The 72,089-nt window shown below is 35.3% G+C and overlaps 1 pseudogene; it reads left to right on the top strand.

Annotated features, from left to right (window-relative positions):
- Positions 1-52,278: 52,278 nt before the first annotated feature.
- On the top strand, positions 52,279-52,842 carry LOC149237451 (receptor-like kinase TMK4 pseudogene; annotated as a pseudogene).
- The last annotated feature ends 19,247 nt before the right edge of the window (positions 52,843-72,089 follow it).

Here is a 72,089-nt window from a genome sequence, read left to right as displayed (position 1 = left end):
GCTCTTCCTCTTTGTTTCCGTGAACACTTGATCCTCTTGTGTGGGCGGGTCACTTGCTCATCTCGGATGACTGGCGGGCGGGCGAAACAATATGATTAAAAGTAATTTATTTTTATCTGAAATTTTTAAATACAAAAATAAAAAGAAATAACTTCATATATTTTTAAAATTTACAGTTATTAATCATCATCACATACACAAAACAATTAATTTATTATTTCCTTGAAATGCTCAAAATTTCATATTTAAAAAATTATAAACTCAACAAAATACATTTAATCTTCGTAAAATGTTTTAAAATATATTTAATATTGGAAAATGATTCTAAAATTATATATATACTTTTTAGATATAAGTTTTTTTTAAATTATAAATATAAAATAATTAATTGTAAATTTTATTTTTTATTTTTAAAATTTTATAATGATGATGATTAATGTTTATTGAGACCAAACAATGGTCTTTGAACCTAAAAACGAATTATTTAGTTTGATTTAGGATTTTATTTCTATGCTCAAAAAGCTTGGAGAAAAGCCTTCCGAGCTCATTATAATTTTGATATCGTAAAATGATAGGAAGGTCAGTATTGCAACAAAGATTATGAAACTAAGATCTAACGTGGTTGTACGCGGTGCACTCTAAGAGGAAGTGATTTTCATCCTCGATGTTCATATTCTCACAGAGATGGCAGATCCTTTCCATCCATGGTGTTTTAGGAATTGCCCAATGACCCATTTCACTATGGAGCTCATGAGAGTTCGTTCTAATCTTGGTTATATTAATTTTCTTTTTTGAGCTAGTTAAAACAAAGAAATACTTTTGATCTTCTAGGGTGGGATTGATGACTTCCTTATAATATCTTAATTTTCTTTTAGCTCCTAAATCTTTCTCACACCACATTTTTTCATTGAACTTAGGAGTAACAGTATTTTTAATGTTATTAATGTTTTGCAATGCAACATTCTCATCGATCTCCCAATGGTTTAGCCAGGTCATGGTATCTTTATACCAACCTCGTTTGAGCCTTAGGTGGTTTTGGCTGGAATTTAAAGCTAACTTAGGAAGTCTATGGTCTCCTATGTTATTGAGTTTGTGCTTGTACAATAGAAGCCTAGTCATAGCTAGGCTCTCAATAGGGGAAAGACCCACTTCTATAAGGAGAATAAGATAGGGTGTTTTGCTTTTAATTTTGAGGTTATACGTTACAAAACACTTCTGGATTTGCTCAATCTTTCTCCAGGATTCTCTAGAGATGCTGCAACACCAAACCTCACATCCATATAAGATAACATGAGTGACTAAAGTTTCAAAGAGGAACTTCTTTCTATCCCACATTACGAGATTTGTCGTTTTACAATTATTTTCAAGACCAAAATAGGCTTTCCACCCCTCGTTAATCCTTTTCTCAATGCTATAGTTCCATTTGAGCTTGTGATGAATATCAATTCCTAGGTACTTGTAAGAAGACACTTCCTCCAAGTTACTATTGTCATACATAAAATTAGCGTAAGTGTCCTTCTTGGATTTGATAATCATAACTTTTGTTTTGTTAGTGTTAACAGTCATACCCGTGGTAGATCAGAAATCCTTAAGAAGTCTAAGTTGCTTATCAAGATCAAATGGGCACCTTGTGATAAGAACAATATCGTCATCATAGAGAAGAAGGATGATGATTATTCCAGCTAAAATCGTTCCAGCACAGCCTGCTTCCTCTAAACAGCTTTCTTTCTTGTCGATGTAAATGCCAAATAGGGTAGGGGAGAGGGGGCAACCTTGTTTAACTCCGATATTACACTTAATATCTTTCGACCACCTCTCATTTCTCTTTAACTTGGAAATTTCATTCTCGTGTAGCCTTATAGTAGCAACTCTCAACTCGAAAGGAACCTTTAGTTCTTCTAATCTATTCCATAGGTTGTTTCTAGGAACCGTATCGAAAGCCTTTCTAAAGTCCACAAAGCAACAAAAGAGATTGGATTTATCATTGCAGCATTCATCCACAATGATCCTAAGCATAATGAGGAGGTCCATTGTTCAGTGCTATCTTCTAAAACCTGCTTCGCATTTAGCCCACTTACCTTCACTTTCAAGCCATATGGTCAACTTCTTTTCCAAAATAATACCATATAACTTGGCTAAGAGAGGGTTGATCATAATTGTCCAATAATTAGAGGGGTTATTTGTATCCCCACTTTTAAAAATAGGGATAATGAAGCTCTAAGTACATGGTTTAGGGAACCCTTACTTGATCGCTTGATTGAAAAGCTTGTGGATGTGGGAGATGAAGACATGACCTCCAATTTTTAAGATTTCCACCTAGTAACCTTGAATGCCCTTAGCTTTCCCATTTGCCAGGCGTTTAAGCCCAAAATCAATGTCTTCTAATGAGAAAACTTATTTCGTTGTGAGTAGGGTTTCAAAGTTATCCATGACATTTGGAGATTCATAAAGTTTTTTAAGATAGGAATTCCAGTTGTGTAAAGCAATTTTATTATTATCTTTAGTTTTCCTAGTTAGAATCTGCCTCCAGAATTTCTTAGGAGCTACTTTAGAGAGGTGTAAGAGATTCTCATCTTTCACGAATATACTGCCTTTTTTCCTTTTAGTTAGGGCTTTGTATATTTTTATTTTGTCTATTTTAAGAGATTCATCAAAAACTTCCTTAATTGCTCTCCTCGCACTTTTATAATATTTATCATACCATGGGTTGGTTTTGCTATTTCTTTTATTGCTTGAAAATTTAATTGAGAACTTGTTAATAGAATATGAAAGGGTTGTAGTAAAATTATGATAGAGGTCTTCTATCTTGTCTATACTAGAGAAAGGAAGCAAATTAGTTTTTAATTCATTTAGAAAGAGATCATTTTTATTTCTATCAGAGATTAAGTTCTTTTGTATATAAGGATTATCTTCTAAGGGATCTCTATGCATGAAAATTTGAGTAATAAGTAAAGGCCTATGATCAGAGTTAGGCTCATGGTCATTTAAGATGTCAAAATTTATTATTTCGTTGTATAAAGGGTGATCGGAAATAACAGAGTCTACCACGCTACTACCAAGCCCATGGATGCAGGTCATCTGGCTAAAGTCGGGCCACTTCTTTAGACTGTTACAAATTATGAGATCCTGAGCACTACAGAGCTTGACTAGCTTCGACCCAAACAAGTTCTCCCGAGGTCTTCAGAGCTCCTTTTGTACCAGCTAGCCAGAGTAATGTCTTTGTCTAACCAAAGAGGATTATGGTTGGAATGATTGCTTAGAAGAATAAATTGGTTGTTTGAAGTTCGAGCATTAAAGTCACCCATTAAAAGGATATTACCTTCATTCCTTAGCTAGAAATATCATTCTCTAAACCATTGTAAGGATTATTTTTATCTATATTCTTTTTCTTATAGAAGTTAGAATTGATGGGGGGGGGATATCAGATTGCTATGTAAGTCTTTTTATCATTAATGCCAGTGATCTCTATCCAACTATATTGGTTTTAAGGGTCGTTTTTATAAATAATAGCATGGGGGGAGATGTTCTTCTTAATGTAACAAGCTATACCCCCAATGCCTCTACGGGAGGATCACTTGTTCCAGGTATACCATAGTGCAAAGCCATCTATGTTAGGGACCTTAGATTCTTCGTGCTCCCAAGTTTCAACAAGCAATATAATAACATAATCATTTGAGATCCAACTTAGTTTGGGAGCTTTGTTCCATGGAAAGCCTCGAAAATTCCAAGAAAGAATTTGGAGCATGTTGAATTGTTATTTATTACTATCTTTTTTGTTTTTATATCATATTTCTAATTATTGGCCATTTTCCTTCCTTCCTAGCTTTTTTTACTTTTTGAACCTCCTTTCTTAATTCTGCTTGATCTTCTAGAATGAGATCTTCATTTATAAATATTCTTGTTCCTTTTAGACTTGAGGTTTTACTAAGTATGTCATACTTATGGTTAGTAGAGCTCACCTTTATTTGGATCAACCTTCATTTATTCTAAGTTAATTTCTCCAACCTTGTTGCTTTTGTGAGGCACGTTGTTTCATCCTCGTCTACCTCCTCTTTAAAACCTAAAATTATAAGGTTCAAGGCCCTTTTGTTACGCTCATGGTTTAATTCTATCAATTTTTTCATTTCATATTTAATTGGTTTGATATCTAATTTTTCTGCCACACTGTTTAGGGTGAGGTGGCTATTAAATTTTTCTTCTAGTTCTTTAATCATGTCCTTCATTTTAAGACTCTAATGTATCAACATCTCCTTCCTAGTATGTTTGGTTCGTATCTTTGTTTTGTTTTTCTATAAGATGCAGCCTACTCTCCATTGCCTCCATTTTATTCTCTAATAGTTCTATTTTATTTTCTATTTGTTTTTTAATCTTGTCTTCAACAGAAGTGAATTTATTTTTCAGCATGGCTTCTAACTCTGTTTGTAGCTAGACTTCCCTTTCTTCTCTACATTTCTCTAAAGACTCTATATACTCATAAAGACTCTGTAGAGTAACTATGTTAGATCTACCTTTGGTAATCTTTGGTAGCTGTGATGAATTATTCATACTTGAAAATATATGAGCAAATGTGTATTAGAAAAAGACAAAGAACGTGTGCACCTGATATTAGCAGACTGGACCACAAACCACACATGCCCCACCTTAGCCCACAAAGCGGGGACTTCATTTTAATATTTAAGAAAATTCTAATTGTTCAATTCATTTAATATTTTTTTTGTATGTTTGGTGGGACTCTCAGATTTTCTAGTTTACATATCCATTATTCACCCCGGTATGAGGAGAGTAACACAAGATTCAAACCCAAAATCTCTTCCACCACTTGAGCTTCCCAGACCAACCAACTCATTTTAATTTTAATATTTAAAAAAAAATATTAAATAAAAATATTATTTTAATTTTTTTTTCTTCAATAACATTTTATGTTCATATATTGTTTTTAACTATATTTTTCCTTGATTAAAAAGTTTAAAAATATTAAAATTCCATTACCTCTTTAAATAATTATAATATTAAAATGCCATTACCTCTTTAAATAAATATTAAATTTAAATATATCAAAATTAAATTTCTGTTTGGCCGAAAATATAATTTGATTGGTGTAATTAAGAGGAAGGAGAAGAGCTCTTTGATATAGTTTGATTGGGGCATCTTCCCATCTTGCAACCAAAACATTACAGACTGGGACGAACTCTTTGATTTGGACGAAGTGGGACAAGCAGAAAACATAATTTGATTGCGGTACTTGTTTCGAGCTCTTTGATTAGGTTTGATATGAGATGTATGGTCTCACGATTCGAACCCGCCCCAGTAACAGATCCGCACATCTTGCACGTTATTAGATCCTGGCGCCCATTAAAATCTGCGGTATGTTTTATATATATAATTTTTTGTTTCCCCATTTGAGCCAAAGAAGGATATAACCAAGTCCATAAATTGTATGGGGATGTTTTATATTTTTGGTTCATCTCGGTTTCTCATTTTGAAATAGCTCTGTGTCCTCAGGGTTTGAACAAAGTAGGAAGCACCGTTAAGACATCTATGTGAGGCTTGTCAGCAATTAGTATGGGAAATGCCCATCAAAATATGTTGTATGTATGTTTTTCTTTTATACTTTTCCTTTTCTCCATGGATTTGTTAGATTTTTTTAATTGGGTTTGATGTAATAGTTATGATTAGATTTTTAATGTTGCTTAATTTTTATAAGAGAAATTGGAGTGGTTAATGATGTGTATCAAAATATGTGGTAGGTATATTTTACTTTTATATTTTTCTTTTTTTCCATGGATTTGTTGGATTTTTTTAATTAGGTTTGATGCGATAGTTATGATTGGATTTTTGATGTTGATTAATTTTCACAAGACAAATTGGAGTGATTAATGATATGTATCAAATATGGCTAAAAAACTAAATTCAATTTTTCGCCTTTTAAATGAACACGTCTTTTTCTTGTTTCCAAAATAATTGGATTGCGTAGAACAAGTATGTCTTTTTCTTTTTCTAAAATAATTGGATAGATTATAAATGTAAACCTTTTTTTTTCATTTTTAAAATAATTAACTTTGGATAGACTAGTAATGAAAAATGGATCTTGAATTGATAAATTATATTGTATTTATCATTTTTTTATAATAGTTTTAATACTTTTCTTCAGCCAATAATTTTAATAGTTTTCCTTAGTTTAGATAGAAATTATGAGTCACATAAAGCATACTAAGAAATTACAGAAACCAAACTTGAATTGGTAAATTAAATTACATTTGTTGGTACCTTAATAGTTTTGGAGAGCTAATATAGAAATTGCAAATGACAACTATTTTAAGGCACAAACAAAACATACTTGTTAGTTGTTCCACACAATATGATGAGATTGCTAATTTATTTTCAAACTGCCCACTAGAACCTATTAGCTAATGTACTTACATCCTTATATCATCAAGAGAGAATAGATCTAGTATAAATTTCATTGTAGCTCTAAATTCAACTTTCATTTCCATAATTAGGTAGTGTGGGGTCCAAATGAGTCTAATAACACCTTAACATTGTTGTTATTAAAATGACTCCCTTACATCAACACTTCGTCACAATATCAACACTTTGTCACAATATTAATAAGTAGTACTATACACAATGAAGAAAAAATAAAATAAAAATCAATTACGCCCTAGAACCATGTGATATTATGTAATCTTGACTACCACCGATAGGTTGTAAATCCTTCATCAAATTCTACATAGGTTGTAGATGTAACCAAGATAACTGAGATGTAGACTCCTAATGATCTCCATGGCATTTCAGGATTCCAATTAAAAAGTCGACAAAATAAAGACTTCTCCACATCATCATATTAGTGTATAGGCATAGACTCTAAAAGTACACAGGAGAGTGAAAGATTATAAGATTATAATGATTATGTTATTAAGTTTTTATTTTTTACTTTTAAAAATATTATTTTAATTATTTTTAATCCTTTTTCTTGGGTTTTTTTCTTTCTTTTTGAATTATTTTTATAGATTTTATCATTGAATTTTTTTTTTTTTCCCTAATTTTCTTTATTAAAATTTTTCCAATACATTTATATAATTAATGAACATAAATTATCTCAACTTATAAAATTTTCAAAATTCAAAAAATAAATATAATAAGTAAATAAACTAAACAACCACTAAATTTATTATATTGATTAACTTTGCAATTTTGAATCATTGAGATTATTTTCATTTTTACAAAATTTTATTTAAAATTTCAAAATATACTAAATCTTAATTTAAATTTACATAATTGAATTAAATAATTTAACATGATCTTAATATAATTTTTATTTATATATTTTATTATAAAGTATATATTTCAATTGCTCATAGAATTTAAATTCAAATTAGAAACTAAGTAAAATCCCTTTATCATTTATATATTAAATGCCATCATTATAAAATTTACGTTATCAAACCTGAAAAGGCGGTATATACTATTTATGTGATCTTGTTAAGTTTGGGGTTGTTTGAATATGATGATAAACGTCAGTGTCGTAGATAGGTAGGGGAGGCTGGTACGTCAGTGTCGTAGACAGGTAGGGGAGGATGGTACGTAAAGACAGTGAGTGTATGGCCATCTAGTAAGAATTTCAAATCTGAAATATTTGTCACATTATAGGCTTCTATGCAATTTTAGTGCTTATTAAATTTTAATGTATTTTATAGAGAAGTAAATTAATCAATTACAATAATTTATCTTTCAAATTGTATGCCAGCTATTGATTGGAAAAGAAAGAAAGAAATTATTTTAACGTCCACAAGGCTAAAGATAGCCTATAAGACAGATTACTTCTTCATCTGCTTGATGTATTCGACCTTTTTTCTGTGAAGCTTCACAATAAATGCTCCTAGCTTCTCGACAAACCCCTCGCTAAATAGATTATCCCAAGAGCTAGCTGCCAGCATATCTGCATAACTTTCTCTATTGTCTTTGAAAGCCTCACATTCTAAAATGTAATGTTTTTATGTTTCCATTTTTTCGGAAAAACAAAAAATGCATACCCTTTCCTCCCACACTTCCTTTGGCCTTTTGCAGTGCCATGTTTCACAACGGAGTTGATGAGAATTAGAGATTATCCCAAGAGCTAGCTACCAGCATATCTGCATAACTTTCTCTATTGTCTTTGAAGGCCTCACATTCTAAAATGAAATGTTTTTATGTTTCCATTTACCGGAAAAACAAAAAATGCATACCCTTTCCTCCCACACTTCCTTTAGCCTTTTGCACTGCCCTGTTTCACAACAGAGTTGATGAGAATTAGTTCCTAACTGAGCAATAAGAATTTTGGCTCTTCAAGAGATATTGGCCTCTATGTATGCTTTTGGTTGATGATTATGAGTGAGATTAAACAATTCAATATAGTAATTCTTTTTCGTCCTAGCTCCTTATCCCAAGTATGTTTGTGGAACTTTTCCATAACAAAAGCTTTTATCTCTTTGTTGTTTTACTAAACCATTTGTTATTTTGCTTCATCCAAGTTTTTTTTCTCTTGCACAATCTATCATTAAAGACAACCTTAGGCCATTTACCCTCTTCCATTTGCTCAATTTTTAAAATACCTTATGACTCGCACCATAGCAATTTCTTCAATAGGAGCAGTCCTTGTTTCACTTAACATGATATCATAAGGAACTGCACTTTTAATCTCAAATTTGTTTTTAATCAAACGCTTTTGAATTTTCTCAATTTTTTTCCACTGCATGCCAGAAGTACTGATAGCCCACGGTTCACAACCATAGGGAATCACCAGAATCACTAGAAGCCAAAAAAGAGTTTGAGTGGTCTTCCAGTCCTAGAACTCTGCCTCTCTACACCTATTTTGAAAAGCATAAAATGCTTTCCAACCCCCCAAATTTCTTTCCTTTCTACAACCATTCCAACTTAGATTTTTGTTGAAGTCAATCCTAAGGTATTTGTAATCCATAGCTTCTTCCAGAATGTTGCCTTCAAAGTAGAAATTATGCTGGTTATGTTTTCTTTTCTTAGAGAAGACCACTACTTTTGTTTTGCTGATATTGACTTGCATCCCCACACTTCTACAAAAATGCTCAAGGAATAGTAAGTGCTCTTGCAAATCAAGAGTCGATTTAGCGATCAAAATAAGGTCATCTACATACAAAAGAAGCCTTATAACAAACTTGCACAAATAAATACCATCACCCCCTTGTGAATTTAACCACTCCTCAAGCTTGATAAACCAATAAGGGTAGGAGACAGTGGGCAACCTTGCTTGACCCCGATATCGCTTCTAAAAATTTCAGAAATGCACGCTGAAGTTCTAATTTTTACTTTCACATCTTCATAAAGGCTATGCATATCTGCTTTCAAATGTTTAGGAACCCCAAGCTCCTCCATTCTCTGCCAAAGTTTATCCCTAGGAACCGAGTAAAACGCTTTTCTGAAATCAACAAAGCAACAAAAGACTTCTTCCTTTTTCTCCCAAACTTTTTCAATGATGTGTTTTAAAGTTATGAAATGATCAACTGTGGAATGTTTAGGTCTAAAACTTTCTTGCCCTTTAGCACGCTTATCTCCTTCTTCTACCCACTTGCTAATTTTGTTTTCTAGCATGCTCCAAATAGCTTTGCAAACAAAGGGTTTATCATGATGGTCCTATAATTGGAAGGATTATTGACGTCACCGCTCTTGAAAAGAGGTATTATCAGACTAGTTGAAGATTTTTGTAATGTGAGGTGCAAGAATCTTTGAGCCCCACTATAAATATTTTGCTTGGAGTTCAGCTAAGTCTTTTTCTTTTCCAACACCTAACTTCTTGATACCCATCTCTACCTCTTGTACCATGAAAATTTCAGTATCAGTGTTGACCAAGGGGGGAGGCTCAACCCTGGGAACATGCTCATAGAGTTGTCTTGCATAGTCAAACCATTTAGAAGCTGTAATATTATTTCCAATTTTTATCTTTCTTGGTTGGAGCTCCTTCCAAAATAGTTGGGATTATTTTCCCAAGGAAGATTATTTCTTCCCTCCTTGAAACCATGAAATCAACCTTTTTCTTGCTTAATAACTACTTGTACGATTTGAGCTTTACGTCATCTTTGATTGACTCTTTCCACATTCTCCTTGCCTTTTTGCATTCCTCGTCAAACCAAGCATTAATCGGAAAACAATTTGTTTCAGACTTCTTAATTTTTGTTCTTTTGCACTTTGCAATTGCACATTGAATTAAATGTGTTAATTCATGACTATGAAGGTTGTGAACTATAATTTTTTCCTTCTCAAAGAGCCTCTCTAGCGTCATTTTGAAGGTATTACAATTTTCTAGCGTCAAAAGAATTCTACCCTATGGGATATTTTGTTGGACACGCTAAATTTTTTACTCTAACTATTTTTTTCCAATCCAAGAGAAACATAAATAAATTGGCTTGTGATCTAATTTCAAATCCCACAGCTAATCTCCAACCAAAACTTCTTCCATTTTCTCACACAAACCATGCGAGCAAATTACATAATCTACCACACTTCCTCCATTGTAAGTATTGCAAGTGAAATTACTGGAATTTTCCCATCTAGTCAAGCCATTAAAAATGACTAAATCGAAGGCCCCACATAGAGTAAGCAATTGTTCACCAAAGATATTGCAGCCCTTGTCCTCTAAAATTTTTTCCCATTGATGATTACTTTCTTCTGTAAGCCAAATGGGGTCACAATCATCTTTACAACAAAGAATGCTAGCTTGCTCATTTGCATTCCTAGAATTGAAATCACCCACTATAAGGACTTCACCTAGTTGCAAATATGTTGCAATATCTGTTTTTAAAGATGCAAATGGATCTTTGTGGTCAAGCCCTCTACCTTTGTAGATTTTTGAAACCTGTGGCATAAAATAGCATGTTCCAATTCTGATGTGATTTCCATTTTCTGATATTTTACTCCAAATGAATTGCTTATTTGAGTCTTCTTTTTCTAATTGAATAAGACGAACTTCTTTCTCCCTTACTAAAACCATGATACTCCCATGCCCTTTGCCATTCCCTGTTGCTTTGTTTCACACTACAATCTTCTAGTATCCTTCAAACAAAGGTGTCTTGCACCCTTCATGCTCATGTGTTTCTATGAGGAAAATTATGTGTTTATTTTCCGCAATAGGCCATAACCCAGGTCCTCATCTCCATGGGTAACCTCTACAATTCCAACAAACTAATCTTAAAGAAACCTGGGTATGAGTTGATTGTTATTTATTTTGATATGCAAGACTCACATTGGAGCCTTTGTCCCTATTTTCCCATACCGACTTTGCTTTCTGATTTCCTATTGAAGAGTTTGTTGCCTCTTCTTTATTACCATCTTGATACTATGTTATGGAAGGAGGTCCAAATTGTGCTATCACGGCTTTGCCTTTATAAATCCATGATCTCTTTCCTTCATCTCTTGTTGCCCTAACCTTTAAAATTTCCTCCCTTCTTTCCTCCTATTGTTTTATAGTTAAATCTTCTTCTAGGAAAAAAGGAGAACCCCTCAAGAGATGTTTCTTGCTTAGAATAATATATTTATCTCGCAAGCTAGGCATAATCACTTTTGTGAGCCTGGTTCTCCCTTCTTTAAACTTACCCACCCTCCATGTTATGAAACCAACTCACAAAAAGATAGAAAAGATATATCAACGCCTTAGAATTCAGCCTCTTCGAAGGGGCAACCTCCTTTACATTACATAAATGAACAATTCTTGGATGATACAAATGAAAAGACCTCCTTTCTATATATAAGAGTCTAAGGGGTCATAAAATAATCAGAGTCGACATAACAATAATAATGTAAGGGCACAATAATAACAATAGTGGGTTTCTATGGGGCACAATAGTAAGAATATGGGCATTACATGGGTACATCAATATAATAAGGGGGTTGTACTAATAACAATAAGGGGTTACACTAGTAGTATAAGGGCCTAACATGCCCCTCTCCTTCAAAAAGTGTTGTCCTCGATAGTTGAGTAGTTCTTGATGCTTCTGTATAAAATTCTTGTCTTCCCATGTGAAATCTTTAGCGAGTAAGTTCTTCCACTTGATGAGATACTCTAAAATTGATCAATTTCGTAGCTTTCGGGTTCTTGTTTCTGTCACTGCTCCAGGTTCCAATATGATTTTTCCTTCCTCTTCAATTTCTGGCAATATTGTTTGAATTGGGATCTTTTGCAACTTTTGCATAAGTGGCCATACTTCTTCATCCTTCTTCCATTCATCCTTTGCTTTGTTTATCCAATCTGGTTGGATAATAAAAATAGCACAAAACAATGCTTCCACATCCTCATCCTTTCTTGAGAGTGCATCTGCAACAAAATTTTGCTTCCAATTTCTATAGATGATGTCAAAGTCATAACCCAACATATTTGTGACACATTTTTTCTGTTCTTCTAAAGATAATAGTTGTTCTAAAAAGTATTTAAGACTATCATGATCCATTTTTACCTTGAAGTGTCTTCCCATTCGTTAAGGTCGCCATTTCTTAAGTGCATGTAGTATTGCCAACATTTCCTTCTCATAAATAGCTTGCTTGAGATGTAACAATAAAAATTAACCAATCACCTACATCAAAACATTTTTCACTATGATGTTGATCTACCTGTTGTTTCATTCGATTTTGCACCAAAGTGGCGTTATCCTTTAAAAGTTGGAGAACTTGTTGTTGATGCTCGATGTGATATTTCACTGCTTGAACCTTTTTCTTCTTGATATGTCCTTCTATCTTTAGAGTTTGAAGAGTGGTAATTTCTTCCAATCCTTTACAAGATATGGTCAGATTCATTTCTTGATGCTCGGTGTGATATTTCACTTCTTGAACATTTTCCTTCTTGATATGCCCTTCTATCTTGATAGTTTGAGGAGTGGTAATTCCGACCAATGAATTACAAGATATGGTTGGATTCATTTCTTCTTTCTCGATATGATCTTTCACTTCTTGCACATTTTTCTTCTTGATATGTCCTTCTATCTTGAGAGTTTGAGGAGTGGTAATTCTTGCCAATGCTTTACAAGATATGGTTTGATTCATTTCTTCTTTTTTCGGGGTTGAGTACTGGCGTATATCATCTTCTTTTGATGTTTCTTGATCATTTTCTTCCTCCTCTTCATAGTCTATGTAAAATAATTTCTTCTCAGCACACTTATGACCTTTAGTGCATTTGCTATCACAATTGTAACAAAGCCCTTTTCTCTTCTTCCAATTGTTGTGGTGTAACCCTTGTAGGTTGTGGAAGGCTAGAAGAAACAATACTTCCATCTTTATAGTTGTGAGGGGTAGACTTCCTTGTTACATAATTTTACTTTACACTATGTAACAAAGCCCTTTTACTCTTTCCAATTATTGGTGTTGCTCTAAAGAAGGTGTTGTTCTTTGTATCCTCATAATGTGATATCATTTCCTCTGTGAAAATTGACCACGTAACAAGTTGTTTACGCGAACAAAGCCCTTCATACCATAAAAATTGATTCGGTTCTAAATATGAAGATGCAATACATACCTTTTGTAACAGTGGTACACCATTTAGATCAAAATATTGCTCCATCTGAAGTATCCAATTTACCAGATCCTTGCCATCAAACTCCCTCATCTTGCTTTTTCTTGATTTTTCGAGCTCGATATTGAAACAACTATAACTCTGTACTTTTGAATCTTTAAGTTCTAAAATTGCGACCTGTAGTAGCCCTCTACGTCCTATTTCCAAAGCCGCAAGTCTGATCCAAATTGGCTTTTCCAAGGAAGAGTTATGCCAAATCTCCCACAGTGACCTGATTATAGACTAGTTAATAGAGCGAACTTGTATGATGTGCCACGTGTCACTGTTTCGACCTTTGGGTTTGAAAAATATATACAAGAAACTACAGTCCGTCCTCTTTCTGTACCTTGTTACGAAATTTCAATATGATTCTCAAATAAAAAGTTATGACAATTTCCCCCAGGTCACATGTTTCGAATGTAATTCAGAAGTCTACATAAAGACCAACTTTCTCATATCATATCTCCGCAAATATAGCGCGAAAAGATCTGAAATTCGGATCCCAGATTCAACGCGATGTCTTCTCAAATGGGGTTTTTTTAGCTTCTGAAATGTCGCATAAAAAGGTTATAGCGAAATGCCACGATGACCTATTTCTAGCAACGAAACTCTAGAATCCAAAGCTTTGATACCAAATGTTATGAAACCAACTCACAAAAAGATAGAAAAGATAGATCAATGCCTTTGAATTCAGCCTCTTCGAGGGGGAAACCTCCTTTACATTACATAAATGAACAATTCTTGGATGATACAAATGAAAAGACCTCCTTTCTATATATGGGAGTCTAAGGGGTCATAATATAATCAGAGCCAACATAACAATAATAATGTAAGGACACAATAGTAACAATAAAAGGCTTCTGTGGGGCACAATAGTAACAATATGGGCACTACAAGGGTACATCAATATAATAAGGGGGTTGTACTAATAACAATAAGGGGTTACACTAATAGTATAAGGGCCTAACACTCCATGCTTGACATATTTGTCCTTGCCATAGCAACTTGTCTTTCAAGAAGTCTCTTGTAAGGTCAAGAGTACATTCATTTTTCCAATAGCCTTTCACCCCTTTAATAATTATGTTTGCTGTCCTATTTTGTCTTTCCTTGCCTTCACTATCTTGCATATTTTCAACCTGAATATTTGTTTCTCCTTCTTTATTAGTAGAATTGCTAATAACTTAAGCCCAAGTTTTGGAAACTTTGGTGGAATCTCCTTTCGTTTCTTCTCTTGCATTCTCTTCATGGTTGTTTATTTGGGCAATCATTTTCTCTTTATCCTGGGATGATTTCACATTCACCACCTCTGTACTTTCCACTACAGATTACTTTATGTTTTGCACATCCGCCTTCATGCACTGCCATTCTGTCTTCCCTGTTAGGAGGGCTTCCTATAGAAATGCCACTTGCTTTTTTCAAATTTTATTGCTTTTTGCTAATGCCTTGTTCTGAGCCATTATTATATGAATTTTATGATTTCTTTCCTACCCTTTAGCTCTTAAAACCTCCAACATTTGTTTTGCATTTAACAATTCTTCCATATAAAGATCAAATAACCAGGTGAGAGGTGTGGATGTGGGACTATATAAGGCAGAATCATCAATGACTTTTCCTTTGGACTTCTTGTTGCCACGTACTTGTGGAGGAGACTTGTTTGAGTGTTTTTTGCGAAGGGCTCGATTACTTTTCTTTTGTAACCGTTTCTTCCTTGTTTTCTACCATTTTAGACAGGCTATTCTTCGTTTTAAAATGCCCCGATATTGTTTGGCATTGACCCAAACTCTAGCTTTGGCGAATGAGGAAATTTTCACTTGTCCTAAATCATTTGTCTCCATGTGTTTTAAAATTTCTAGTTCCTTTGTCATGTTTGAATTCATTTGTTGTTCCTTGCTCGCTGCTCGATACTTTTGCTGCATAAAAACTCCCTACTCTCACACTGCTCACTATTCATTGTTCACTGCTTGATGCTCTCACTGCTGCCCACACTGCTCACATCGCTCTGCTCTACTCATACTGCTCACCACGCTGCTCAATGGTTGGACAAAAACCTCCAGCCAATTCAAACCCAACTGCTCCTCCAAATTCAGTCATGTGCTAAATCGACTGCCAAATCCTCCATAAATTATTCCTCTAATTATAATGCGAAAGTTGCGGCCTGCATTCTGCGAGAAGTTTCCAGAGGAGTCCAACATTTTTGTTAATGGAGTCATGGTGAATGCAAATCCCCATAGGAAGACCACACTCGTACTCTGAAGTCACTTTCGTATTATGATTTTTAAAAGAATCTATATTTAAAAAATTTTAATATAAGCCTGGTTTATTGAGAGCGAATTTTATTTCGACGAAAAATTTATAATGGAAATGGAAAAATTCTTTAAAGGAATTTGGTGGTGGGAGTGCGCAAATAGTTTTTGTGGTAGCAAAAATAGATTCAACACCAATGCACGATCAACCACTTTTAAAACACTCAAATTTTAAAAAATAGTTATTATATTGTTAATAATAAATAATAAGATATTTATTTAAATAGAAAAATAAATTTAATAATAATATTTGAAATTAAATAGTGTGTTTTTGGAAACATGTTTATGTGATGAGAAATAATATATCATAAAAATTAAGATTGAAAATTCGAAAGGATTTTTAAAGAATGATTCATAATTTTTGTTAGTGTATTACTATAAATTGAATAATCTTTTGAAATAATTTGGTTTATATTTATATTCACATTGATGTTTAGTTGTGTGGTGTCTTTTATAATGTGTTATAAAGAAATTGTGTAATTTTTTTAGTATTTAATTTGGATAGTTACAAGGGGAAAAGGTGAAAGTCTTCCCGCATAGTTGAGTGATGCTGAGATGAATATTAGCATAAGTACTGCGATAACGGGAAAGTGTTCAGGCATGTGTTGCAAAGAGTGTGGTCATAATTTCTTCTTTAGTGTCAAAGATTCCAAGTTGCTGGTATATTTTTGATAATGGGGTTGTTTAGTTTTGTTCTGCCCCATATTTGCGTCACACACTAGTTGGGTGTTTGACTTCTGCGACAACGAGAAAGTGTTTGCATGTGTTGCAAGAGTGTGGTCGTCTAGAGATTCCAAGCTACTGGTATATTTTTTGATAATGCGGGTGGTTTAGTTTTGGTTTGCCCCATATTTGCACCACGGACTGTTGGTTGGGTGTTTGATTTGGTGTTTTTGGGTTGTTTCTCACTCGATTCTGTGTGGTTGTTGGGAGGTGTCGAGGGTGGCTTGTGGTTTCGTTGGGCCTGAAACTATTAGGAATGCTTCATTTCTTATTCTGGAAGTGATACACATCATATTGTTGTTTCTTTGTGCAATATATATCTTGATTCTCATTTGGGTGGAATATTCGCATTCTCCTCACTGGAAGACCAATGCACGTCTGGAGAAATATTCTTAACAATGATTTGGTGGGGAATGATATTGAGGCTGGGGTGCAGTAAGAGCAGAAGAGTTTTCAGAATCTGTGGAAGAAGAGGATAAATTCTTTTATCATCTTGGGTTGTTGGTGTTGTTGCTACTGTTAGTAACATTTGCATTTGTTACATCATCGAGGGTTTTATGTGACTCGTTTGTGGTTTTAGTTCTTTTGGTCATTCTGGTGGGACGTCATTGAGCTATGGCTCTGGGGCAGTGGTGCGGGGGTGTCAGATTTTCGCCGTCACCTTTTTCTACGGGTAAGTAATCAAAATGTTTGGGGGTTAAGGGGGTCGGTGCTAGATATCTCCGGGTGTGCCATTTGGAGGTGGTACTATTCTGGTGTATTAAATTACTGCAGTGCACAAATTTGGTATATCGACTGGATTGTTCCACATTAATGGTCGATGTTACGAGTGTGAGCGTTGGATGAAGCCACTTGGGAAGAAGAGGAGTTTATGTGGGAGACTTATCCAGCCTTGTTTTCAGAAAACAACGAGAACACATGTTCCTCATGTGGGGGTGGAGATGTAACATCCCCAAGTCACATAAAAGGACTAAAGTTACTAAGTTAATTTTGTTAAATGTTAAATTAGACTTTATTACATGTTAATGATTTAATATTAACTGACTAAGGCTAGAGTGCCATATATGTTGTGTTTACCAAAACTTTTGGTAATGATGTTTTAATAAATAGCAACTGTTTAATGTAGTTAAAAGAAACGGTTGCCAAGAAAAGATAGTTACTCTCTACCTAAAAAAGGGAAGAGAGGGAAAAATAATCCTAGAGCTGGGAGGGAGAAGGAAAAACCAGTGGGATTTTGTAGAACAAGACAGTCAATAGAAAGTACAGGACTTGAGGCTGGGCAGAAACCCTGATGCCCAAGGTACTGACTATAGCTGGTTAATCCAGTGCGAACACAGATAGTGCTCGAGGGAGAGTCTGGACGTAATTGCCAGAATCATGGTTGGGAGGAAAAGACTATCAAATAGATAGGTAAAATATCGATCTACTGAAGAATAACTATCTGCCAAATAGATAAGTAAATATTAAATTCTCATGAGTAATTGTTCAGCTCTCTGATAAGTTCAGATGTTCTAGACAGAAAGTATAGTGGTGAATTAGTTAACTATTAATTGACACGGGCTTGAATTTATTATTGATAGATTTAGGATTGTAAAAACAAGATAAATGACTGTGCATACACATATATACATTCATAAACGAATTATCACAGGAAGCTGTAGGTCTTTGTTTAGTAAAAACCAATCAAATAACTAAATCAGATAAAAGAGAATTATGTGCAGATTCAGAATCGATACTATAGTAATATTCATTGGCTAATAGAAATAAGGAATCAATTAGAAAATTAAAACAAGTTGATCCAAGAATGAGCATAGATAAGCCAAAACTATGATTCATAACCAGCATAATCGAGTATCTTTTATATTCATACATATAACAAAAAATTACAATATCAGGCAGAAGGTGTTAGCCTTTGCAAACCATGTTATTTCTATTGTATTCCTACAAGATACTGGAAACAAAAGATATTTCCTATTAGATAGTAAATCCTGAGAATATCCCCTACAATCAATAAATACTACGAATACCAAGCTTCAGATGTTTGATTTTCATAAAATGCATATCTTTAATTAGAAACAGAGAAGTAATGCGAAAGAAACCTCATGAACAGTAATAAAAATTTATACAACATTTGTTTGCAAGGAAGTAATCCAACATTCGGTCGCGTAGGGAAATTAAAAGACATCCATCATTAACATTACTTCATACCTACTCTGTTTGAGCTAACATCTTTAACCGAGTATTAAAGAGTTGATATATGAATAGATGTAAACCCTGAAAAACCCTTAACCCTAATTTTAAACTAGACCCGTGAGCCATAATCTTGCAACGGCGAACGAATTCCGTCCCCAACCTCAGAACAACTTAGGAGTAGTATCATAGCCAGAGGAGACCCAACCTGTACATACAACGAAGAACCTAGTGAGGATTCGATCTTCGGGTGTTGTTTTCCAAATAAACCAAGGGCAACAACATACTTGTATCAAGCAAATATGTTCTGAGTTGAGGGCTTGAAACCCGAAATCTTAAACTGAACAAAAGAAAGACAAATGAACAACTGATAAGGCATACCTGTGGATGAAATGTAAGCTCGAAACCTCGTTGACATCCTGACAGTTCAAACCAGTTTACCCCAGCTCAAATCTTTAATCGACACCATGAATATGTTCAAAGGGAGCAGTCTTTCACAAGTCTGCGAAGGGATTACCTGGCCTTTAACGATGTGTATGCGTCCTACCTCCAGAGAGCTGAACATTCCAACCTCTCTGGACATGAAAGTCCAGGGTCGATGCTACAAACCACTGCGCATAGTCAATCGCCATGCCTCAACCCTTTAAAGGAAATGTCCATATTATGAATGCAGTGAATAGATAAACCATAAGGGAATTCCCTTACCTGCTTCATCGTGAGAAAAGGCCAAAAACCATGAGGCGAGGGTTCAATCCTTCTCGGCTGTCATAGAGGCTAACTGCTGCAGAGAAAGAACCCAAGCTCAACCAGTGAAGAATGACAGAGTATCGGCCAGAGAGGGGTAAGTTGGTTAGGTATAACCCTAACGATCCGACGTCATCTGATCCTTCCAGATTGACGGTCCACATAGAGCCACTTGTTGTACCTGGGCATTAATAACCCTTGTCTCTTCGTTTAGCGCATGGCCATCCGTGGTACACTTGGGATCCAACCCAGGTTGGGAAGGGTGCCACATCTGTTTATTTATTTCAAAAGATTTGTTTACACGGGGTTATGAATTAATCATAATGGTAAGTAATTTAAGCCATGTGCAATCCGTATCCATGGATTAGCACTTTAATTACTTGATGGGATTGACCATATGTGAAATCCAAGTTATTAGGAATATGTAGGTTAATACATTCAGAGTAAGGAATACTTTTATTACTATTATTGCATAAATTTGTTACATATATAATTATAATTTTTTCAAAATTTAATATTTATAATTATTATTTTTATTTCCATAAATTTTAAAAAATAAAAACAAATAGTTCTATATTTTTTTTTTAAATTTATAGATATTAATCATCATCATATTGACAAAACACTTAATTTGTTCTTTAAAATACCCAAAAATTCATATCCAAAAAAATAAACAAAAGAAAATATATTTAATATGAGCACATGGTTTTATAATTTTTGTTTAATAATTTAATTAATTAAAAAAAATCAAAATACCTTTTAGATATTTTGTATATAATTTTTTTGAAATTATAAATATAAAGTAGTTAATAGTAAATCTGAAATTTATCAAGAATATATATAATTTAAAATATTACATTAAACCCATAATATCAACTCAATTTAATATTTAGAAAAAAATTCATCGGTCACCTCAATTTAATATTTAAAGAATTTTTTATTAAATAAAAATTTATTTTTACTTTAGGTTTATTCTTCTCTTCAATAGCATTTTACGCTGATACATTTTAAACTTATTTTCTTTATTTAAAATATCAACACCTTTTCAAATAAATTTATAAAAATAAAATAAAAAATTGGCCACAAAATAGAAAATATAATTTGATTGGTGCCATTAAAAGGAAGGAAAATAGCTCCTTGATAAAGTTTGATTGGGTTCGAACCATAGCTACCAAGTTCGGCCCTACTGGCCAGGAAAATTTGGAAATACGGCAGTACGATTCGATTCGGTGGCAAATTGGGAAATTGGAATTTGGTACAGTTTTTTTTAAAATAAATTTTTATATTAAGTCTTAAATGGTAAGCTAAACTTATTAACTTATTAAATGATGATGGATGGAATTCCGTAAATAAAAATTTTTATATTAAAAAAAATTATAATAATCTGTAAATGGTATGTTAGGAATATCATAATTATGATGGAATTTAGTAAAATGGTATGTTAACAATATTACAATTATGATAAACCATAAATGGTATATTAAAAATATTATAATTATAATGGAATTTAATAAAATGATATGTTACTAATAATTATATGGAATTTAATAAAAAAAATTATTAGTATAAAATTTAATATTTAAACATAGGAATTTCTATTTTATTCAAAACATAATTTTTATATTAAAAAAATTACATTTACTATTTAACTTCGTAAAGATTTTTCCATATATATATATATATATATATATATATATTAGAAATTTCTATATTAAAAAAATATAGTAAATAGTAAATTGCAAATTAAAAAAGTTGCAGTTGTAAAAAACAATAAATTATATATTAAAATATAGTAAAAAATAATAAGTTTATACGTGTTAAATATAATAAATTCCTATAACAAAGAAAAATAAATTCTTATTTATAAATATTTATAAAATATATAGTTTCCAATTTTTTCTATTTGAATTTTATACTTCCCCTATTCCCCACTAGTAACAAAATCGAAACCATGAATTAAAATTGGGGTGTGTTTCTCCCTTCGTGTCTGTTGCGGTGTGTTTCTCACTTGCGGTCTGTTTTGAATTGAGTAGAATGCATATCTGGACTGTAAACAATTCTTTGAAAGTGTGTTTTACTGGAAACGCTAAATCTACAAGGAGAGAATTATGTTGTTTTAGTTATTAATTAATAATGTTGTTATTTTTTTATTTTTTTAAGGGTTATATTAAAATTTAGAATTTGAGAATATGATATTTTTTTTTTAAATATATATTAGAATATAGACTTAAAATTTATTATTATTATTTTTTTAAATAATTTAATTGTCACAAACCCGGTAACCTCGCATGTAAAAGGTAGGGAATTAGAATTTTTATACAAATTACCACAAGTAATTATCCAATTCACAACTCCACATTCATCGTTAACCATTAGATATAAAGTTCATTAGTACATAAAGTAAACACAGTAGAGAACAGTAAGACACATAACCCTTAACAACTACTGCTGTAGTGTAATAACATAAACTGTCTAATGAACCTTGCATCCACCTTGCATCCATTTCATGTTTTCCTTAACCATATTCATTAATCTCTTACTTGGGCATTATGAGTATCGCAACCAGTAAAGAATCATCATCATCAAGTATTCAACATCATCTAATTGACACAAAAGGCAATCACACCATTGAACACCGATGTACCCTGGAAACCCCGTAGAGTGAAAACCAGCAAATGTTTAATCTTATTATTAAACGCTCGTGAGGGTTTTCACCCCTCACTCAATGGCTTATAAGGGATTCCATCCCTTAGCCATTGTTATTAAAATCATTACAATGAATTATCATTAAGCTGTCACATAACTAGCTAAAAGCTAATACATTTTTCATGTAATCTTTTATTTACATACCGCCACATACAACATCCCTTGTGGCATGATTGTTCTAGCAATGTACGATCCTACAACTTGAACTCATCTGCATGGACCAATAATCCTTTTCCTGCCATAATGTTAGACATCACTTTCCTTAGGCACCAACCACCATCGTTTCCTGTCAATGTAGTTGTCAACAAGCTCTGGCAACAATATTAGATGCAGTATTAATCATTCATTAAGCAACCTCTAAAAGTGATCTTTTGACATCTACTCATCTGCATGAGCAAGCATAACATACTAATTAACTAGTACATATATTCAAGTAAATTCTTGTTCTACTTTTCACAATGCTTATTCACACTAATGCATATTTCTCTCTAAGAGATCTAACCATTAGTTTTTACAAGTCCATGTTATCATTATCAACATTGACATCATGATTTCATTTATAAATAATCATATTATTTAGCATTTTCCCTTCGCTCAAGCACATATTCGTAGAGGACAAAACATTAAGGGATACCCTTGAAGGGACTAACTACAACATCAGTTATAATCTGCTTACATGAAAATTTACATAAACTTTTACCAAAAGAGCTAGTCTTTTAGGCATTACTTTTGTTGCCTCCAAACATGTAAAGCAAACTAACACAACTTTTTGTCTCTTCCTGCATGCATATGTATACCCTTTCTAATGAAAGCTAGCACAAATCTCGTGTGCTTACACATCTCGTTCAACAAGAAACTAAGATAATAGTTACGTTAGCATAAGGTAATCACATATTATTTTCCTAAGGAATATGACTCAATAGTTATGCCCATACAAGAACATACCTCTATAACACGATGGCTAATCCTTAGTGCATCCCATAACTTATCATAATCGCCCTTCTTTGATGTGTGCAACACATATCCCCTTTCTTAGTATTTTACCATATAAAAATCCAAATTAACTTCAATTTCTTTATATGCATTCTTTTTTTTCCATAAATGCAATATTAACTTCTGTTTCTTTAATATGCATTCTCCCTTCCAAAGATGCAATATTTACTTCTATTCCTTTAATATGCATTTTCTTTTCCAAAAATGCATTAGCTATTAAACAAAATAACACATATTCATTTCCTTACCCAAAATAGCTATGTCTATAAACAAATAACACATACTCATTTCACAATACTAGCATAAACTCTTATGTTTTCCAAGATTGTCATAAATACTTATCTCTTCAGTTGTATCACCATCAAGCTGAAGCTGCTGTAGACATGGAGCGCACAACAGCTGCAGCAATGCAGCTTGAAACAATAGCTGACAGGGGAACTGGACCGCATGTAAGTCACGGCGAGAAGCACAGCCTCCCACATCTCCGCGACCTCCTCCTGCAGAAAGAAGTACCACAACCTCTCTTCTGCCACAACCTCTCTTCTGCCACATTCTGCCACCATTGATCGCCAGGACCTGCAATCCAAAGTGGCCATTACAGAGTCCTTGAGGCCGAGTCGTGGACTGAGTGAAGGCGAACAGATATAGGCGGCCCTCGAACGGATCCAACGAATCTAAAACAGAACTAAAGGGCAGTAGAAGATGTATAATACGCAAAACCGGAGAGAGAAACGCCTTTCTGGTGCCCAGACAGCCATCGCAACATTAAAAGAACCATCGCCACTTTTATACCCTGAATTGCATGAGTGTAATTCTTGCAATTGAAGCCAAGCAACAGGTTTCGTGTGGTAAAAACCAAAACTTCAGGCACGCAGCGCTTATTCCCTTTTTTGATCTCCTCATCTCCCGCATGAAAAAGCTCCAGCCTCCGCCCAAGAACCAACTTTCATTTCTTGATTTCAGTTTCCGACGAACAAGAATCGGTTCACAACCAACTCGTAAATATTTCATAACGGTTTATTATGATGAGTTATTACGGTAGGGATGTTACATACTCCCCCCCTTAACAGGAACACCATCCTCGGTGTTCATCTTTCATTGAGAACTTGAGATTTTACTCATTGTATAATCATCTAAACCGCACAAAAAGTGGTCCTTCCTCTTTAAAATGAAAGTTTTCATTCCAAGAAATGACAAAAAAATAGTAATGATATAGTCATAAGAAATATCATTAGTTATAAGCATCAATAGTCATAAGCATTCGCAATTGCAAAAATATGCAACTTTTAATTGCCACCACTTGGCCCTTATTCAAATTTTAAAAACCAAACTCTATATCAACTTACCATTACTTACCGTCTACTCTTGAAAATCACGAGCACTTCCATGTAAGCATTTTAATAGTGGTTGGACAACCCATCAACCCTCCATGGTAAGAAATCTTGTAATGTTTGACAAACAAATTCAATTGCATTAGTCATAATATTGTGAGTCAAATGAAATACTTTTAACTAGCAATCAGTTGTGCAATGTTAGATGATTTTTAAATCACAGTACTTTTACAAGCACTTAAGAGCTCATCACTGCTCCACATGCACACTGAAGTAACTCTCACTAAAGACATCCACTGAGTACTTCTAAAAGTACCAAAATAGCACCTAGCTCTCTAATCATCAAAACAGTGAATCACTGCATCAAGCAAAAACTGTCTTAGCTCCCACTAAGATGTTCACAAAATTAATAATACAATAAAGGAATTAAAATTTCCAATTACTCCTTATTGAGCACTAAGCTCATTTCTTGTTAAATGTGCATAACATATTTTACAAAACTATATGTAAAATTCATTTTTAACATAACATATAGCTGATTAGTTAATTCCTTTAGCTGTGAGACCACAATAGACTAAAGAATTCCCAACCCATAGGAACTAGTTTCCACAACCAGATCGAGTCATTTTCACATCCAGACAGTTTCTTTGATAGAGACCTTACCAGGTCTAACATGGGATTCCACTGGCCAACCAGCTCAAGAATTCCAATGTCCACATAAAATCTTTTCCCTCATTGAGATAATTTATCTCTAGGGAGAGGAAATCCGGGCAGACAAGTACCATCAACCCCTCTAGGCAAGTAACTGCCATCAACCCAAGGCATATCCGGGCAGACAAGTACCATCAACCCCTCCGGGCAGGTAACTACCATCAACCCAAGGCATATCCGGGCAGACAAGTACCATCAACCCCTCTGGGCAGGTAACTGCCATCAACCCAAGGCATATCCGGGCAGACAAGTACCGTCAACCCCTCCAAGTAGGTAATTGCCATCAACCCAACTATCTGCAATTGTTTGGCATGTTAAATTCCTCTTTATTACTCTTTCTCAAAGTAATTTACGTAATGAACCATTTGAACATTATCATTAACAAAGTAAACATGCATGTACACCATGCATTTACACTTATCCATCATCATGGGTCCACAACATCTAGATTGATGGGAAACATATCTATCATACATGTTGTATGCATGCAAATTTTCCAAATAACATAATTCATGCATATCATATAACATCATTCTTTCTCATTTATGATTGCAATTCACACTGCAGCAATTTACGTGATGAGTTTTCTTGTGGCCATTAAGCTACCACTACTTAATCCCATCAGCAACGTTAGTTATAAATATGCATCAGTTAACACGTATTCAATTTCCAAGCATTTTCATGCATACAATATTGTCATGTATAAAAGCATATGCAAATATTCATTAATGTATAAATGTCAACAACAGTTGAGTTAATAATCTAAACATTTCCAATTTTGCCATAGTCTGTTGTCCTAATTCAAATCATCATTAATGGAGTATTATATTATGTTTACTATGGCTAGCTTTGGTCATGCATCATTAATATAATTAAACATAATCTCTCTAACATACAAAGAACATAACTCTTTATCACAATGACTAATCTTTGTGCATACCATTGCTTATCATATAAGCCCTTCACTAGAATACTACCATCATTTCATACAACAAACTACATACCTCTTTCTTAAAGGAAGTCATTTTAACCTCATTCTTCTATCTTCCCTTTCAGGGAATTATTAAAGATATCCATCTTTATGCATAAAAATCAAGATACAGAACAAGATTTACTTATCCATCCAAAATCAAGAAATCAACACAACTTATCTAGCAAGACAATCTCTTCAAAAGATTATTGTCTTCAAGAAAGTTAACATGATCACTTTCTCTATGTACCCACAGAGTCATAATTCCAAAGTCACAATAGCTACCATTATGCAACATGTCTTTTCCTAACACAATTACTTTACTTCATTGCACATAGTTCTTTTCATGAAACAAGTAAGGATTTTGTTTCTTGTATGAACACTATTCTAATGTGTCTTTAAAGGAAAGAACCTCTATTTTTATTTTCAAGAAAACTCTCATAAAATCCTTCATCTTCATACATGAAGTATGCACACTCTTAGAATGAAACTATATTTATGTATATATGTAATATACTCTTTCTTCAAAAAAGTTAGAAATGAATATCTATGTGCCTAGAAGCACATCTTTAGCTATCTTTATCATGCATGTAATGCATAATCATTTCACTAGAACTTAGAAACTAACTAGAATCATAATGCAATTAGCATATATATATTTTCCAAGAAACTTTTATCAAATAAAAATACATATTTTAATTCAAGAAAAACGTGGCCACCTTTCATGCAATGTCCTCAGGACGTTTATATGCCTCATCTTCTTTTCTCAAGAAGATACTTTGGCTATATTTAGCAAGGATTTTATTCCAAGAAAAATGACATGAGACAAGCATTTCTCACACAAGACTCACATGTAGTCTTTCTAGGAGGAACTGCCTATTTTCTTTACTAAGAAAACATATAAAATAATCAATCTTTACTGCAAGCATTATCATATTTTCTCTACCAAGAAAACATATAAACAATCAATCTTTACTATAGAAATCAACCCCATGATATAAAGAATAGAGTTACTTATCTTTTCCTTGGTTCAACATGCATAACTAACAAATTAAACCACCCTTACTGGAAGCAATTGCTCTACTTATGCAATTAGAAGCATAATCTCCTAAGTGTCACACATGCACCAGAGTTACCACTTGATGCTAGATGCAACAACTATCATAACACTACTATGTGACCTTTTTAGAATAATGACTTCAAGGAGACATTACGAAAATCATTAACATCAACACACTATAGTTATCATTTTCCAACTCCTTAAGCATGGTCAAGGGAATACTCACATGCACATCGAGCGCTATCTAGTCATCCCCAGACTTAGAGTCTTCTGCAAGATTCTGACACTCAAAGCTTGCTCTATCTGGTCATCACAAGACTTAGCGATTCTTTTTCCCATCTCCGTCTGTCCCTACAGCATGGTCTTCTTCCTTCTCCTTGCTTCCATTTCCTTTGGAAGCATCTATAGTTGGGGAAGGTAGTTAGAGTTTACTGACAACTGTATTAACACAGGTAGTCTATTTATGAATAATTATCACATGTAATTATACCATGAATGGGTCCTAGAAATGTTACTCACTGAACATGCCTCTACAATTAACTTCACACTAGAATGCAACATGCATAAGAAATCCATCATTCCCATAGTAGAGATAAATTCAACCATCATTAAATCGAGGCTCCAATGGTTTTTATCTCCCAACAAGTAATGATTAACATAAACACATACCATGCTAATGGATTTCAATTAATTAGAGGGTAATCATCATTAAATCTATTAGGACATAAGCATATACTATTCATCATGCATTCTCATGGTGAATAAAATTAAGAACTCTTCTCATAAACAACTGGAACTATAGCACAGAGAGAGTAAGAATCTTCATACACACATTCCATGCATGTGACATCAATCAACCTTCACTTGTTTTCGAATTGTAATAATCTTAAGTCCAATTCAATTAATGCATATAAGTTCTATGGGTTAGTCATACAACACTAACCAATCTCAACTACCAATCATCTTAATGAAACCATGTCAAAACTTAATCAGAAATTAGTTATGACAATCAAGTCTCGCTGCTTGACTCATTGCATGTTTTCAATATCTAAGGGGTTCTTCTAATGTCTTTTTAAAACAATTTGTCATCCTATTCAAGGATGTTCCACATAATTTATATTCATGCATTGACTCATTAAGTTTTGTTCATTGTAACTTCAATTTTGTTTAATAAATGAATCATTGTTATTGCCATATTTGCAAAGTAAAAGTTGGTAGTTGATTGTCACTTTCCTCAATGAGTGTTCAATATTGTTCTAAGTGCGACAAAAGTTTCAATGTATTTTATCCTCATCAGGAATATAATGTCATGAACATAGCTATGCAGCAACTTTATTACTTACTACTCAAAGCAGTTTAAACACGAATCACACTTATCATGCCAAAAATAGTGTACTATGTAAATCAATATGTGAATGATTAAACTCATACCTGAGTTAATGCTCACTGGTGGCATACCTCAATTTATTTTCCACTTACCAATTCCCAAAGGCGCCAGTGCTGCAACCTTTAGCTCTGATACCACTTGTCACAAACCCCGGTAACCTCGCATGTAAAAGGTAGGGAGTTAGAATTTTTATACAAATTACCACAAGTAATTATCCAATTCACAACTCCACATTCATCGTTAACCATTAGATATAAAGTTCATTAGTACATAAAGTAAACACAGTAGAGAACAGTAAGACACATAACCCTTAACAACTACTGCTGTAGTGTAATAACATAAACTGTCTAATGAACCTTGCATCCACCTTGCATCCATTTCATGTTTTCCTTAACCATATTCATTAATCTCTTACTTGGGCATTATGAGTATCGCAACCAGTAAAGAATCATCATCATCAAGTATTCAACATCATCAAATTGACACAAAAGGCAATCACACCATTGAACACCGATGTACCCTGGAAACCCCGTAGGGTGAAAACCAGCAAACGTTTAATCTTATTATTAAACGCTCGTGAGGGTTTTCACCCCTCACTCAATGGCTTATAAGGGATTCCATCCCTTAGCCATTGTTATTAAAATCATTACAATGAATTATCATTAAGCTGTCACATAACTAGCTAAAAGCTAATACAGTTTTCATGTAATCTTTTATTTACATACCGCCACATACAACATCCCTTGTGGCATGATTGTTCTAGCAATGTACGATCCTACAACTTGAACTCATCTGCATGGACCAATAATCCTTTTCCTGCCATAATGTTAGACATCACTTTCCTTAGGCACCAACCGCCATCGTTTCCTGTCAATGTAGTTGTCAACAAGCTTTGGCAACAATATTAGATACAATATTAATCATTCATTAAGCAACCTCTAAAAGTGATCTTTTAACATCTACTCATCTGCATGAGCAAGCATAACATACTAATTAACTAGTACATATATTCAAGTAAATTCTTGTTCTACTTTTCACAATGCTTATTCACACTAATGCATATTTCTCTCTAAGAGATCTAACCATTAGTTTTTACAAGTCCATGTTATCATTATCAACATTGACATCATGATTTCATTTATAAATAATCATATTATTTAGCATTTTCCCTTCGCTCAAGCACATATTCGTATAGGACAAAACATTAAGGGATACCCTTGAAGGGACTAACTACAACATCAGTTATAATCTGCTTACATGAAAATTTACATAAACTTTTACCAAAAGAGCTAGTCTTTTAGCCATTACTTTTGTTGCCTGCAAACATGTAAAGCAAACTAACACAACTTGTTGTCTCTTCTTGCATGCATATGTATACCCTTTCTAATGAAATCTAGCACAAATCTCGTGTGCTTACACATCTCGTTCAACAAGAAACTAAGATAATAGTTACGTTAGCATAAGGTAATCACATATTATTTTCCTAAGGAATATGACTCAATAGTTATGCCCATACAAGAATATACCTCTATAACACGATGGCTAATCCTTAGTGCATCCCATAACTTATCATAATCGCCCTTCTTTGATGTGTGCAACACATATCCCCTTTCTTAGTATTTTACCATATAAAAATCCAACTTAACTTCAATTTCTTTATATTCATTCTTTTTTTTTCCATAAATGCAATATTAACTTCTATTTCTTTAATATGCATTCTCCCTTCCAAAGATGCAATATTTACTTCTATTCCTTTAATATGCATTTTCTTTTCCAAAAATGCAATAACTATTAAACAAAATAACACATATTCATTTCCTTACCCAAAATAGCTATGTCTATAAACAAATAACACATACTCATTTCACAATACTAGCATAAACTCTTATGTTTTCCAAGATTGTCATAAATACTTATCTCTTCAGTTGTATCACCATCAAGCTAAAGCTGCTGTAGACATGGAGCGCACAACAGCTGCAGCAATGCAGCTTGAAACAATAGCTGACAGGGGAACTGGACCGCATGTAAGTCACGGCGAGAAGCACAGCCTCCCACATCTCCCCGGCCTCCTCTTGCAGAAAGAAGTACCACAACCTCTCTTCTGCCACAACCTCTCTTCTGCCACATTCTGCCACCATTGATCACCAGGACCTGCAATCCAAAGTGGCCATTACAGAGTCCTTGAGACCGAGTCGTGGACTGAGTGAAGGCGAACAGATTTAGGCGGCCCTCGAACGGATCCAACGAATCTAAAACAGAACTAAAGGGCAGTAGAAGATGTATAATACGCAAAACCGGAGAGAGAAACGCCTTGCTGGTGCCCAGACAGCCATCGCAACATTAAAAGAACCATCGCCAATTCTATACCCTGAATTGCATGAGTGTAATTCTTGCAATTGAAGCCAAGCAACAGGTTTCGTGTGGTAAAAACCAAAACTGTAGGCACGCAGCGCTTATTCCCTTTTTTGATCTCCTCATCTCCCGCATGAAAAAGCTCCAGCCTCCGCCCAAGAACCAACTGTCATTTCTTGATTTCAGTTTCCGACGAACAAGAATCGGTTCACAACCAACTCGTAAATATTTCATAACGGTTTATTATGATGAGTTATTACGGTAGGGATGTTACATTAATTTTGAAAGATCTTTACGTCCGAATTTTTTCCATATTGTATTTTAGGTAATCGAATTTTTTCCATATGAAATCAATTCAAATTCATATTCGAATTCGAATTTGGTAACTATGGTTCGAACTCACTGGGATCTTCGCATCGCGCAACCAAAACATTACGGACAGGGATGAGCTCTTTGATTTGGACGGACTGATAGAAGTCGAAAAAATAATTTGATTCAAGGTGTACTACTTGTCTTGAATTAAAAGGAAGGAGACCATCGGACGAGCTCTTTGATTGGGTTTGATATAAGATGTGTGGCCTCAGGATTCCAACCCGCATAAATAACAGAGTGTAGAGGGGCATCTTGCACACATCTAGATCCGGAGGATCCCATCATCAAAATATGTAGTATGTTTTGTATATATAACTACTAGTTTCCTCATTTGAGTGAGAGAAGGATGTAACCAAGTCCATAAATTGCTTGGGGATCCAGATAGAAATTACAAATCACGAAAGATAGATTAGAAGGTTAGGAAATACTGTACCCTGTAGGGCCTAAACAGAACAGAATTGTTAATTGATTTCGAGCCAGGGATGTAAATCCAACTCCTGGACACTACGCTGACACCCGTGCGATCAACCAAATCATGCCACTTTCAGTTACCTGGAAGAGAATACCGGTCGAAAAATACATATCTCTTCTGGACCGGGTACTAGTTGTCTCGAATTAAAAGGAAGGAGACCATCGGACGAGCTCTTTGATTGGATTTGATATAAGATGTATGGCCTCAGGATTCGAACCCGCATAAATAACAGAGTGTAGAGAGGGCATCTGCGCGTCTTGCACGCATTTGGATCCCGGAGAGCCCATCATCAAACTCTGTTGTATGTTTTGTATATATAATATTTGAGTGAGAGAAAGATGTAACAAAGTCCTAAATTGCTTTGGGGGTGTTTTTTTGTATTTGGTTTCATCTCTCCATTTTTGGTTGGTTTGATATGACATATGTCACCTCGGAGTTTGAATGAAGCACAGATACAACATCTATGCGAGGCATTTCGAATTGTAAGCACCAGCCAAATCTGCAGTAGGTATGTTTTGCCTTTCATCTTTTTCTCTTTCCCATGGATATGCAATATCTTTTAATTGGGTTTGATGCAATAGTTAGTTACAGTTCCTCTATTGATCAGAAAGATTCTTGATGTAATTAATTTTTATAAGAGAAATTGGTTATTGATCAGAAAGATTCTTGATGTGATTAATTTTCATGTGAGAAATTGTAGTGGTTAGTGATGTGTAACAAATGTGGCGGAAGAAAAAGAAATTAATCCAATTTAGTTTAACTTCTCCATCTTCTAAATGAACAGGTAAGTATCTTTTTGGTTTTCTAAAATAATTAATTGCTAATAAGCTACCCATGTAAATTTCTCTTTCATTTATAAAATAGTTAACTTCTAATATTGCTAATAAAATAGTTAACTTCTAATATACTAGCAATGAACAACTAATCCTGAATTGATAGATTATATTATAGTTATTATTTTCTTATAACACATGCAGAGTGGGCATCCACACATTTTGCATGTAGTTAGATCCAGGAGTGCCTATTAAAATCTGCAGTATGTTTTGGTATGTTTTGTATATAAAGTTTTTTTTTCCCTGTTTGAGCCAAAGAAGGATATAACCGAGTGCATCAATTGCTTGGGATGTTCTATATATGAGGTTCATCGAATTCGAACGCAGCGGAAGCACAGATAAGACATTTATCCAAGGCTTGCAAGCAACTAGAATTTGAAGTATGCCTTATTAGTCCCTGCCATCTGGCAATGGCCAGGGACTATAGGAATCAGTTTTGTTTGAGTTAGCATTAATTCGGAGTACTGTTTCGCCGAATGCGTTGGTTATATCAAGGTTTAGATCAAGGTTTTAGAATGTTGTGTGCCCTCCCCGCCAGGATGACCAAGGTGCTCTGGACTGCCATCTTATTTGGCCTCTTCCCGAGGCGGGAGAGGCCAGAGCTTAGGCTAAGGGAAATAGGCGTGTATATTATTGCTGACCGTCAGAGGAATTCGGGTATTAATGTTAGCCTTTCTTAGCATTAGTTTGGACTGTTTGGAATTTTAATTGAGTCTTTACAATTTTGATTCGAGCATATTTGCAGGCAGGTGTTCTGCATGCAGGGGCTGTAGCTGTGCAGCTGTGGCCGTGCTATAACCACCACGAAGACAGGCAGATGCGTGCCTATGAGAAATCTTTTCCAAATCGTCAAGCAGGGTTGGGCTGGCTCCTCATCACGCTAGTGTTGGGCTTGCTCCTGGTGAAGCGCTTGAAATCCGACTATCTGTTGATGCGAGCTAAGCTGATGCCTTGTTCAAGTAACAGATCTGGTTGCCCTGGTCCCATAGCCCGCTACTTCCCTTTGTACGGCTCCAGATTCACCACCATCACTTACAGCATATCCAGGCGTAGATAAAGATCCATATGCATATCCTACAAGGACATATCCTGTCCCGGTTGTGGTTGACAGGTCAGACTGGGATGACAAAGTACCTGCTGTTCTTGTTGCAAAATCAATTTCCATTATGAAACAAAAAACTCACCCTTGTGCAGGTTGTGCAGGCTGGCTAGATTGATGGCTTGAAGAACATGGTCCTTGCTCCTTCCACCATGAATTATCAGTACTTTCACCTGAAACCTCTTCCTTTCATACCTACGTTGGTTCACGGGCAATATTGCACACTTTGCATGCACTGCTCCACTTGTCCTCACTTCAAGGCAATATTCCACTATTCTTCACTCAGTAAGCAGTAATAGAGCTTAACATTCCCATCATTGAATGCATTGCAAAACTGTAATTTCTTGATTTAATGGTCGCAGGTCAGTCATCGGCAGGTATCGCTCCGATTTTGCAGTCGAAAGAAGCTGTTTATGGTATTACTGCTCGCAATCCAGATTACGATGCGCAGAAATCAGATGGTTACATGACGCATCAAGTCCAAGATATTGGTAATACTGGTACAACAACACCAGATTTAACTCTTCAAACTAGAGTTGATGCACTTCCTAACTACAGGAGGCGAAAAGAAGCGCAAGAAAATGTATTGGATGAGCAGGATGAAACGGAGAGAATTGATTACAGCTTTACCTTTGCTAAATCTCCTCCACTTCTTGTCGGAGTGCCTGTGACATGTAAGCATCCCAATCGATCTTAGTATCTGTTAAAAAACGAACGTCTGGGTTAAACTTAGACGCCGCTCCCATCTGGTTTTATTTTGACATTGCTGCAGCTGATGACACCTTTGGGGCGCGTACTGAGCCTCCATGGGCGTGGCTGGTGCAGCAGACGACACCTTCGTTGCGGGTACTGAGGCTTCAAGGCCACACGTCTTCCTTCTCATTTTCGAAGTTCAGGAAGTGGGAGGTCGTTCCCTGGAGTACAAGCTGAGCATCAAGAGCAAGCAAGACAACATCTGTCAAAATGCATGTAAGCGAAGTTGTTATTATAAATAATTGAAACTTACTTTTATATTATATATTAAATATTTTATAAAATTTTGTTTTTCCCTTTTTCATATATTTTCATTGTTCGAGCATTATAATGCTACTCCTTGCATCCTTTCTCATAACAGGTTTACGCGTGATTTCTTCCCTTCTAAAAGGCCTCTTCCTCCTTTACTAAATCGGGTGTGGTTTCATCAATTTTCTGCACAAAATCCCTGAGGTTCTCTTAATTTTTTCGAGGGTTGGCTTATTGGGTGTGGTTTCATCAATTTTCTCCACAAAATCCCTGAGGTTCTCTTAATTTTTTCGAGGGTTGGCTTTTTATAGTGTTATATACGGTTAATATCAGGGAAGGGCTAGAGGAAGATTTGTCCTATATTAAATTTATGCCAAATTTTTTTCACGAGGCTCCTTCAGGCACTATGCAAGGTAATGCAGGTCGACATTTTATTTAGTTTTTGTTGAGACCTTACGTTTTCCAATTTCATTAACTAGCAACTTTGCCTATCTTGGTTGCAAACAGGGTTGTTGCGGCTCTCATGTCGTTCTTGGTGATGCCCAATATGACGCTAAGTGCCTCCTCTGAGGTATTGGTTTCTAATGTCATATGTTCCATACTGATTCTATAAAATCTTATCTCTGATCGGGTTCTTGTTTTGAGCAAGGCTTACATCGAGGTAATGATTCGCGCTTCCTGCTTACTCAGCTTCTAGTTCCGCCGTTGGTTTTTCCTATTGTCCGGATGCCATGGCACCCCAAACTCTAGGTGCTAAACATTTCTTGAGCTTTGTGGCGAGGTTTAGACTTAAATGATTGTTGTAATCTGTTTTTTCATGACGACAACCTCATCACGTTCTGTAACAATTGGGGTTTTGTTTTTAGTTAATAGTTTCCACTTATTGTAAGAGTCTGAACCGGATTTGGGCCATGACCCTCTTGGAAACATTCGTTTCCTGAACACCCATTTTGGGTTCTTCTTTTCAGCTTCTAAAACGTTTTTAGTTTATATTATAATGCTCAGATTTCCCAGTTTGCTACTTGTTTACTTAAGATAACAAAAGAAAGTCTTCTCAAGCTGTCGAATGGTGTTTCTGAACATATTATAATAGTCCTAAAAGTGTAAATATTTATTTCCTTTTAGCAGTGCAAGTATTTCCGCCAAGAAATTTGTCTCCTAATTTATTCTAGTTCTTTTATGTATCAGAAGATTGTGTTAAAATGATATTTTCCATTCACATTATGTTCTCCATCAACACTAGCCCATAACCGTTCTCAGCTATCATCCATGACTGGCTATGAGAATAAATCTGGGTCATAGTTGTTTGAGCTATTAGGAAGATTTACAAGATATCATCTTTATTTGTTTTATATACTTTGATTTTCCATTCAAGAAAGCAAATAGTTAACTCTACTGTCACAACATTTATATGTAATCTCCATTTTATGAGTATGTGGTTACCTTGATTATTTTATCTGAAAAGCAACAGACAAAGATCCTTGTCTAGTTTTCTCGTATTACTAGTTTACTGAATTCTATAATTTACAATGTAAATATATAGTTGTATTTTACTTCCGTCGCCAGCGGTACTATACAGAGATAATCACAGGAAATAGTATCCCTGCTTCTACAACAATAATATTTACAAAAGACATTCAAATAAAGTGTACATACATATGTATTGATTATTTAGAATACTATGATCACCTTTCTGTGTTTGTTACTTGTTACTAACCATGCTTTATTCCATAAGTAGTGGGTACTCAGCTTCTCCATTGCTTGTACTTAGCTTACTTACTGTGATGTGCTTTGATTACAGATATGCTTATGATCTACTTGGTAGACTATGTTCAATATATACAATGTGCATGCTTAAGACTAGTAGGTGTTATGATCACTTGTAAACTAATCCCATACGAATTACTATGATCTAACTTGGTGAGCTAAGCTGTGATAGAATAAAGCAGAGTGTTACTTACTTGATTACCATTAGTATCCATGTTTCACTATGATTACCCTAATAGAGCTAAGCTTGAACACTATAAATGAGCTATCACTATTACATTGTGTGAATAGTAGTACCCATGAAGCTTAGAGCTTAGAGTATAGATAGCTTAAACCTTTACGTCATAGGATAAGCAATGGTATTCAAGCTATTAGTAACACATAACTATCACCTGTTATAAGCACTGAGATAATAGATAGCAAGTTACTATGAAATCCATGCACAGTTCAATGAGTGCCATATCATACATAAGAGCTTATACAATACATGATGACCTATCAGTGTTCACATAAAAGCTTGCAAGTTAAAGCAATGTGATTACAAGATTCAGAGTGATACAAATGTTATGGATATGTAGTAGGCATATTCCAGTTTATTGGGTTCCACTTCAGTTTCAACGCTTTACTCCAAGTTTCAACTTGTGTTACATAATTAGTGCGAATTTCCTCTTGTATTCAATGTCAATACAGGTGCAGGTGCATTCTCAGGCTGAACTTAATGCAGGTCAGCAATTAAACAAGAAAATCATGACTTATGTTTCTGAATTTTCTTAGGCATATTGCATTTGTACAAAAGCTGATCAAGAAGCAACTTTATTAACAAGGAAACACTCAGTTAATCTCACTTTAAAGAGACTTCAATTCTGAAGGTCATGTCTCTACTTGTCACAAATGTTTGGTTGTCACCTTACATAATTTTGATGACTGATTGAGTCTATTAAAAGACTAACATTATCATTGCAGAACTCTGATACAAGTTTGCAGCATTTTGATCTTTCCTTGCAGTGATTGTGCAGTGGCATCTTTACATTGTTTCTAGCACATAAGCTTGGATTTTGTTATTGGTAGTATTCCTAGCATCCTGGTGATGCCTTTTATGCCTTGATTTTATAACTTGCTTGTGATTCTGGGAGGTCTGATATACTTCTTCTAGGATATGATATAAGTTTGCAGAGGTTTGATTTCACTCTACAGTGGTGTTCTTAAAATCATTATTCGCATAAATCTCTTCCCTTTGCCTTGAGGATAGCCTAGATTTATCATTTGCATTATTGGGCTTGCATTGCTTGGCTTTCCTTACAGTTTTTGAAGGACTTTTACGTTAAATTAGAAGTCTGATATATGCATCATTAAATCTGATCATTAATAAAGCAGTGGTAAAAATTGGATTCTAGAAGATTGTTGTTCTTGAACTTTGTGGGTATCTTCTGCTATATTGTTGTTTTTGCACTTTGTGGGTAAGTGGGGATTGAAGCCCTCTACAACTGTTGTTTGAATTTCTGCAATGTAATTCATATTTTTCTAATGTCTCACAGAAACGAAATGAACGACCGTAATGACTTCTACCATCTTCTGGCAGGTTGTTGTTCTTGCACTTTGTGGGTATCTTATGCCAGATTGTTGTTCTTGCACTTTGTGGGTAAGTGGGGAGTGAAGGCCTCTACAACTGCTGTTTAAATTTTTGCAAAATGTAATTCATGTGTTTCTAATGTCTCACAATGTCTCACAGAAACAAACAACTCGTAATGACTTCTACATTTCGTGGCAGATTGTTGTTCTTGCACTTCGTGGGTATCTTCTGGCAGATTGTTGTTCTTGCAGAATGTTGCTTGATCATCTCACTAATCTTGGAATACCCATTGCCTTAAATATAAATGCAGCACAACTCTGTTTTAGAAATTCGACTTTGCAAGCCTCGTATATTCTTCCTCGACATTGACATTATTTACTTGTGCAGTCACGGTTCTCAATTTGTAATGGCCACAACATTTAGGTACTCATGCTTTTATATATATATATATAAATCAATTTTTATATTGCTAAAAGAGTTAGTCACAATAGATATAAATCGATTTTTATATTGCTAAAATAATTACTCACACTAGTTGTACCATCTTCTGGCAGATTTTTTGCTTGCACTTCGTTCTCTAACCTTTCCACTTTGTGTCAGCAATTAAACAAGAAAATCATGACCCAACATTGCATTTAGGCTTATGTTTCTGAGTCTAAAAGATACCCATGAGAAGCCCATAGCTTCTTCGATAAAAGCAGGTTGTTATGGGAACAGGTTTAATATCTACCTGTGGGCAGTAGGTAAAATAGCAGATGGTGAAACTTTGGTAAGTCATGAACAGGTTTACTCGATAATTGAGTCCATTTGGGAAGTAAATAGGCTTGAGGGGTGCACTGACTGCTACTCACCCTCATGCAGCTTGAAGATGGGGACATCATTTGTTTTCAGAGATTTCTAGTTACATCAAGGTCTGCAAATTTCAAATTTCAAGCTTGAAATCACTGAATTCAGTGACTAATTTAGCCCCAGCCTTTCTGTAGTATTCACCCTTAGGTAGATATCCTATCTTCAACAAATTTGGCTGGTTAAAATGATGTTCTTGTGGGCACAAGGGCCAAAATTAGATTGTGAAGCACAAGCTAATGTGATAGCACATGTTAGTGCTCTTACTGACACTTATGTGAACCACATATCAATCTATCTCTTAGCTTGCCACTGCTCAGAGAGCAGTTGCAAAAATACATGGGGCAGCTATGATTGTAGCTGCAAAGGTGACCTTTTGTATACAAGCCAATGTGATAGCACATGCTAGTGCTCTTACTGACGCTTATGTGAAGCACATACCAATCTGTCTCTTAGCTTGCCACTGCTCAGAGAGCAGTTGCAAAAATACATGGGGCAGCTATGATTGTAGCTGCAAAGGTGACCTTTTGTATATTAGAAACCATGCTACCTGCATAAGTAAGTAGTTCAGTCATCTGCATTAGAGTCTTATACATGGAGGCACAATAAAATAGAATATATCTAGTATTACGTAGTGTGCTTTATAAGAAAGGGCTTTAGTTACACCTGTTGTCTTAACATGTCTTTCATACACTCATTACTTGTCATGTTTAGCCAATTGTTTATTAGAATAGCTTGGACCCAATCTACCACCAAGATTTCATTTGAAATCTGCCCCTGATGTCAGATACATCACCTAATTTCGCATTTACTTCTGTCGTCACATACATCATTTCATATGCCATCTGCCTCCCATGTCAGATAGATCACTTAATTGCACCGATTGCTCACTTAACGTAAGCTTTTCGTTTTATGCCGATCATTAAATACTGGCCTGCTCCAATAAATGCTCCTCATATTGGATTATATCCCCTCCAATCTGATCTTCAAGTATTTAAGCTCCATTCCAAATCAATTCATATATGTACTTACTTTTTCACGTGTTAGGAATCTACCCCGCATTCAACTCTCTCGATCTAGCACGCCTTTCCTTATTTGGTTGTACAGTAAAATATTCTCAAAAACCCAGTTCCATTCACACTTAAAACCAGCTTGCAAACACGTTGAACTCTTTTATAAATTGGCAAAAGCAATGCCTAATTTCTCGCTTACAAAACAAAACCACCTTCTGCACCTAGATATTGACATACATCTCCCCGCTTCACATAACATGGAATCCATTAGCATAAGCCAACTTACTCAACTTGCAGCATTGTTTCTCTTAGCACTTGTTCTCATGGCTCTTCTGATTATTGACATCATAAAATTCGAAACACAAAGAAAAAAGAAACCAAGAAAACAATAACATCTCGAACGAAGAGCATATGAATCTACAACAAGTACTTGGCATGATTATGGAGTATATTTGAGTTACAGCTCACATATTTGTGGAGAGATAGTCAAAATTCTGAATCTCAGGCCTATTTTTGCATTATTTTACGCGTTGTCTTAATTCCCCGCTTCCTTCTCTGTTACAGGTCTACGACAGATGCTTCAAATATGCATTTGGATCTGCCATGGTGGTGCAACTCTCATTTTTTTTGCTTCTGTCGTCTCTACTGGGATGCCAATGATTACAAAACTAGAATATCAAGCTGACAAAGGAGAGGCACTGCAGACAAAGCTTGAGAGTAAAAATGTCACATACGATCACACAGTTAAAGATGATTTTAAGATCGTTGAATCTAAAGAATCTAAACTGAGGACTAATAAATGTATCATTGATACCAGTATTCCTTTCAGGGGAACTACTGTATACAAGTTTCCAGTTTATACAAGTTTCCAATTTTGTTTGGCAGCAATTGCAGTTATCAATTGTTTGAGACAGTTTTGTATATATATGAAAATTTTCTGAAAAGAGTATAAGCCTGCTTGATAGGTCTAATGTCCTAATTGTTAGCATTCGTGCTTGTCTTGTATTCTTCACATGTTACAGTCTGTCATAAGAAATGCTTATTTTCAAGGTCAAATGTAAGCTTCAAGGCAGTTTTCATGTTACTGGTGTCTTGAATTGATGATATGCTAGCATTAAGCATCGATTACGCTTTATGTAAACACAAATTCTTTGCCCCAATATAGTCATCAATTGTGTGGTGTACAAGTTCTGGAATCTAAACAGAGTACATTTCAACAGAATCCACTTATGCGTCATCAACAGCTTAATCTATTGCTGCTTGTTAAGGCATGTGATGCAACTTATATTGGCTGTGGTGCAGTTCTAGAATCTGAACAAAGTACATTGTTCAGTTGCCGAAAGCATTCGGAGTATCTATCTACTTGTAAACAAGATCAAGGACCATATTATTCTAATGGTCAAGAGGATCACGAGGAAGCTGAAAATGGTGAAGAAGCTAATTCGCCAATTGAGCAAGTTGCCCTCACAGTACCCACAACCGATGATCGTTCTCTTCCAGTGTTTACATTCAGGGAATTACTCTGTCGTTTCTCAACCAGTTCTTCTCATACAGAAGAGAAAAGAGAAGGTAGGAGCACCACGCCCATCGGCATCATAGCTATCCGTCGTTAACTAGTTTGCAAACAGTTTTCACGTGTTACGTGCAAAAGTGTTCGGATGTTCAAAAAAGCTAGCTTCATTCACCCAAGTGCTTGAGGGTTCCCTATCCTATGCAGTTGCCTTTAAGTTTTGGAAAATACCTAAAGTTCAACTTGATGCAGGGACTTGTTGCCTCGCAGCTTCCCTTGTTTATGTTTGTCTTTATAATTTTCCTTTTCCCATAGATCTTGCTAGATCTTTTTAAATGGGGTTTGATGCAATGGTTATGATTCTTTTATTCATCAGATAGACTTTTGATGTTGATTAATGTTTGTCTTTATATATTTCCTTTTTCCATAGATCTTGTTACGTCTTTTTAAATGGGGTTTGATGCAATAGTTATGATTCTTTTATTTATCAAATAGAATTTTGATGTTGATTAATTTTGAGGGAAATTGGAATGGTTAATGATGTGTATCAAATATAGTAAAAGAAAAAGAAAAAAATTTAATTGAGTTTAATTTTTTTTAGATTCTATGTAAATTTGTATGTTTTTTTTTTTTTTTTTTTTTTAATAATGAGATGGGATAGATTACAAATGTAGATTAATGGATCATTAATGAAATTTTTTTGCATTTATCATTTGTTTATAATAGGTTTAGGTTAGATAAAAATTATGAATTATAAAAAACATATTGTTGTTTATATTTATTGTGAAATTATGAATTACATTTATTGTTTATTTATAAATTTCCCCTATTTAAATTAGAAATTTTGAGTCACAGAGGCATACTAAGAAATTACTAGATCTTACACTCTGTAAAACTCAAACTTAAATTAATAAGTTAGAATACATTTACTGTTTATTTATAATTTTCATAGTTTTCCAAAGTTAAGACAGAAATTGTGAATCACAAAAGTCACATTCTTGTACTCTTTTAAAGCTTAAACAAAACATAATTGTTAGTTGTTGCACATAATAAAATGAAATTGCTTTTTATATCCTAAAAAAAGAATTGATGTGGTATCCATTTCATTGTAGATCTAGAGTCAATTGTACTTCTAATAAAACCTTTAACATTGTTGTTATTAAAATGTCTCCCTTATTTCAAACACTTCATCACAATATAAGCAACTAGTAATAGAAACACAATAAAAAAAACAGTAAAAATTCAATTAGCACCCAGAAATAATTATAACACAATTATGTAATATAATATGATTTCTTCACCAACCTAAATGGTAAACTTTTCATAAACTTCTTCCTAGATTGTAGATCTTGCCAAGCTAACCTAGTTGTAAACTCCTAATGATTTCAATGGCATCCAAGATTCCATGAAAAAAAAAAAAAAAAGTCTTATCCCATATTAATGTATAGGCATAGGCTCTAGAAAAAAACATGCAATTCCATTCCTCAAAGTTTAGTGGAAAATTATATAAAAACCCTAATTTCATTTATTTATTGCCCTAGAGAATTACAAATGTTCAGTTATAATCAGGCATATCGACTCGCCATTGGGCAACTTCGTTCCGGACCAGGCAGATCCAATACTTGGAGCCAGGAATGTGAATTCGACCCCTAGACGCTACGCTGGCACGCGCGGTCTATCAACGTTTTCATAATTAGGTGGTCCCGGATCCAAATGAGTGTAGTACACCCTTAACTGTTGTTATTAAAAAGCATCCTGACCCGAAAAATATTGAAAAATTTAGCCACTATTAAAAGAATTGAACCATTAACTTTTCAATAACAAAAATGTTTTTAACAATAAAACTCAACTAATTAATTAAAATTTTATGAGTTAATTATAATCATTATATTATAAAATTATTATTTAAATAATAATATAAAAAATAAGTACATTTTTTTATAAAAAAAATAATTTTTATTTTTATCTTCAATTTAATTTCTATATCTAAATTGGAAAACTATATATTATAATTTTTGTATATTTCAATATTTTTAATTATTATTTTTTATAGTCATATTTTTATTTCATATATATATATATTTATATATTTAGGGCATTATGTTATATTGTAATTATGCAAAAAGCAAAAGTTAATATTTTTTATCTCATATATATATAAAGATCTACATATAAAACTTTATTATGCAATACCTTATGCCAAAGTTATAATAAATTTTATGTAAAAGTAAAATAACTATAAATTAACTAAAACCATAAAAAAGTGTAAATATCAAAACTTCCTCAAATGGATTTGATTTATTGTTGTTTTTCATATTTTTCTACTCTGAAATGGATAATTTATATATAAATTTAGGACACAAATCTAATTAATAGATTTCTTTTTTGGCAAGATTCCACTATAGAACATTATTGAAATTTTTTGTTGTTTAAAATGCACTTATGCATAAATAGATTCAACACCCTAAAAATTCCCAAAGTCATTCGAATTTTGCAAATTGAACATTTCTTTTTTAAATTAAACAACCTAAACTTATCATTTTAAAAAATATCTACCAGATTTTAAACAAATTGACTCAAAAAAATATTAAAAAAATCATTTCATTTATTAGTTAACTATACATAAATTTAATAATTTTATATTATTATTAATTTTTAATTATTTAATTATTATTAATCCATTTTATTATTTTAAATTTTTCCTTTATAAAATAATTTATAGATCATATTATTCAAATATTTTTTTGATTCACCAATTCCCTCTCCATAATAACAGCCATTTAATTTATTAGATTAATTATATTATATTTAAAATTGGAAAGAATCCTCATTTAAATTCTAAAATAATTTTATCAAGATCTGAGAAGTCATTTCAATAATTTATTTATATATTTTATTATAAAATAATATAATTCTCATAAATAATTGATCAAACTCCCATAAATTTTAAATATAATTTTATCAAAATCTGAGAAGTCATTTCAATAATTTATTTTTATATTTTATTATAAAATAATATAATTCCCATAAATAATGGCTCAAACTCCCATAAATTTTAAATTTAAATGGTAAACTTAACAAAAATCATTTTATAATTTATATCGTTTATGTATTATAAATCTTAAATTTAAATTATAAATTAAAAAAAAAAAAATACAATCGTTTATATATTATAAATCTTAAATTTAAATTATAAATTAAAAAAAAAAAAAATACAAAACCTGCATAATTTATATGGTTTATATATTAAAGCCATCGTTATAAGCATTACGGTATCAAACCTGGAAGGACTAGAGCGTACTCATGGTAATTGAGTGGCTTGGGAGCTGTATATGCCTACCATTTTATTTTACCAAAATGACAGACGCTAATAATGGTGAGCATATACAACGCAAGCTTAATTAATATCTAGTTAAATTTTACCAAAATAACAATGACTAAAATCAAATAATGAGTATAATTAATATCTGTTAAATTTTACCAAAATAACAAAGACTAAAATCAAATAATGAGCATATAGAAGGCAGGTAATAGTGAGCAAATACAACGCCAAGTCAATTAATGCTTTGTTAGATTTTACCAAAACGACAAAGACCAAAATCAAATAATGAGCATATAACAAGCTCAATTAATGCGCTATAACAAGCTATTTATCAAAAATCAAATAACGAGCATATACAAGGCAGCCTCAATTAATGCCCTATAACAACCTATTTATTTTCAGCCTCTTAGGTTTGGCGTTGCTTGTACACGTCAGTGTCGTAAACACAAAGGGTACGATGAGATGAAAAGACACCGACGGTAAATTGCCCTACAGTACGGAATTTAAAATCTGAAATACTTGCTAAATAGAAATTTGAAATAGTAAAAAGTGTTTTTTACCATAATTTTTGTGGGAAGCTAATTTTTTTAGCCATAGTTTAATTAGTTAGAGGAATTATCTGGGAAGTTAAATTCTAGTTATATTTAGAGAAAATCTGGCAAAGATTTTTGTAAATCCAAGTTATAGTTATTAAAATTCAAAATTTTAGGTGTCTTAGATGTTTTTGATGGTGCTGAATCTATTTCCACCATCAAAAACATGATTCAAACAGTGCCTTTACAAGATTTTTTGAGATTTTTTTGCCCGGCCACTTTTGACTGTCTAGGGAATTCCTCTGCGTCAGTGAATGACTCCATTTTTTAAGTTTTTTTTTTCAAAAATTCTAATCATAGGTTTTTTTTTTGGAAATAGATTCATCGCTATCAAAAACCCATAGGGCCCAAAATCTTAAAATTTCACTGTTATAACATAAATTTCCCAAAAATTCTACTAGTTTTTTTGGCAAAATTGTTACCTCGTTAATAACCTATGTACTGAACACATATTCCCATTAGTTGACGAAGTTCTTACTCCAAACGAATGGCTAATCACTTTCATATATATGTATGTGTGTTACATAAATGAGTAGATTTGGTATTAAATTTGTGCCTGATCGCAGTCTACTCGAGAAATGCTTATATTTTGTTCCAACATACAAGATTTTCAATAGAAAACCAGAGGAAAACCCAAAAACTCCATCTATTAAGCTACCAAATACCTACATTTTCCTTAATAATTTTATAGTTGTAGGCATGACAAAATTGACGAGACAAAAAAATAATTGAGGGGAAACCCATAGATTTGTTAGTTGTATTGCGATGTTCCTTGGAATTCTTTTAAGATTGCAATTCAATAAGTTGACAACGAATAGACTTGATCTCATACTCTTGCTGGTTCACTGTTACTTGGAGCTTTTGCATTTCTTTTGCTAAAAAAAGGATAACATTTGACTAATGATGAATATGTCATTGCACATAGCCATTCACATATTAACAACCTATGAGGGGTGGGGACAAACATTGCATTGACTTGTGCATCCCTTGAATGCAGGAATATAGACCCTATTCTCCATCAGGGTAAGGAAGAAAATGTAGGAACTAAGATTTAGAGATACTGAGTGACAAAAAGGCACAAATAAAAAGCCAAAAGGGTTGGGAGATAGGAGGGGAGTGTATAGACCAGGAGGATAAAATGAGGAGGGAGTGGCTAACAAAAAGGGATGGCCAAGATACTCAAGGTTTAAGGACAACCTCAAATAGGCAGAAAAGAAGGCATCTTCCTTATAGAGAGAATGAAACAGAACTGAACTAAAGGTAATAATGTAATTGAATTCTAAACTGATGAAAGTCTACCAATTAACGATTAGTCCAACGTTGTCTGAAGCTTCTCCCTTGTTGACGTCCCCAAATCAATAATGAATTTGATCAAGGAAAATAAAGTTGGAAGCACTCAAAGTGTCGGAGAAGCCCCAAATTAGATTAAGATAATTACTAAACCTTCTTGAGAAACTTTAGCACTGACCTCTTGTGATTCCAAAAAATCCATTAACACACTAGAAAGGAAACATTCACAACTTCTTACTACGCGAAAGAGGAAAATTGAGTCTGGAACGGACAGTAGAATTCCCGTGATTTTTTCTTTTAATGGGTGCAACCAGACTAAAATCCCAACACTGAGTAGGAGCTCATGCATTTGAAGGAGTTCTTTACGTCTCTGAAGTTTACAAAGGCATGAAAGTTTCACTGACCACCAAAAAGGAAGGCTTGGCTCACAAACAAACACCATCGAATTCATACATGCTTACTTGCCATTTTAACACCAGCTATGAATGCTACCTTAAGTCCCGAGAATTCCCACACCTTGAAGATTGAAGATTGAATTAACAATGAAGTTCATTATTTCTCCCCACCATGTATCCTTCAAAGAGCTTGGCACAAGGGCAGAGTAGAAAATAAAGGATTGTCGGGTTTCATATGATGCCACATGCGATGGATGAGTGAGCGCATGGCTTGCACACCCACAATCCGACACCTCATCCATGGTGAAAGGCCCTTGACACCAAAATATAAACACATGTTTATAAATAATGAAGGAGACAGGGGGCTGAATAAGGAGTCGTAGAAACCTTCATATTGTAATGCATAATGTGCATATATCCAATAACTCTAATGGTGAGATAAAGGAAAATTTCTCGGATGAAGTTATTTATGGTATATCCTTCTTTCCAGACAAGTCACTGACAACAAACTGACCTTCTTCCAAGAGACATATTTGGTTAGTCTGTGCATCCGCCTCTTTGCTTTGACTTCTTAAAATGTGGTAATAAGCCTCTTGGGAAAATGAATCCAAGATATTATAGATTCTCTTGAGAAAAAGGATTAGATGCTTGTTCTTCGAAGAGAACCTTTTGAAGGTGTTGAATAGTGATAAGGGAATCCCCATAATCACTATCTTGGAGACATATCGATCTTTAGTCAATTGGAGTATAAAAAGAAGCACATACATTTCTGTGAGATTTTTTGTCCACTGGCCAAGTCCCATGAATACTTCATTTATTGAATTCCAAAAAGAAGCACATACATTTCTGTGAGATTTTTTGTCCACTGGCCAAATCCCATGAATACTTCATTTCTTGAATTCCATCGGGATTTGAGACTCAATCGCTCCCCTATTCATTTCTTGAATTCCATCGAGATTTAAGACTCAATCTTTCATCTCCTTCCACCCCTTGATATTAAAATAATTAATATCTTATAAATTTCAATATATATCATAGGTAGTCCACGGGGTCAGATGGTGAATGAGTGCTCTATTAAGGCACTCCTTACGCGATGTCATTGGTTCAATTCGAGGTGATATATTGGATAATATGTAAGATGCGACATATATAAACAGTGGGAAACCCATCATAATTTAGTTGATGGCAATGGAAAACCATCATCACTTAATGTTATCTCTTGTTAAGGAAAACCATAGGGGGACACTTTTTCACTCCCGCTAGATGCCTTTGGGTCTTGGGGTGTTAACTTATTTCCTTACCCCTTGTGGAAGATAAACTCTTAGCCAAGAAAAAACACTTTTAGGACATATTCCAAGCCTATATAAGTTGTAGCATATATTATTTCATTAAATAATATTTTAAATTAATAATATAATTTATTTTAAATGAAATTTATATATTTTTATTTATATAGTAATTGTTATATTGTTTATTTCAATAATAAATATTCATGGATTTATTTAAATAATAAATGGAAGAATAAATTTAATAATATTTTAAATCAAATGGTGTATATTTGGAAACATTTCCATGTGAGGAGAAATTATATGGAATAATCTTAAAATTAAGATTAAAAATTTAGAAAGTTTTTTTAAGAATGGTTTATAAGTTGGTTGTTGGTGCATTATTACAAATTTATAAGTTTTTTGAAATAATGTTTATATTTATCCACCGGGCTTTGGATTGACAGTGAATGTGTGCACTATTAAGACACTCCTTGGAGATAGGACATTGGTTCAAATTCCCCGTGGGTGCTTACCTATCAAAAAACAAATTATATTTATTTTTATATTCATACTCATATTCATATTGATATTTAATTTTGTGATGTTTTTTTATAATATAATATAAAATAAATTTATAATTTCTATCACATACCCGTACCCTCAGCAATAAAAATTTATATATATATATATATCACACAATTCCTTGGTAAATAGCTTACCATCTCTAAGCATGGATATTAGATGGTTTACAAATAATTAAACAACGAATGCCTATCATTTACCAACAAAGGTTTACCGCTGTCCTATAATATGCATATGCCGTATGCTAAATTGTGGACTATTTTACACATGCGGAGACATTATAATATCCATATAATAATAAGGGTGCACATATATAATTGTCATGGCAACATAGTTCGGCTATTTGTTGACTCATGTTATATCTGAATAATTATATTTATGGTACTTTACGATCGCTGCAATTTATGGTCCATATTTGGGTTGATTCGGCGGGTTCCTTGGTGCTGTCAAAGTGCGCCACCCGAGATTGCCGCCGGCGTTGCCATGTGACAAGCACACGCGGCATTGCCTCCGCCGGTCCGATCACGTGGAGGGCAGATGGCTGCCATAAATTCTCTACCAACCCTACTGCTTGATCGATGGCTGAGATGCCTTGTGGAAGATCTAACGGCGGAAACGCATCCAAATGTCCCGCCGAACTGTGAAGGTATAAGGTCCTAATTTCTGCTTGCTCGGGTTATTGCATTTCCGCTGTCGCGCCCTTCCGTTTCATTCGGGCGCCACTGTAACCTTCCGCGCCGAGAGCATGGCGCCGCGGTAACCTTCCGCTACGAATGCGAGGTAAGCTTCAGTGTTTTCCACCGGTAATTTCCTCTGTTCACTGCTCTACTTCATATTGAATTATTTGGGTTTTTCCTTGCTCTTCAACCGTCGAACGGATCCTTCACCATTACTAACGATTATTCCATGGTTGCATGCAGTGGTATCCATCTCTGGTTCGCGGCGGATAAGGAGGTCCGCCTATGGAACCTGGGTGCTTGCGGCTCTACCACAGGTGTGACCCCTGCGGACTACAGGTGCATAGTTGAATGAGGTTATTTTATTTCTTTTTGCTGACAGAGGGTTTTCCCCTATGCCTATCCGTAGCCCACCTTTAACCCTACTGTTTGATCGCATGTGGCTACGGAAGGCTTCCTCTGTCTCACCTCATGACCGTTCTGCGCCGACTATGGGTTTATCAACCCTAACGCTACCAGCGTTGAGTCTGGAAAGTTCTACATGAATGTAATGCTGTAGTCGTATAACTCTGGTTTGAAGTTTAAACTGCTAATATATATATATTTGTATTCCGGAGGGCATTTTGGCCACGGCACTGTTGCACACGGTTTGGGCATCGACCCTTATGATTTCTTGTTTAATATCTAACACAGTCTTGCGGCTTTCACCGTTCTGTCTCGCGATTTATGTGCAGCTAGCAATTGACAGTGTAATCATTTATTATTTATAATGAATTCCAGTTTATTTACGCTACTGTCTCTGTTTGTGGAAATACTGGTTTCCTGGTATTCTTTTAAAGGTCGGGGAAATCCTATCCACCGGATGCCTCGAACTCTGACCATACAACCTCTGTTGATTTTTGCCGCAGTATTTATCTTTATGAAGGTTTTTATGCGTATATGTATTTAGTGTTTTGATATGTATCCCATTGTTTGATTATTTGGCCTACATGATGGTTCCATAGACAGTGCAGATGGCTCGGTTAGCCGGCCATATGTCTGCGCTGTGCAAGGAACAGGTCTACATGTCGCTCGTACCAAGAGCCACAGTCTGGTTTCATAACCAGGTGTTCTGTGCCTCAACATAATGACAGTATGGTTTCCTAACCAGTGTGATTTTTTTTTAAATCTGTGAATATTGTTGGTTCATCGCATAACATATGAATGTTGTTGGTTCATTGCATATTAATTTATATGTCCATTTATTTTCTGTGCGCTGTATTTATATATATTTTAGCTGTAAATGCAAGGTTAACCGAGTTTAATTGAAATAGTTTTGATATTAAATCATCTTTGGGGTTTCTCTGTTGGCTTCGATCGTAACCCGTCTTTCCTTGGATCCAACCGGTTCCTCCCGTGTCTTTGCGCCTCGATAGGTAGTGTCGCCTTCCGCCTTGCCATTTACTTCACTTGTCTTGCGCTTCTATTCTAACAGCGAGACTTGCCTGGTCTGTTCGCGTTCCACTAGACTCCGGAGCAAGTCTCTGGACTTATGGACTCGGTCTTTGTCTGCAAACTCAAAACACAGATTTCTAGATGTATATATATAATGACTTGGACTATGCAACTTGTCCTACGCAACTGTGGTGTCACCGATGTGGCAGTGGTAATTTTTCTTTCCAAGAACCTATTTATTTGCCTCATAGGTATCTACAGTCTAACTTAAATGATTTGTAACATTTGCAGAGAAGTAAGAGTTCCGTCCTACTTACCTGGTTGCTGCCGCCCTTAGGTGCTCAGTAGGTCACCTGCAAGCTCATGCATAATCTTTTAGCCGCCCAACCACGAGACTCGTCTTTCGAGACCAGAGCCTCCCCCCTAGCTTCCTCTTGCCGGATCCCTATCCTCAGCAAGGGTGCACAGTGTGCTAGACTATCTGGTCCTAACCAGACTTAGTCCTCAGTTCACTTTTTGCTTTTTTTTTTTCTCTCTTTCTCTGTCTGCCTGTCTCTAGAGCACAAACCTTTTTGTCATTCCCCCCCTTTCCCTTTGGGAATTTTCAGTTAGAGAGGGTGGTTAAAGTCAGTTCCAATAACTGACTTTTCTTGCCAACTCCCTCCCAAGAGTTGCCAACAATATCATGAGTATTATTTTTCCCTTTAAACATTTAAGTGCATTTTAAAAAAAAATAAAAGAAATACTCTGAAATTTTCCTTTAACAAGCAATGAGATAATTTTGCAATATCATTTCTAAATTCAGTCTTTTACCGTAGTAAAACTAAATATTTACATTCTCCTGAGGTCATCACAATTTCTTTAGTAAAAAAATATAAACAAAATAATTTAAAATTTTAAAATATATCATATATAATTAAAATATTTAAGGCTATTACTTAACAAAATAAAGTATATATTAATAAAATAAAATACATATTAGATTTTACTTTAAGTAATTGAAAATAAATAATATTTCCGCAATTAATTAGGAGAGATATGCATAATCGCTTTTTCTTCAAGCTAAATTGACCTGTGAAATATATGTTATAATATAAAATATAAATTTTTTAATTTTTTTAAAACTATTTTTTTAGAAGATTTTATAATTATAAATCTTTCGAACTTATAAGAAATTAAACATAAATCTTAATAAATATTTACGCCGTAAGGCGTTCCCCTCTGAAATCAACTTTGCTCTCTGCCTACGTGTCATTACTTTGCACCATTAGATGATATGTTAGACGATTGAGCCATCTTGAGTCGTTGGATTATGTTGAGGTAGCTGCAACTCCTTAACTGCCTGAGCAGCGCATCGGCTTCGTCTCCTTGGGTACTGTATCGACGGCGGGGAGAAGATGCTGGTGTACGAGTATATGCCCCAGGGGCTGCTGAGTCTGCATCTGTTTGAATGGGCGGCGGCCGGGCTGAGGCCGCTAGAATGGAAACAGAGGCTTAGCATTGCCCTCGATGTCGCCCGCGGAGTTGAGTACCTGCACAGCCTTGCACAGACGAGCTTCATTCACAGAGATCTGAAGCCCTCTAATATCCTTCTGGGCGACGACATGAGGGCCAAGGTCTCGGATTTCGAGTTGGTCAAGCTGGCCCCTGATGGAAAGTTTTCTGTAGATCATACAGCAACATTAATACAACATTTCTCTTGCGTCACCGCTCCGCAGGTCGAGTTGAATTTTCGTTCTGTAATCCTGATATTGGCACCTTCTGTAATCTTGGACCGCTGAAATTTAGCGCTGAATCATTATTTCGTTGTAGAAACTGTGGTGAACTTGTAAGCTATTTTTCGTTTCAATACATGAGTCTCAAAAAATAATCAATTGAAACAAAGGATGGAGCAGGGTTTCTTCATTGATTTTTGTACTATTCGTCGAGGAAACTGTTAACAAATGGGGATTCAGTCTCGCATATTTACAAGTAAGAAAGAAGCTGATGAAGGGTTTTACGTTGTTGTTTCATTCCCTATTTAATGAGGTGCACGAAGAGTGGGAGGGATTCCTTGTACCAATACATATTTGGCAGGTATTTCTTAAATGTAAATGAAATTCTGGTCATATTTTGCTTAATAGGAGCTTGGAATGCATGATGAATTTATTTGATTGCGTAGAAAAACGAAGTCATTGAGAAAGATAGCAGAGGTATAGTTTCTGCGAACTTTAGCTGAATTCAAATAATAACATCAATGGTATAATAGCATTTTCCTTTATATTATTCATGTTTGCATTTCTCCATGCTAGGATTTTGTGTTCTCTGAACTGTCTGACTCAAACAAAGGACTTCTATTTCTAAATTCTCTGAGCTGTTTGATTCGGAGTCCAGACAAAGGACTATTACTTAAAAAGAATACAAAATGTGATAAGTTTTCAGTATGGCATCCTTTTGATAAATGTTCCAACTGGGACAGTGCATGGATGACCGTGTTGTACCCTATCCCTTCAATGATTATGCAAAATGTATGGTTCCAGGGGCCACTCTTCTTAAATTGATCGTTGAAGGTCAGTTTTCATATGTGATCAATGCCATAGGGAAATATTTGTTACCCTCTTTGGAATTCCAAAAGGTACAATCAATGAAAGGTTTGTTACAGAATCAGTAGAAAATGGATATTGTAAGGAGATGATTAAATATATCTTGCAAAATAGTTAACCTGCATTGTTGTAGGTTCCTACTGGCTTTTTTACTAATAGGAACTCTGCAGCACAATAACCAAATCTGGTTACAGAAGCTGTAGCTTTAGTGAAGAATCATACATGTAAATTTGTGTGATGAGAGCATTACTTGGTCGGATAAATGTAAATTTGTGTGATGAGAGCATTACTTGGTCGGGACTATAGCTTCAGAAGATCATATGCCTTGTGCATAGCTTATTCTTTATATTGGAAGAGCTGACAGTGCAAAATTTCAAATCACTGAAGCGTAGCACTTGGAAAGCTCTTCCAGAGTTGGAGGGTAGAAAGGAAGAATTTCTTGCTGTTCTTGGTTGTGTCATAAAGCAGCGCCTTTTACCTACTGTGGCACATGCAAAACTCTGTATTTATATTTTGATATTGCTCAATAAAGTTTTCAGCTATGAATATGACAAAGGAAGGCATCTTTTTGCAAGTGCACATTGGGCATCATGTCTTTGTATTTTCAGGGTGATTATAATTGTGAAATAAATAAATATCGAAATGCTGTACAATATCATAAGAAGACCTAATCTCTTTAAGGAATTTAAGCAATTAGGTACCGTACTTGTATATTTTGCTGGTAACAATACAGAAAATTTGCTCTGCACAGGCTTGCACAGACGAGCTTCATTCACAGAGATCTGAAGCCCTCTAATATTCTTCTGGGCGACGACATGAGGGCCAAGGTCTCGGATTTCAAGTTGGTCAAGCTGGCCCCTAATGGAAAGTTTTCTGTTGAAACCAGGCTGGCCGACACTTTTGGTTATCTGGCCCCTGAATACGCAGGTAAGCATGGAATCACTCCATTTCATTCCATCAATCTAGCTTTGTTGGAATTCAGTAGCTTTGTTTTGTTTCATTCCATCAATTTAGGTTTGTTGGAATTCACTAGCTTTGATTTGTTTGAATTCATTAACTTAATGGTGCTAGGAAACCCTTCAGAAGGATGGTTTCCCACATTCATGGATGGTATATTTAACCTCTAGACATGCTAGACCCATTGGCATTGGCATAGGCAATAGACTAGTGCACCTTACCTCACCTCTAAGGAGATTCAGATTTCTCAAGTGAGATTCAGACTTAGATTCAAACTTGACACCTAGTGGTATGGAGCTCATGAACCGTAACCCCAACTCTCATGGTTGCAATAGAATCGACAACTTGATTAAGAGACGTGTTTCCTATACCATCCTTATATGAATCTGCATTATTGAAGTGAAGTTAAACAGCCTTATGAATCTGCATTATTGAAGTAAAGTACATAGCTTGAATAAAAAGGAACAATTTTTTGTACCATACTTGTCCTCATTCCTGCCCTTTGTATATCTCTGTGAGAGAAAAAGAATCCCAACTTCGCATGATCACAGTAAAGCCCACAACCTGAATAAAAGACCTGCTTCTTATATCGTTCTTTCATAAATCTGCATTACTGCAGTAAAGCCCACAACTTGAAAAAAGTGCATATTTCTTGTACCATCCGTGCCCTCATTCCTTTTTATTTTATTGCTGGATCTGTAAGTAAAAAGGAACCCCAACTCCACATTACTGCAGTAAAGCCCACAACTTGAATAAAGAATGGAAACAGAGGCTTAGCATTGCCCTCGATGTCGCCCGCGGAGTTGAGTACTTGCACAGCCTTGCACAGACGAGCTTCATTCACAGAGATCTGAAGCCCTCTAATATCCTTCTGGGTGACGACATGAGGTCCAAGGTCTCAGATTTCGAGTTGGTCAAGCTGGCCCCTGATGGAAAGTTTTCTGTAGATCATGCAGCAACATTAATACAACATTTCTCTTGCATCACCGATCCGCAGGTCGAGTTGAATTTTCGTTCTGTAATCCTGATATTGGCGCCTTCTGTAATCTTGGACCGCTGAAATTTAGCGCTGAATCATTATTTCGTTGTAGAAACTGTGGTGAACTTGTAAGCTATTTTTCGTTTCAATACATGAGTCTCAAAAGATAATCAATTGAAACAAAGGATGGAGCAGGGTTTCTTCATTGATTTTTGTACTATTCGTCGAGGAAACTGTTAACAAATGGGGATTCAGTCTCGCAGATTTACAAGTAAGAAAGAAGCTGATGAAGGGTTTTACGTTGTTGTTTCATTCCCTATTTAATGAGGTGCACGAAGAGTGGGAGGGCTTCCTTGGACCAATACATATTTGGCAGGTATTTCTTAAATGTAAATGAAATTCTGGTCATATTTTGCTTAATAGGAGCTTGGAATGCATGATGAATTTATTTGATTGCGTAGAAAAACGAAGTCATTGAGAAAGATAGCAGAGGTATAGTTTCTGCGAACTTTAGCTGAATTCAAATAATAACATCAATGGTATAATAGCATTTTCCTTTATATTATTCATGTTTTCATTTCTCCATTCTAGGATTTTGTGTTCTCTGAACTGTCTGACTCAAAAAAAGGACTTCTATTTCTAAATTCTCTGAGCTGTTTGATTCGGAGTCCAGACAAAGGACTATTACTTAAAAAGAATACAAAATGTGATAAGTTTTCAGTATGGCATCCTTTTGATAAATGTTCCAACTGGGACAGTGCATGGATGACCGTGTTGTACCCTATCCCTTCAATGATTATGCAAAATGTATGGTTCCAGGGGCCACTCTTCTTAAATTGATCGTTGAAGGTCAGTTTTCATATGTGATCAATGCCATAGGGAAATATTTGTTACCCTCTTTGGAATTCCAAAAGGTACAATCAATGAAAGGTTTGTTACAGAATCAGTAGAAAATGGATATTGTAAGGAGATGATTAAATATATCTTGCAAAATAGTTAACCTGCATTGTTGTAGGTTCCTACTGGCTTTTTTACTAACAGGAACTCTGCAGCACAATAACCAAATCTGGTTACAGAAGCTGTAGCTTTAGTGAAGAATCATACATGTAAATTTGTGTGATGAGAGCATTACTTGGTCGGATAAATGTAAATTTGTGTGATGAGAGCATTACTTGGTCGGGACTATAGCTTCAGAAGATCATATGCCTTGTGCATAGCTTATTCTTTATATTGGAAGAGCTGACAGTGCAAAATTTCAAATCACTGAAGCGTAGCACTTGGAAAGCTCTTCCAGAGTTGGAGGGTAGAAAGGAAGAATTTCTTGCTGTTCTTGGTTCTGTCATAAAGCAGCTCCTTTTACCTACTGTGGCACATGCAAAACTCTGTATTTATATTTTGATATTGCTCAATAAAGTTTTCAGCTATGAATATGACAAAGGAAGGCATCTTTTTGCAAGTGCACATTGGGCATCATGTCTTTGTATTTTCAGGGTGATTATAATTGTGAAATAAATAAATATCGAAATGCTGTACAATATCATAAGAAGACCTAATCTCTTTAAGGAATTTAAGCAATTAGGTACCGTACTTGTATATTTCGCTGGTAACAATACAAAAAATTTGCTCTGCACAGCCTTGCACAGACGAGCTTCATTCACAGAGATCTGAAGCCCTCTAATATTCTTCTGGGCGACGACATGAGGGCCAAGGTCTCGGATTTCGAGTTGGTCAAGCTGGCCCCTAATGGAAAGTTTTCTGTTGAAACCAGGCTGGCCGGCACTTTTGGTTATCTGGCCCCTGAATACGCAGGTAAGCATGGAATCACTCCATTTCATTCCATCAATCTAGCTTTGTTGGAATTCAGTAGCTTTGTTTTGTTTCATTCCATCAATTTAGGTTTGTTGGAATTCACTAGCTTTGATTTGTTTGAATTCATTAACTTAATGGTGCTAGGAAACCCTTCGGAAGGATGGTTTCCCACATTCATGGATGGTATATTTAACCTTTAGACATGCTAGACCCATTGGCATTGGCATAGGCAATAGACTAGTGCACCTTACCTCACCTCTAAGGGGATTCAGATTTCTCAAGTGAGATTCAGACTTAGATTCAAACTTGACACCTAGTGGTATGGAGCTCATGAACCGTAACCCCAACTCTCATGGTTGCAATAGAACCGACAACCTAATTAAGAGACGTGTTTCTTATACCATCCTTATATGAATCTGCATTATTGAAGTGAAGTTAAACAGCCTTATGAATCTGCATTATTGAAGTAAAGTACATAGCTTGAATAAATAGGAACAATTTTTTGTACCATACTTGTCCTCATTCCTGCCCTTTGTATATCTATGTGAGAGAAAAAGAATCCCAACTTCACATGATCACAGTAAAGCCCACAACCTGAATAAAAGACCTGCTTCGTGTACCATTCTTTCATAAATCTGCATTATTGCAGTAAAGCCCACAACTTGAAAAAAGTGCATATTTCTTGTACCATCCGTGCCCTCATTCCTTTTTATTTTATTGCTGGATCTGTAAGTAAAAAGGAACCCCAACTCCACATTACTGCAGTAAAGCCCACAACTTGAATAAAGAATGGAAACAGAGGCTTAGCATTGCTCTCGATGTCGCCCGTGGAGTTGAGTACCTGCACAGCCTTGCACAGACGAGCTTCATTCACAGAGATCTGAAGCCCTCTAATATCCTTCTGGGCGACGACATGAGGGCCAAGGTCTCGGATTTCTAGTTGGTCAAGCTGGCCCCTGATGGAAAGTTTTCTGTAGATCATGCAGCAACATTAATACAACATTTCTCTTGCGTCACCGCTCCGCAGGTCGAGTTGAATTTTCGTTCTGTAATCCTGATATTGGCGCCTTCTGTAATCTTGGACTGCTGAAATTTAGCACTGAATCATTATTTCGTTGTAGAAACTGTGGTGAACTTGTAAGCTATTTTTCGTTTCAATACATGAGTCTCAAAAGATAATCAATTGAAACAAAGGATGGAGCAGGGTTTCTTCATTGATTTTTGTACTATTCATCGAGGAAACTGTTAACAAATGGGGATTCAGTCTCGCAGATTTACAAGTAAGAAAGAAGTTGATGAAGGGTTTTACGTTGTTGTTTCATTCCCTATTTAATGAGGTGCACGAAGAGTGGGAGGGCTTCCTTGGACCAATACATATTTGGCAGGTATTTCTTAAATGTAAATGAAATTCTGGTCATATTTTGCCTAATAGGAGCTTGGAATGCATGATGAATTTATTTGATTGCGTAGAAAAACGAAGTCATTGAGAAAGATAGCAGAGGTATAGTTTCTGCGAACTTTAGCTGAATTCAAATAATAACATCAATGGTATAATAGCATTTTCCTTTATATTATTCATGTTTGCATTTCTCCATGCTAGGATTTTGTGTTCTCTGAACTGTCTGACTCAAAAAAAGGACTTCTATTTCTAAATTCTCTGAGCTGTTTGATTCGGAGTCCAGACAAAGGACAATTACTTAAAAAGAATACAAAATGTGATAATGTTTCAGTATGGCATCCTTTTGATAAATGTTCCAACTGGGACAATGCATGGCTGACCGTGTTGTACCCTATCCCTTTGATGATTATGCAAAATGTATGGTTCCAGGGGCCACTCTTCTTAAATTGATCGTTGAAGGTTAGTTTTCATATGTGATCAATGCCATAGGGAAATATTTGTTACCCTCTTTGGAATTCCAAAAGGTACAATCAATGAAAGGTTTGTTACAGAATCAGTAGAAAATGGATATTGTAAGGAGATGATTAAATATATCTTGCAAAATAGTTAACCTGCATTGTTGTAGGTTCCTACTAGCTTTTTTACTAACAGGAACTCTGCAGCACAATAACCAAATCTGGTTACAGAAGCTGTAGCTTTAGTGAAGAATCATACATGTAAATTTGTGTGATGAGAGCATTACTTGGTCGGATAAATGTAAATTTGTGTGATGAGAGGCATATGCCTTGTGCATAGCTTATTCTTTATATTGGAAGAGCTGACAGTGCAAAATTTCAAATCACTGAAGCGTAGCACTTGGAAAGCTCTTCCAGAGTTGGAGGGTAGAAAGGAAGAATTTCTTGCTGTTCTTGGTTCTGTCATAAAGCAGCTCCTTTTACCTACTGTGGCACATGCAAAACTCTGTATTTATATTTTGATATTTATCAATAAAGTTTTCAGCTATGAATATGACAAAGGAAGGCATCTTTTTGCAAGTGCACAATGGGCATCATGTCTTTGTATTTTCAGGGTGATTATAATTGTGAAATAAATAAATATCGAAATGTTGTACAATATCATAAGAAGACTTAATCTCTTTAAGGAATTTAAGCAATTAGGTACCGTACTTGTATATTTCGCTGGTAACAATACATAAAATTTTCTCTGCACAGCCTTGCACAGACGAGCTTCATTCCACAGAGATCTGAAGCCCTCTAATATTCTTCTGGGCGACGACATGAGGGCCAAGGTCTCGGATTTCGAGTTGGTCAAGCTGGCCCCTAATGGAAAGTTTTCTGTTGAAACCAGGCTGGCCGGCACTTTTGGTTATCTGGCCCCTGAATACGCAGGTAAGCATGGAATCACTCCATTTCATTCCATCAATCTAGCTTTGTTGGAATTCGGTAGCTTTGTTTTGTTTCATTCCATCAATTTAGGTTTGTTTGAATTCACTAGCTTTGATTTGTTTGAATTCATTAACTTAATGGTGCTAGGAAACCCTTCGGAAGGATGGTTTCCCACATTCATGGATGGTATATTTAACCTTTAGACATGCTAGACCCATTGGCATTGGCATAGGCAATAGACTAGTGCACCTTACACCACCTCTAAGGGGATTCAGATTTCTCAAGTGAGATTCAGACTTAGATTCAAACTTGACACCTAGTGGTATGGAGCTCATGAACCGTAACCCCAACTCTCATGGTTGCAATAGAACCGACAACCTGATTAAGAGACGTGTTTCTTATACCATCCTTATATGAATCTGCATTATTGAAGTGAAGTTAAACAACCTTATGAATCTGCATTATTGAAGTAAAGTACATAGCTTGAATAAATAGGAACAATTTTTTGTACCATACTTGTCCTCATTCCTGCCCTTTGTATATCTCTGTGAGAGAAAAAGAATCCCAACTTCGCATGATCACAGTAAAGCCCACAACCTGAATAAAAGACCTGCTTCTTGTACCGTTCTTTCATAAATCTGCATTATTGCAGTAAAGCCCACAACTTGAAAAAAGTGCATATTTCTTGTACCATCCGTGCCCTCATTCCTTTTTATTTTATTGCTGGATCTGTAAGTAAAAAGGAACCCCAACTCCACATTACTGCAGTAAAGCCCACAACTTGAATAAAAGACATGCTTCTTGTACCATTCGTCCTTAATTCTCTCTTGTTTTTTGATGCATGGTGAGTTGTAAACCTCAACTCTGCATTATTGCAGTAAAGCCCACAGCCTGAATAACTTAATAAGACACCTGTTTCTTGTACCATTTATGTCTTCATTTCTCTCATTTTTAGATTTATGAAACCCAACTCCACATGATCTCGGTAGGGTTCACAAACTGAATAAGAGATTGTTTCTTACACCACCATTGTCACTTAACATGTGGTCATGGTCATCAAACTCAACTAAATAATACACAAGATCAAGGCTTTATGCCTCCAGGGTTTGAATGTGGGTCATTATTGTGGCTACGAGGGTTGCTTCTTATTGGTTTAGTTCTTGAGATGCACTGACCCACCTTGTAGTGTAAGGGTTGCCCTTTTGCATTTTACATATTTGCACTAAACGTGAATAGTTTGAATGTATCTGTCTATTTTTCTACTTTGAATATCCAATCAGATAATGATATCAATACTTGAAAATTGTGGAAGACTATCTTCTGCGTTTGGTCTGTTTATTGTGTGTCCTTTGACTGTATTTGGAATTTGTGAACGAATATATTGTGCATTGGCTCCAACGAGTAGAGCTTTGACGAAATAATGTCACTGATGTTCATTAATTTCAGTTTGTATATTCAAATTTCAGACAACTTACATGCCACATAGTTTCAATTTCAAGATTTTCCTTCTTTCGAATCTCGTTTCATTGAAGATGTTTGTTTGTTATTTTATATTATATTGAACAAAAATAAATGCTAATTTTTTTTAATGGTTAAAAAATCACGGCCAGTATGTATTTATATTAATTTATTTTCACGAGTTTTTTTGGTATTTTTTCTGAATAGCAAGTGGTTTTTTTTTCCTTTATCAATCTATGCACAGATTTCTCCCACCTGGAACAGTGTACACAGTTATCCCACCCTAAACTGCAATAACATATGTGTGCAGCTATTTGCAAATTAGCAATGGAATTAAGAATTCTGGCAAATTCATGGAATTTGATTTAGAAATATAAAAAAAATTTAGAAATATTTAAAAATGGTATTAGAGAGTTGATTTTTATCTACTATTACACAAATATGCACCCTCTAGCACAAAATCCTTACAAGGTACTGAGCTTAAGTGTAACATGGAAGAGTTGTCATTATCACCTAGAGATATACTTCCTTTCTGTTAAGTTTAGCCGAACTGAACTTATATACGTATGCAAAATGTGAAATGTATATGGTTTATAACATATCATCCGTGAACAAAAGATTTATCAGGCCAGAAACTGGTTTTGGTGTGCAAGTCCCTCGCTAATGTCATAGTATCCTTCCTCACTTTGTTACTAACATTGTAAGCGGTTTCAGTGCCATGCCACATGGGCGATCTTTGGTCTGTGGCTGTTTTCTATGTGATATTTCAGGTGATCTTACTGCAGTGGCATAACTGGATGTCCCTATTTTTGGATTATTGTGTGTATCTTAACATTGTTGTTGGGATTATTTCTCTGAAGAATTTTCAACTTCAAAAGAAGTCAAAATGGCACAAGTATTTTTTGTTTTGGGAATTCTCCAACCTTTGTACCTCACTCTGCTGCAGTGGGATTATATTAGAATATCTGAAAACAAATATCTAAACATTTTAATTCTCACAATAAATTCCATTGTAGACCTTGATGTTCTCCCTGTGTTTTATACATTATCCTATGTTAAAATGTCTATTAAGTATCTAATAGAGATGCGAGGAAGGAATTACCGAGAGAAGTTGCAAGTGGGTTAATGTAATGGTTAGAAATTCACAAATTGCCTGTGGAGCTCCCAAGTCACCATCACATCATGGTTGTTGAAGGAGCACATAGTTACATTTGAGCATTTTTCTTTACTGACTCAGACTCAAAATCAGACATATTAGAGCACGGTTCTTACAAGTCCTCTACTACTTACAGCAACCATCGCTTTGGTAGTGGACTGCCTGCCCCCCCTCCTGCTTATCAGTCTTCTTTTATACATTAGGTAGGTACGGTGCTTATCTTACCGTGGTCAAGCAAGTTGTGAAATGTAAATGATTTATAACATATCATTCATGAACAGAAGATTTATCAGGCCAGAAACTGGTTTTGGGTTTTGGTGTGCAAGTCCCTGGCTAATGTCATAGTCTCAATAGTCACTATTAGACACGTCAACATTCACACTGGCTTTGACACCTTCAAACCTTACTATACTTCAATTCATTCTATTATTATAATAAAGTATTATTTTTTGTACTATTCAATTTTTCCTGGTAAAAATAGTACTGGAGTACATTCCATACATTGCAATTTCATACTGACCTCCCATCATGGCGCTGTCCTTTCAACCTAAATATGGAGGAGATTAAGCCCTTTCATTGCTTCCACCGACATTGTGTGAAACCATCTAATTTCGACCTAACTCAACATAAATCTCAGGGCCATATCTGCACTTCACGTGTATTGCTTGTACTACCAGATTTCGGTTCCTTTCTCCTTCTCTATCAATCTCATTTCAATAAATTATAAATTACAGACATTCATTGACGCAGTTTCAGAAAGGGTTTCCCCTGCATATTGGGTCACATGAATAAATGAGACAGAGCAGGCTCGATTGGGGTGACCTTGCAACACATTCACAGGACTAATGGAGAGATCAAGAGTTTAGAGTAATGTGGATGTGTTCCCAGGTCGCCCCAATCGAAACCTCCTCTACTACTGCTGCTTTAATGGTGTCCTCCGCTTCTCTTCACTTCTTATCTCACAGCCAATATACTCAAAGGTAAGGACAGATACTATAACTGCAAGCAAGAAAGAAACAGAATCTGCAACAAGCAACAATTTTTAACAGTCTCTTTCGTTTGTTTGTGATTCGTGCAGTCTCCCCTCTCTTTGATAGCAGTGCTTTGTTTTCAGGTGAGCAAATGTTGTTTATAGGGGCAACCATGGGAATTTTTATATATATCGGGAATCTGGCAGATAACAACAAGGTTAATGGTTTGAACTTGCTCTTATTTTTAGGATTGCAAGATATTTTTAGATTCTAATAGTTTTTAAATGTGATTTTTTGGAAAGTTTTCTTATTAAATTTGTCTAAAATCTGCTAGGGATTCATTGAAATCACAAGCTATCTAGGTGAACTCTTCACAAAGAAAGTGCCCCAGAGATTTTTGAGGGTGCTGAATCTATATATGCAATTAAAAAACCAGTTTAAACAACACAAATCAAGATTTGGCCACAAGTGTTTTCACTAGGAAACTCCAAAAAATATCATTTAAAGACATTGGCTCTACCTATCTGTTATGTAGAATCTGCATTTAATAGCGACCTTGGCCCTCATTTCTAAAAATATTCTTGTTTCTTTGATTGAGAAAATTGTATGTCACAACTGGCATAATTCAAGTGCAGTAAGTTGTTTGTTATTGAATCCTTCTATGCTATCAAAATCTACAAATACAATTACAGCCAAATTATTTGTTTACTTACTGAGTCCATCAGTGCCAATCAGGCTCTACAATTCCAATCCATTTAATCATAAATTTCAACAAAAATTGGTCCGCCATGTATGTGGATCAATCATTAGTCAGTAACCCTACTCCTCAGGAGCCAACGTGCTTTCAAGGGTTGCAGTTTAATGCACATGCTACATAGGAGATAGGTGTTGCCACGGTGTTCAGCCATGGGATGTTCAGCTCACAACTTACTTTCTCTGCCAACGGGCCATGGTGCCTTGTAATGGTACATTGATGCTTGAAGGCCTCATTCAATCAAATATACAGGGAAATATGGAAGGAGGAGTGGCAGCAATCTAACTATCTGAGTTCGAGTCCTAAAATTGAAAAAATCTCGAAATTAGTCTTTCTCCGAAGAATTTTCAACTTCAAAAGAAGTCAAAATGGCACAAGTATTTTTTGTTTTAGGAATTCTCCAACATTTGTACCTCACTCTGTTGCAGTGGGATTATATTAGAATATCTGAAAACAAATATCTAAACATTTTAATACTCACAATAAATTCCATTGTAGACCTTGATGTTCTCCCTGTGTTTTAGACATTATCCTATGTTAAAATGTCTATTAAGTATCTAATAGAGATGCGAGGAAAGAATTACCGAGAGAAGTTGCAAGTGGGTTAATGTAATGGTTAGAAATTCACAAATTGCCTGTGGAGCTCCCAAGTCACCATGACATCATGGTTGCTGAAGGAGCACATAGTTACATTTGAGCATTTTTCTTTACTAACTCAGACTCAAAATCAGACATATTAGAGCACGGTTCTTACAATTCCTCTACTAATTACAGCAACCATCGCTTTGGCAGTGGACTGCCTGCCCCTCCTCCTGCTTATCAGTCTTCTTTTATACATTAGGTAGGTACGGTGCTTATCTTACCGTGGTCAAGCAAGTTGTGAAATGTATATGATTTATAACATATCATCCATGAACAAAAGATTTATCGGGCCAGAAACTGGTTTTGGGTTTTGGTGTGCAAGTCCCTGGCTAATGTCATAGTCTCAATAGTCACTGTTAGACATGTCAGCATTCACACTGGCTTTGACACCTTCAAACCTTACTATACTTCAATTCATTCTATTATTATAATAAAGTATTATTTTTTGTACTATTCAATTTTTTCTGGTAAAAATAGTACTGGAGTACATTCCATACATTGCAATTTCATACTGACCTCCCATCGTGGCAACTGTCCTTTCAACCTAAATATGGAGGAGATTAAGCCCTTTCATTGCTTCCACCGACAGTGTGTGAAACCATCTAATTTCGACCTAACTCAACATAAATCTCAGGGCCATATCTGTACTTCACGTGCACTGCTTGTACTACCAGATTTTGGTTCCTTTCTCCTTCTCTATCAATCTCATTTCAATAAATTATAAATTACAGACATTCATTGACGCAGTTTCAGAAAGGGTTTCCCCTGCATATTGGGTCACATGAATAAATGAGACAGAGCAGGCTCGACTGGGGTGACCTTGCAACACATTCACATGACTAATGGAGAGATCAAGAGTTTAGAGTAATGTGGACGTGTTCCCAGGTCGCCCCAGTCGAAACCTCCTCTGCTACTGCTGCTTTAATGGTGTCCTCCGCTTCTCTTCACTTCTTATCTCACAGCCAATATACTCAAAGGTAAGGACAGATACTATAACTGCAAGCAAGAAAGAAACAGAATCTGCAACAAGCAACTATGTTTAACAGTCTCTTTCGTTTGTTTGTGATTCGTGCAGTCTCCCCTCTCTTTGATAGCAGTGCTTTGTTTTCAGGTGAGCAAATGTTGTTTATAGGGGCAACCATGGGAATTTTTATATATATCATGAATCTAGCAGATAACAGCAAGGTTAATGGTTTGAACTTGCTCTTATTTTTAGGATTGCAAGATATTTTTAGATTCTAATAGTTTTTAAATGTGATTTTTTGGAAAGTTTTCTTATTAAATTTGTCTAAAATCTGTTGGGGATTCATTGAAATCACAAGCTCTCGAGGTGAACTCTTCACAAAGAAAGTGCCCCAGAGATTTTTGAGGGTGCTGAATCTATATATGCAATTAAAAAACCAATTTAAACAACACAAATCCAGATTTGGCCACAAATTTTTTCACTAGGAAACTCCAAAAAATCTCATTTAAAGACATTGGCTCTACCTATCTGTTATGTAGAATCTGCATTTAATAGCGACCTTGGCGCTCATTTCTAAAAATATTCTTGTTTCTTTGATTGAGAAAATTGTATGTCACAACTGGCATAATTCAAGTGCAGTAAGTTGTTTGTTACTGAATCCTTCTATGCTATCAAAATCTACAAATACAATTACAACCAAATTATTTGTTTACTTTCATGATCTTGCAGAAATCAGGATGCAGTATATGTTTATTGCTGAATCCAGCTATACCATCACAATCTATAGTTTTAATCAAATTGTTTGTTTGTTCCATGAAATTGTATATGAAACCCATAGTGCATAATCAGGGTGAAGTAGATATTTGTTACTGAGTCCATCAGTGCCAATCATGCTCTACAATTTCAATCCATTTAATCATAAATTTCAACAAAAATTGGTCCACCATGTATGTGGATCAATTATTAGTCAGTAACCTTACTCCTCAGGAGCCAACGTGCTTTCAAAGGTTGCAGTTTAATGCACATGCTACATAGGAGATAGGTGTTGCCACGGTGTTCAGCCATGGGATGTTCAGCTCACAACTTACTTTCTCTGCCAACGGGCCATGGTGCCTTGTAATGGTACATTGATGCTTGAAGGCCTCATTCAATCAAATCTGCAGGGAAATATGTAGGGAGGAGTGGCAGCAATCTGACTATCTGAGTTCGAGTCCTAAAATTGAAAAAATCTCGATTGTTTTAGGAATTCTCCAACATTTGTACCTCACTCTGCTACAGTGGGATCATATTAGAATATGTGAAAACAAATATCTAAACATTTTAATTCCTTTGAATAGTGAGAGTATCTAGCTTATCAATCTTCTTTGGCCCTGTTATGGCATAAAAAATATAAAATCTATTTTGGTTCATGGACCATCTTCAGCTTTTGATTGTGACCTATGTCATGTTATAGGGTATGTTTCCAAAATGGCATGTCCCTTTGTTGAAATTCCATTCCATATTAGTATTCTTCTGTCTTATCTTTAGCTTTAATCTTGTGACATCTAATTTATTGCTTTTTGACAGTCATGGTTACTCTTCAGTTTTTTTTGAACCCAAGAAAGAACAGAGTAAAGTTTCTTATTCCTTTGAATAGTGATAGTAACTTTCTTGGAACTTTCTCAATAGTCACTATAAGGGAGGAGGAATATAATTGCTTTTCACGCAAGTTCCTGGGTTGATGTGATAGCCTCCTTTCACAAAATTCCTTTGTGCAGTCCCATCATTGCTTTGAGTGGTCTCAAACATTTCCAAAAACCATTTTATACAATTGGTTTATAAAGGCTTTGCCTTTACAAAAATCTAGCAAACCTTCTTAAGCCTTTCGTCCCTCCACCATAGTCTGATCTGAGGTTCAGGTCTCTTTTAGGGCTTGACCCTTTTCGGACTGCAAGTTGGCCTTTTCAATTTTGTTTTAATCCCATCCACCTGGCTAAGCATTAAACTTCCTTTGTGCAGTGCCATCATTGCTCTAAGTGGTCTCAAACATTTCCAAAAACCATTTTATGCAAAAATTGTTTTATGACCCGAATGCGGGTGTTTTCAAAGAGCATTAATGGGCTCACTTAGAAACGCCGGTGCAAGGACCAACCAGGTGATGAATTGGGCCCGGATCCAGGCTCACTGCAGTCGAAATCTGAACAGCATGCAGATGGAAATAAATGGCCCATCAGGCCGAGATATGGATACAGTAGATATCAGAATGGCGCCTCCTGTTCCCATTGTTCGTCCCCCGATTCGTAGCTATTGTCCGCTGCAGGCAAAGCTCGCAGGTAGCAGAACAACTACATGAAAACGTTGTTGGCACCTTAGTTGCATCGATTTTGGAAATGGCCACCATTTCTCCCACTCCATGCTTTGCCCTGTAAATCCTGCTCAGAGGCCCTGTTTCTATAATCAATCCCCCTCCCCAACTGAATATCCCGTTGATCTGCTCTCAGTCCTCACCAGGATGGTAAGGCATCGAATGAGGAGTCGATATGGAGGTTCTCGGGGAGGCAGAGCGAGACCTCATACTGCGCAGAGCTCGGCTCCCCCTTCCCCTCCTCAGGACCAGGAAGATGAGCCTCAACCCAGACCTCAGCTCAGACACTATTCCTACGCGCGCAGTAGGCGGGGGCGTGGGATGGAGTCAAGGGATCCGCTCAGAGATTTTGGGCTCCATTCTGTTATTTCCCAGCAGAGTCCTGGCTCTGCCTCTCACACTACCCATTTCAGGCTCCATAGCCGTCTAAATAAACCTACTATCACTGCCAAGGTGACCGTTGTCTTCACTGAAGAAGAAATGCTGGACAGTGATCAAGTGACAAGCTCTAAGGAGCATTCTCAGGGGATGAGAGCCCAGGATATGAGAGGAGTCAGGAGAAAAATTCAAAGGATGATAGCCAGGGAATCAGGCATAGCAGAATGCATGGTGACAATGAGCATGTAGACGACTTTCAACGGGCGGGTGGCTGCTCTGCAGTCGTGGCTTTAACGGTGGGGTGTGCTGGCAGATCAAGAGGCACCCAGCAGATGGAGGGGCCTACAGGCGATGCTGAGAAGAGCGATGTGGAGAAAAAGGAAGACGATTGGGAACAGTATGTGTGTCCCGTGGTCGAGGAAACTCCGGAGGAGTAGCAAAACAACTGATGCCCTCTGGCAAATGCAGCCACCCATGAACCAAATCGGCCTCAGGCAGATCACGGTTTGGTCTAGTCGCTTGATATTTTTGCGTATGTTTAGCAGTTCAGTAGTTTTGTTGGTTTGCTGTCATGTCCAGTGTTGCTGAGTTGCACCTTTTTTCTGTGTCACAAGGTCGTATTATGGTGTCTGTTGATGTCAGTTCAGGGTTATATGGTAACTGTTTTGCAATTTCATGCTGGTTTCCCCAATCTGGGGCAGTATCAACTGTTTCGATGAAAGCTAGAAACAGAGTTTGAGGCGGGGCCTCGGTGTAATTATATTTTTGCTTTTTTTAATTGAATTAGTCCTACTTAGAAAAAAAAAACTGTTTTATGCATCCTATTTACTTTTCCAGCTATTGTATGATTGTTGCTATGGTCCGAAATTAATTTCTACATTAATTAAATTCAATAATTGATTTGTTTGATTGAGATCATAAGGGAAAGAATCACTTAGGGCTAGAATTTTCTACAATTGGAACAATGCACAATGGGTTCATTATTGAACAATTAGAAGCTAAAATGCGAGAAATTTCACAATGGATTCATGATTGAAACCATTAACTTAAAACAAACATGTTATTTTTTAATCACCTTTTCAATTTCGAATAGTCACAACTATGGAGCAATTTTAAGGTAGCCTTTCATGAGGTGAATGCTCAATTTGAAAGAAGTTTCAACTTAGAATAGGGTTGGTTATGCTGATATTAGTCAACAGTGTCAATTTTATAAATTGAGAAAGGGCCAAAGTGGACATGCTATTGCCAAATCTCCTTGCTCATGTAGAAAGGGAGTGGCATTACATGTGACAACTCCTTAGTTACCTCAAATATCATTTCTCAACTTTTACCTACATTGTATTTTTAATTAGTAGCATGTCGGATAACTTTTGAAGGAAAAAATCAATTATAATTGAATTGTGGAATGGTAATATTCAAACCTTCAAGTGAGCAGCTGCTTTCTTTTTGTCGATGAAGACACCTGTGGGTTCAACCACATACTCATTTGTTGACACAAATATAAGTTCCAGGCCTGTACAACATACTAAGTACCAGGCGGGTAAGCTGTTCAGAGCTTTTAGATGTTCCAGAATGGTGCCAAAGGTGAAGTTATTTGGCTTAAAAACACTCTCCTCATTTCACCAAAAACATTTAGGGCCTCATGGCATTACCCAATGCAGGCCTTGACAATGGTGCCAAAGCTGAAGTTGTTTGGCTTAGAAACACTCTCCTCATTTGACCAAAAACATTTAGGGCCTCATGGCATTACCCATTCTGTGCATATCATCAAATTACGGAACCTGAAACAATTGCACAACATCTCTCCACCATTATGTACAACATCGTTTTCTCTGGAAACAACAATACTCATGCAAAACCCAAATTCCACAATACGAATTTTCCCAATACAAAACCCACAACATAGCTCTGGTGTTGCTACTGCCCAATGCCCTAAAAAATGTATACATTATTTGGCATTAACTGCATTTTGCAATTTAGTATTTAAACATTAGCCAATGATGATAGTAATTGTTGCTAAGCTTGAATAAATCTCTGTTTATAGTTGTGACAAACTTTATCGGTCAGCTGGTTTAACCTTGTATGTCTAGCTAAGCCAACTTCAACTCAGTTTGGTGATTCTACAACTAGACCTTAGTTGATATCAACTCCACTACACATTTTTACATCAACTCAACCAAAGCTAACATGAACTTGGCTCATTCAGTGGACTCAATCAACAAAGACTTTAAGTAACGGGAAACTCAATCATCATGGCTTATCTGATTGTTTCTAACATGTGTAGGTTTCTGAAATTGTTAATTTACGGTTTTAACTATGTTTCAAAAAGAATAAACACATAGAAGTTGTTGTAATAAATATCTTTTTTATTATGTTTACGAGCTTAGATAACCACTCATTTAGAAACAAATTGAACATGCTTCTTGCCCTTTCTCCACACCCATTTAATCTAACAATGGACATAGAGCATGTATATTTATACCTGTGCATTGGAAATACCATTTTATACTTTAATGTTTATTATTTTGTTTTATTATTATTACTTGAATTTCTTCTTAACAAGTGGTTGTGTTTCTTTTCCTTTTAGTGAAAGTATGGGCTCCAATGTTGGCTCTCTTATTATGGAGTATAATTCATCTTTGAGAATTTTTCAATTATTAAATGAGGTTAGTCAATTGCTTAAACTATTAAATTTATTTCAAAAAGTTTTTGTTACTTTATAGGTTAGACACTGGCTTGAAATATTAAACTTATTTCAAAATGTTTTTGTTACTTTATAGATAAGGCGTAGATTTCTTGGCTCCGTGATGAAAATAATGAAGGGAAAATACATGTTAATCTGTTACTTGTGCTCTTTGATGGAAGTTTTGTAATGCATGACTGAAAAATACATGGTGAGAGAAAAATGCATATTATGCTAATTAAAAATACAATATGGGAGATTCCAATCACGTTCCAAGGCATTTTTTTTAATGTGGATGTGACAAAAGGTTGTTGTGGAAGGTGTTGTTTGTATATGGGAAATTTCTTGATCATTGTGTATAATCCTAATGTTGATAGATATGTCTACTAACTGGTTTCAGTTAATGGGGCATTGATTTGAGCGTTCAATATATTTTTATTCTTTATCAAAGTATTCTTTTGTTGTATTTGTGTTCTTCAATTTTATGCCTTACGGCGTTTCCTTTGCAACATCTGGTGCAAATGCTAGTAATAACATTTCAAACATAAATCTTAAACCAGACATGGG

The sequence above is a fragment of the Pinus tabuliformis genome, chromosome 8 (assembly GCF_031772625.1).
Source record: "Pinus tabuliformis cultivar Carrire ecotype Pingquan chromosome 8, CPIR1, whole genome shotgun sequence".
Taxonomy (NCBI): domain Eukaryota; kingdom Viridiplantae; phylum Streptophyta; class Pinopsida; order Pinales; family Pinaceae; genus Pinus; species Pinus tabuliformis.
Note: the sequence above shows the minus strand (reverse complement) of the source record. Positions and strands in the feature narration are given on the sequence as shown.